This window comes from Vicia villosa, linkage group LG4, assembly GCF_029867415.1.
Source record: "Vicia villosa cultivar HV-30 ecotype Madison, WI linkage group LG4, Vvil1.0, whole genome shotgun sequence".
NCBI lineage: Eukaryota > Viridiplantae > Streptophyta > Magnoliopsida > Fabales > Fabaceae > Vicia > Vicia villosa.
Genome location: NC_081183.1, coordinates 169,511,552 through 169,583,640, shown reverse-complemented (window position 1 = coordinate 169,583,640; position 72,089 = coordinate 169,511,552). Strand labels below are relative to the sequence as shown.

At 37.3% G+C, this 72,089-nt stretch overlaps 3 protein-coding genes across 3 annotated transcripts; 1 reads left to right on the top strand and 2 right to left on the bottom strand.

Moving 5' to 3' along the window:
• Window positions 1-30,687: 30,687 nt before the first annotated feature.
• LOC131595864 (putative disease resistance RPP13-like protein 1) lies at window positions 30,688-35,004 on the bottom strand. The gene has a single exon (XM_058868368.1). The coding sequence runs from the start codon at window positions 34,894-34,896 to the stop codon at window positions 31,645-31,647; it is 3,252 nt and encodes a 1,083-aa protein (XP_058724351.1). The 5' UTR covers window positions 34,897-35,004; the 3' UTR covers window positions 30,688-31,644.
• A 2,491-nt stretch (window positions 35,005-37,495) lies between these two features.
• On the bottom strand, window positions 37,496-58,035 carry LOC131595863 (uncharacterized). The gene is made up of 23 exons (XM_058868367.1): window positions 57,407-58,035; window positions 57,158-57,219; window positions 56,868-57,005; window positions 56,432-56,704; window positions 54,829-54,915; window positions 51,943-52,044; window positions 51,791-51,856; window positions 51,063-51,170; window positions 50,921-50,982; window positions 49,534-49,578; window positions 47,860-47,933; window positions 45,148-45,215; window positions 43,217-43,285; window positions 43,020-43,114; window positions 42,852-42,933; window positions 42,682-42,760; window positions 42,508-42,595; window positions 42,252-42,405; window positions 41,173-41,361; window positions 41,026-41,085; window positions 39,961-40,265; window positions 38,737-38,842; window positions 37,496-37,823 (listed from the first exon to the last, which is right to left on the bottom strand). The coding sequence occupies exons 1-23, from the start codon at window positions 57,912-57,914 to the stop codon at window positions 37,770-37,772; spliced, it is 2,874 nt and encodes a 957-aa protein (XP_058724350.1). The 5' UTR covers window positions 57,915-58,035; the 3' UTR covers window positions 37,496-37,769.
• A 7,132-nt stretch (window positions 58,036-65,167) lies between these two features.
• On the top strand, window positions 65,168-66,821 carry LOC131600240 (putative vesicle-associated membrane protein 726). Its single transcript, XM_058872430.1, has 5 exons — window positions 65,168-65,423; window positions 65,595-65,736; window positions 65,967-66,087; window positions 66,185-66,247; window positions 66,553-66,821. Exons 1-5 carry the CDS (start codon window positions 65,234-65,236, stop codon window positions 66,700-66,702), a joined length of 666 nt encoding a protein of 221 aa, XP_058728413.1. The 5' UTR covers window positions 65,168-65,233; the 3' UTR covers window positions 66,703-66,821.
• Window positions 66,822-72,089: the final 5,268 nt, after the last annotated feature.

The window sequence follows — 72,089 nt, the reverse complement described above, 5'->3', positions numbered from 1 at the left end:
AATATGACATAGCAAGTATAAAGATTTTGATTGGATATATGTGTAAAGTTTGTTTACACTTTCAGTGCACTCTCTTTCTCTTTCGATTATTCGTGTTAGGGAGTAATGAATTTAAATCATCATCATGAAAACACCGACATGTGTTGTACATACACTTCACAACAAAATATGTTTTACACATTATGTTTGGACAATCTTCATCTTCATAACATTCATTATAAGCTACAATGAAAATAATGAATATAAGAGTATGTTAACAAAAATGGATAATATATTATATACAATTTTAATATGAAAACTTAAAAAGAAAGAAAGCAAGGCTTACCGTTACAGTTTAATGCAAAAATAAGAGAAACAAAAATCATCATAGCAAAAACATACTTGATAATTTTAGCCATATTTTTCTTCTTTGTTGTATGAAATAGACAATAATTTTGATCACTTTATAACATATAAGACTCATTACGACTTCACATGAAATGAATAGTTTTTACTATTTAAGGAATTATTAAAAAAAAAACTTCTTAAATAAAAATAATTTATTTTAAATTAAATGTCATTTAAGTATATCAAAGCGTTCTATTATAATTTCTTTTGGAGACTTGGTAGGGAGGCTTAATTAATTAAAAAAACTTGTCAATAATAGGAGTTTGTTATTTGTTTACCACCTCTTTAATATTTTTTAACCTTTCACTTAAATAAGAGAAAATACCATAAATAAATAATATATTTTTCCAAAGTTAATTGTAAAAATCATTTATTCTTGATGTGATAACATTTTTATCCATAACATATGTGTTTTTATAAAAAACAATTGTCACTTTTCTTCTTTTCCTTCCACTCTCTCAAAGAGGGGTGATTTAGGATCAATTTTGATCCAAAATCACCCCTCCAAATCGTTTTTGTTTATCTATTACTTAAATAAGTGATTTTCACACCTTTTTTTTTGTCTTTTTTGTGATTTCGTGGGTCATCGTTTGTTTTGATTTCCCATATTTCTGTGGTGTATTTTGATTTCTCGTCTTTGTGCGGGTATTTTGTTTTTCCGTTTTTGTGCGGTGTTCATTTGTTTCAGGTTAAAAGATTAGTTTCGATCTAGTGCAGATTCAATCAATGACTTTGGTGTCTTCAACGCTACAGATCCGGAAGCATGAATATTTCGGACATCTCAATACAGTCAATACATTAATATTTGTAGGCATATGCAATTTGCCGTTTTATGCTATTAACATGGATGTTGTGGATTTGTTCGCAGATTCATCCTTTTTGTTTTTGACGATTTTGAATTTGTATTGCAACGATGTACTCTATCGATTTGAATGAAAGAATATCATTTATTTTCTGTCAAAAAAACATTTTTATCCATGAATTAAACGTATCGTTTGATTTAAAAAAGGAGCAACCAAGCTCAAGATATAGACATTTTAAATTTGCTACTTCATAGTAACTTATAAAATAGAACAACCTACTTCATAGTATAAAATTACAAACTTTCCGTTATAATAACACTATAAGTCGGACAATATATGGCTTGAGCATGTTCTTATAAGTGGGGACAATCTTCATCCTATAAAATCGGCTTAGTAGGGACAATCTTCATCCTATAAAATCGGCTTAGTGAGTGAGGATTGCCCTTACTTATAAGTACATATTTCGGTCATATATTGTCCGATGTGAGGCTCTTAACACACCCCTTCACGTTCAGGACTAGATAACTGGAGCATGGAAATAAATGGTGGGTGATCCGATAGCGGAAACCATAATAGGTGATCCATCGGATCTTAAACGAGGCTCTTGATACTATGTTAAAAAATATAGTTGAGCCTAACTCAATCCTACAAAACTGACTTAGTAGGATGAGTTAAGTCCAACCGCATTTCGTGTATTTCATTCTCTAAAAAGCTTTCTAACTCAAGTTGTGTGAATTTAAAATAAGCCATGTCATAGTCATTTTCAATAGCAAATCACAATCTCTTTGAGGCTCTAGCTCCATCTTTTTCCTCTTCCTTTTCTCTTTTCTTCTTATGTTGACCTTAAGGTCATATCATTTTTCTTGCATTTACATTCTTGTATCAATTATACAAACACCTCATTCATTGCATGAACTCTTTTTGTTTCTTATTCTTGAGTGTATTTCGACAATTATCATGTATAAAGATATCACGTCCTTCTTTTTCACTAACTTCTCTGAAGATGTCTCTAACAAACAGTTACATTTACGTTTCTTTAAGATCATAGATGTTCATGAGGTGTTTATACCTCAAACAAGAAATGATAATGGTTGTAAGTTTGGCTTTATTAAGTTTTTAATGTGAAAAATGTTAAGAAACTTCATAATTATCTCAATGAAATATGGTTAGTGAGAGGAGTCTCTATATATGCTTGGACAGTTGGTTGTTTATTTAGTACGGTTTTAGAACTGGATGTTAACACAACCTCAAAATTTCAATTTGAGTTGAGTAGAATAAGAGTGAGGGTTCTTGTGGGTGCTTCTATTATATAAGAGGTGGTGTGGGAGGTGAGTGTTATGGCTTTTTTGGGAAAACTTGCATGACCTAATCAAGCATGGCTAATGAGTGGAGAATATATGGTTGAACATATCATTGATGACACATAGAGATAGTAAAGGTCTTAAGACTCACATTCGATGCTAATCATTTGTCCCAAACTCCAGTCTTACCAGGTAAAACTATTGTTAGTGAATGTGATAATACTATCAAGAGAACGAGTTAAGCAGATGCTTGAGAGTAAATTAAATAAATAATTAGGAACATAGAGAACATAAGTAATAGAGAGGATAGAATTTGAATAGTACTAATCCATTTGGTTTGTGTTGTCTTTTGACCAAAAGCTCAATAAGGTAAGGCTCACTTATCTTGCTTGCTCGATTAAGCCCAGGGTAAAATACATTCACTAAGAATTTTCAGGTACACTATCTCTAATCTACACTCTCACTACAATTATCTTGATCCTTAAACTAACTTGAGCGTTGGAGTGATAACTCTGCAGGTACTCTCCATCTTAATCTACCGTACCGGAGATTAGCAACATCTGTTCAAGATCATGAAATAAATAGTTTTTAATATTTAAGAAATTGTAAAAAAAAAAAAACTTTTAAATAAAAATAATTTATCTAAAATAAACGTCATTTAAGTATATCAAAGTGTTCTATTATAATTTCTTTTCTTTTCCACACTTGGTAGGGAGGCTTAATTAATTAAAAACTGATCAATAATAGGAGTTTGTTATTTGTTTACCACCTCTTTAATATTTTTTAACCTTTCATCATAAATAAGAAAAAACACTATAAATAAATAATATATTTTTCCAAAGTTAGTTGTAGAAATCATTGATTCTTGATGTGATAACATCTGATCGTACCTGATCAGAAGAGTCGTCAAGGCCTGCTCGGATGCTGGGTCTTCGTGAAGTGAAGGGGGGGTGTACCTGCAAGGTACTCCGATGCCAAAGTGAGTAGAGGAGCAAAGGTGAGCAAGTACAAGCTAAGGTTAGAAGAGAATTGAATACCTGACCCTCTAATGAAAGAGGGTATTTATAGCCCCCAGCGCTGGGCCATGATCTCGCTATTTGGATTGGATGCCCAGGCCCAATTAGGAGACTGCCAGGTTTCCTGACCGGAAATATCGGAGGTGCGTGAGTGCCCTCTGTCCTGGTTAACCGCTCCGAAGTTCAAGGGAGACGCGGTCTTTCAGGGACCACGTGGACTCCGTAATATTAGGAGGGTTGAATATGAAAGAGCCCTGCGAGGAGCAGGGTCCTCGGCAAAGGGGTGCTCGTGGAGAGCACCTTGGCCGGCGGGAGCGGCTCGCGGAGAGCACCTTGGCCGGCGGGAGCGGCTCGCGGGGAGCATTACATCGGGCATGATACAAGACGAGCATCCCAAACCCAGTTGTGGGGCCAAGGGCGGTTTGGGCCTCTAAGGTTAAGTGGGCCGAAACTATAATGGGCCTAATCTTGGCCCAGTCCAGAACAGGAGCCCCCCAAGTAGGAGTCTTCTGGTCAAGAAGCTTCGACTTTGACTATGCTCGGCCCGGGTAAAGGTGCTCGGCCCAGACGAGCGTGCTCGGAGGGAATGCTTCGTCAGTTGGGATGAAAGGTCGCGCGTGTGTGGCACGCGCTGACGTGGCAGAGGTAATGATTGCCTAGGGGTAGATGGCGGCGCCTAGGGAAGGCTTTGTCAGCCGACGCGACGTTTCGTATTCCGGAAATTTTCCTTATAAAAGGGGGTCAGAGCTTCGCATTTGGAATTTTTGCTCTTCGCTCGTGTGCTTGGCGTCTAGGTCAAATTTCCCAGATCCCGCTACCTCATTATCGTTCATCAATCGATTTGCTGAAGACTATGTCAGAATCAGGTGCGTTTGAGGTTTCATTTTGATTCTAAATGTCTTTCTTTCGTTTTATAAAGGATTATGAGGCGAATCTCCGCTGTTTTTCGCCGTCTAAACCGGCAAACAGACTGGAACGCCGCGCCTCTCCTCGGGTTATTCAAGCGATGCCCGAGGGAATCATCAGAGTAGTTGATTTTCACTCATTGCAGCTCGGGTTCTCCATGATTTGGTTCGTCATACTCATGGAGGAAGTCGGGGGCTTCGTGCTCCTCTTCGGGACGTTTAAGGTCATGCTCGGCGGGTCTGAGGTTCCTGCCGAGTTAGTTTAGCTGCACTCAAGCGTTTGACCATTGTTTAAGTTAAATTTGTCTGTGAAGTCCTCGGCCGGAGACCAATAGTTTTCTCGAAGGGGTTTGGTCGGGGGCTTTGGTGCTCTCCGTTCCACCCTTTCACTTGTATTGCGGTGGAAGGGTGGATTTGATGAACAATCGAATTCATTTTTTCCTTCTGCATACAAGTGAATCAGGCTCGGGTTCCAGCTCGGGTTCGGGCTCTAGCTCTAGCTCGTGGGACTCCTCGCAAAATACGGGTGCGAGCAGCTCCGAGGTCGAGGAGGTGGAGGTTGAGAGCTCGCGACTTCATACGATAGAGGAGGGTGACGAACAGGAAGGTCCCTCGGAGGTCGAAGAGGACGGTCCATTGACACCCCTCTTTGAGTATGATCAGGAGGTCGATCTTGACTGGGTCGCCGAGGAGCCAAAGTTAGAGGTGTCCTGATATACTGACTCCTTGGTCGGGGCCTTTCGGGAGGTCGAGGATCGGGGACCGAGTGATGAGCTTAATTTTCAGGTGGTCTGCCCGAGGGCCGACGAGCGTATTTGTTCTCATTTCCACGGGGACAGTTTCGCTATGTATGAGTATGTTTTCAGGGAGCTCGGGTTCCGCTTGCCCTTCTCCGGCTTCCAGGTTTCTCTATTGGCCAGCCTTGCTCTGGCTCCATCCCAACTGCACCCGAACGCCTTTGCTTTCATGCGGGCTTTCGAAATCGTTTGCGACTACTTAGGCATCGGCGCTACGACCGACCTGTTTGGGCGTTGTTTCAGAGTTCAACGAAAGTCGGCCGACGGGCGCTTCAGCTGGGTTTCCTTCTGGAACGCTGACCGGAAACTTTAAAGGATGCACGTCGACTCGGTCAAGGATTTTAAAGACCGTTATTATGTTGTTCGTCTGCACAACTGTGCGTCGTATGCCTCTCTGTCGAAGATGATGACGGTGTGTGGCGAGGACGGTATCCCGCAGAAGGACGAGGAAGGGAAGGTCAAGACTAAACTCTGTAGCATGTTCCCGTTTGTCTGGTGGAAGGGCCATTTCAACTATCCTCCTAAGTACTATGCTCGCGAGGACGGGGATTTGGACGAGCAGGATTTGGCATCGTATACCCGTCTTTGCCAGTACGTGGATAGATTTTCGCTTAGTCCGTGGGTTACGAGGACTGGGGAGCCTGTTTGTGACGAGGAAGGAGTTCCGAGGGTAGAAGCTCGGGCCATAAACACCAAGGCCCTCTTGCTTTGTAGGACGCCCGAGGAGGCCAAGGCGTTGTTAGGTGGAGTTTGCTTCGTTTACTCTGTCTTTTTTACTTGACGTTTATTGCTAACTGTTTGTTTGTTTTGATTTTCAGATGCTATGCCCGTGAAGGACGAGAAGGTCTTGAAGGTGACCCAGGATGCGAAGAGGCTCCGGGCCTTAAAAAACAAAAGTCGGACGGCGGCCCCTGGTGGCGAGCATTCTGGGTCAGCTTCGGCCGGATCCCCTGTGGTGGTCCTGGATGGGGAGAGAACACCGAAGAAGGCGCGCCGTGGCGAATCACTTCGAGAAGATCCGCCGACTGCTGGGGCCGAGTGCGGATTCATGCTCCCTTCTTGCTTCAATGAAAGCCGTTTCTTCGAGAAGTTCCCCCTAACTGTCTCTCCGGATGAGAGTCGCCGAATTCAGGAGATGTCCTCTTCGGCCCGGTTACAGCAGCTTGCGAGTGACAGTGCTGCTGTGATGAGGGTTGTCGGGATGGCTCAGGTGCTCGCGCAAGGGAGTACTGTCTCGGCTGAAGATCTAAAAAAGGCACAGGACGACAAGAAATCTGCCGAGGATGAAGCTGCTAGGCAGAAATCTCTCCGTGAGAAGACGAAGAAAAGGATGGAGGAACTTCTGAAGGAGAAGGACGAGGAAATGGAGGCGGAGAAAAAGAAGGTCGCTGAGCTCGAGGAGGCCTGGCAGCCGACGGCGGAAGAATCCTCGGACGTGGCAGTGCTGAAGACGATGGCAGAGTTTGTCGAGAAGATCGACGATTTGAAGCTCGAGCTCGCTGACATGGCCGAGGAGGGATTCAAGTGTGCTGTCCAGCAGTTGAAATTCCTTAACCCGGGTTTGAAGATGGATAATATCGGCGTTTCTTCCAGGTTCGAGGATGGTCAGCTTGTGCCCGGTACGCCGGAGGAATAGCTTGTTTTGGGCCTGCGTGCCTATGTTCCTTTGGCCTGCGTGCCGATGTTTTTATCTTTAGATTTTCTGGGGCTTTTGCCTGGGATAATTTTGGGGCCTGTGTGCTCGTCATTTTTGTAATATCCGAACATCGCCGGCCAACTTGGTCGGTCTTTAACTTTATATTGCCTCAATTTTCTATGATGTGTGTGTTTTGAGATCCTTATTGTTGTATGTTTATTGATGCTAATAACTATGCCCGGGGTGTATTTGATCCGGGGGAGTATCCCATCACTTAGGAATATTTTGGTTTCGCTTGAATCAGACTGTGCTCGGCCTTGATTGTTGTTCGGGCGTGTGGGATACGACCCGGTTGCACAGAGCAGGTATGCGCGGTAAGCGAGCGCGAGGCCGCGATCGGGGCCAAGCGCTCGCGGCGTGAACGATCCCATCGCGAGCTGGGGTTCTGCCTTGCAGGTACTACCACGGTGGGTCTAGGTGTAGGGTCCCCCGTGTGGTCGGTCCTGTTCCTTAGTAGGGAGATCCGACGGTCGTTGTCATGGAGTGTCCGCGTTCGTACCATGACGCGAGTCCGTTTCCGGCGGGCTCCTCGCGTTTGGGGAGATTGACCGGGGTGAGTTGTTTCTAGCTGTAGTAGCGTCTGAGTTTTTCAGCGTTCCATGGTCGAGCAAGTCTTTCGCCGAGGAGGTTCTCGAGATAATAGGCTCTGTTTTCGGTTTTATCGTAAACTCGGTACGGGCCTTCCCAGTTTGGGGCGAGTTTGCCTTCGCGGGAGTCTTTCATGTTTCTGCGGAGCACTAGGGTGCCGACTTCGAATTCGCGCTTGATAACTTTGGCGTTGTGGCGAAGAGCTATCTGTTGTTTTAATTTTGCTTCTCGGAGGGACGATCCTGTTCGAATTTCCTCCACCATATCGAGCTCTTCCCTCATAGCCTCGTCGTTGAGCTCTTCTTCGAGGGGTGACTCGGTGCGCCGAGAAGGTTCTCGGATTTCTACGGGGATCACGGCTTCGGTGCCGTAAGTTAGTCTAAATGGAGTCTCGCCCGTGCTCGAGTGGGGCGTCGTCCTATATGCCCAAAGTACACTGTGTAGTTCTTCGACCCAAGCCTTTTTAACTTCGCCGAGTCTCCTCTTAAGTCCTCGGAGGATGACTCGATTGGCTGCCTCGGCTTGTCCGTTCGTCTGAGGATGCTTGACTGAGGTGAAATGTTGTTTCGTGCCGAGCTTGGCCACAAACTCTTGGAACTTTCTGTCAGTGAATTGGGTGCCATTGTCGGTGATTATAGTCTGTGGTACCCCGAACCGAGCGAGTATGTTTCGTTTGTAGAAACGGAGTACGTTTTGAGACGTGATCTTGGCGAGCGCTTCGGCTTCTATCCATTTCGTGAAGTAATCCACGGCGACCACTAGATATTTGTTTTGGTATGACCCGACTGGGAAAGGTCCGAGGAGGTCCATTCCCCAGGTGGAGAAGGGCCAAGGCGAGGAGAGGGATTTAAGTTCGCTCGGGGGAGCCAGGTGCATGTCGGCATGACGCTGACATTTATCGCATTTCTGGACATGCTCTTTGGCGTCTAGCTGCATGGTCGGCCAGTAGTAACCGGCTCTGAGTGCCTTCCTCGCTAGTGACCGTCTGCCGAGATGCTGGCCGTTGATCCCTTCGTGGAGCTCCTGGAGTATCTCAAGTGCTTGCGAGGCGTCGACACATTTAAGGAGAGGAATGGAGAAGCCCCGTCGGTATAATTTGTTTTCGATGACAGTGTACGAGCAGGCTCGCCTTTTAACGGCTGAGGCTTCCTTCGGGTCAGCAGGAAGTTCGTCTTTCGTGAGGAAGTTATACACCGGGGTCATCCAGCAATGGTTGTCCCCGATAGCGAATACTTGTAGAGCTTGGGCGTTTTTGCCTATGCTCGGCTTGGGCAAGATTTCCTGGATTACCGACTTGTTCCCACCTTTTTTCCTTGTGCTCGCGAGTTTGGATAATATGTCGGCACGTGAGTTATGTTCCCGGGGAATGTGCTCGACGTCCGCCTTTGCGAATCTTTTCATTTTCTCTTTGACGAGCGTGAGGTATTCGGCTAGTGTGTCGTTTTTGGCTTGGTAATCACCGCTGACTTGGGATGCGACGAGTTGGGAGTCGGTATAAATCATGACTTCGCGAGCACCTACGTCTTCAGCGAGGCGCAGGCCTGCCAGGAGAGCCTCGTATTCGGCCTGGTTATTCGATGTGGTGAAAGATAAGACCAAGGAAACCTTGTTGATGAGCCCCTCGTCGTTCTCTAGGATAATACCGGCTCCGCTTCCTGAGTTGCTCGAGGCGCCATCTACATAGATGGTCCATCTATTTTCGGAGGGAGTCGAGCGGCTAGAAATTGAGGTCATCTCGGCCACGAAATCAGCGAGCGCCTGAGCTTTAAGCGCCTTCCTTCCCTCGTACTGAATATCGAATTCGGATAACTCGAGGGACCATCGTAGCATCCTCCCGGCCATGTCTGGTCGGCTGAGGAGTTGTTTGATAGGTTGGTCTGTCCGGAAGACAACGGTGTGGGCGAGGAAATAGTATCTCAGCCTCCTGGCGGCCGTTATTAGGGCTAACGCGACTTTCTCTATCTGTTGATATCATACCTCGGGCCCTTGTAAGGCTTTGCTCGTGAAGTATACGGGTTTCTGTCCGTCTTCCGCCTCTCGGATTTGGGCCGCGCTAGCCGCCTCGTTTGAGACAGCTAGGTAGAGATATAGGATCTCGTTGCCATCTGGTCGGGAGAGGACGGGCGGTTTGGAGAGTACTTGTTTGAGATGGGATAGTGCTCGTTCGCATTCCTCGGACCATTCGAAGGTCGCTTCTTTTCGAAGCAACTTGAAAAATGGGAGGGCATGCTGGGCGTATTTCGTGACGAAGCGGGATAATGCCGTGAGCATTCCGTTCAATACTTGGATAGATTTTTTATTGTTAGGGTTAGGAAGTTCCGAGAACGCTCGACACTTATCCGGGTTGGCTTCTATTCCTCTCTCGGTTAGGTAGAAGCCGAGGAACTTGCCCGCCCGTACTCCGAAGGTGCACTTTTCGGGGTTGAAACGCATCTTGCAGGATCTGGCCTGCTCGAACACCCGTTCAAGATGTGCTGTGTGGTCGGCGTCTTCCCAAGATTTGACGATCATGTCGTCCAGATATACCTCGAGGGTGTCGTCGATCTCCCCTCGGAAAACCTTGTTCATCATCCGCTGGTATGTGGCTCCGGCGTTCTTGAGTCCGAAGGGCATCACGTTGTAGTAATAATTGCCCGACTCGGTCATGAACGCCGTGCACTGCTTGTCGCACCTCGCCATGGGGATTTGATTGTACCCTGAGTAAGCATCCATAAATGATAACAATTTATAGCCGGCCGAGTTGTCGACCAGCCTATCAATATTAGGCAGCGGGTATGCATCTTTGGGGCATGCCCGGTTAACATCAGTGTAATCAACACACATTCTCCATTTTCCATTAGATTTTTTGACTAGTACAACGTTTGAGAGCCAAGTTGAATACTTGGCCTCGGAAATAAAATTTGCCTCTAGAAGGTCTTTTACAGCTTTTTCGGCAGCCTCCGCTTTCTCGGGAGACTGCCTACGCCTACGTTGAACTACTGCTCTTGCGGTCGGATTGATGGAAAGTGTGTGGCAGGCGACCTCGGGGTCGAGTCCGGGCATCTCTGCTGCGCTCCAGGCGAACAGGTCGGCGTTGTCTCTCAGGCAAGCTATGAGCTGCTTCCTCGGTGTATCCGGGATGTCCTTGCCGATCTTCACAGTCTTGTCGGGGTTGTCGCCCAGAGGGATGAGCTCGAAATCCCCGTCCAGGATGGGACGGATTGGGTGAGCTGCCTTTGGCTGTGGTTCTTCGCCATTCTTCAGCTCCTCTTCTGTGAACCGTGCGTCGAGGTCGACTGAGCTGACGTTTGCTGTCGTCTGCCGATCATCAGGAGGGGACTTATCCTCGGCCCTTGATTTTTTGTTGGAGCTGGAGGGTGGTGCGATCATTTCCAGTCCCTTCACCGATGCGTCGAATATCCTCCTGGCAGCTTCGATGTCGCCGTTGACGGTGACTACTCGTCCCCTCTTCGTATAGAATTTCATCTTCAGGTGCACGTAGGGGTGGAAATAGGCTGGGCCGAACTAGGCTTTGCCAAGCCTAGGTCTGGCCTGTCCCAAAAAATCGAAGCCTAAGCCTGGCCTGTGGCCTGTCGTAGGCTTATTTTTAGCCCTGAGCCTGATCTTTTCGAAGGCCTGGTTAGCCTATTAGCCTATATAAAAGCCTATTTTTTTAACATACTAACTAAAATAATGTTTGAATAGACTAACTAACTAAAATACCAAGAGACTAAAAATTTATTTGCATTGACTTATTTTAACTTACCTATTAGCATAAGTTATGGGAGATTATTTATTTAAGATAACTTATGAAAACAATGTCCATTAGGTATTTTCATCTTATTTTCACAAGTTCTTTAAGATAACCATGTTTTATTTATGTATTTTAATTCAAAGTACAAAACATAAAATAATGATGATAAAAAATTATTCATATTTATTTAAATAGGCCGGCCTGATAGGCTTAAAAGGCTTTTTTTTGGGCCTGAGGCCTAGCATTTTTAACTAAATAGGCTTACAAAAAAGCCTAGGCCTTTTCTATTTATAAAAAATGTGTGGTCTGGCTTGAGCCTTTATAGGCCAGCCTGTAGGCCCCTGTTATCGACCTGGCCTATTTCCACCCCTAGGTGCACGGTTGAGGGGACGACAGTGAGTTCGGCCAGAGTGGAGCGCCCGATGATGCAGTTGTAGAGAGTCTTGCAGTCTATCACCAGAAACCTTGTTTTGACCTGCCTGGAAGCTTCCCCTTCTCCGAAGGAGACGAGCAGTTCGACGTAACCCCACGGCTTTGTGGTTGTTCCATTGAACCCTTGGAGGTCGGAGCCCATGTAAGGGGTGAGGTGCGAGTTGTCCAGCTGCAGGGTTTGGAAGAGGTGGGAGTACATGATGTCGACCGAGCTTCCCTCGTCGACCAGGATTTGACGGACGTCGAAGTTCGCCATTTGTGCTCGTATGAGCAGGGGGATCGTGGCGTTCGGGGCGCCGCCGGGCAGCTTTTCCAGGTAGAAGGTGATTGGGTCTGACTTCCCTTTGAATTTCCGAAGGGTCGGCGTGAGGTCTGTGCTGGCGCTGATCAACTAGTCGAACTTCCTTTTCACCGAGCCGATTGTGAGGGAGCCAGGGTCCCCACTGTTGGATATTAGCATTGTTGTCGGTAACCCTTCCCAGATGCTGAGGGCGGATGTCACTCCGACCGAGGGTATGAAGTCCTCAGGTCGGGTGACGGATAGTGCCACCTGCAGCGGCCTGGCGTTCGGCGAATTGCCCTCGTCAGAGCTCCGACGGTCGTTTCTTCTGGGAGGGTCTCCTTTCCTTGTGTATTTAGAAAGGTGGCCCTCTTTGATCAGCGTCTCGATAGCGTCTTTAAGGTGTATGCATTGCTCGGTCAGGTGCCCGTAGCTCTTGTGATACTTGCAGTATTTGGACTTGTCAGTCCCCGGTCTGGTGGGATTTGCCTTCGCGGGCCTGATGTTGGAGTTCCTGAACTCGGTGTTTTTGCATTCGGCCAGGATCTTCTCGCGCGAAGCGTTCGGGGGGTATAGTCGTTGAACCGACCAGCTGGCCCCCTGCGCTCCTTTGTGTCATGGGACCTGTCGTCCCTCTTTTTCTCATTTGCCCGGCGCGCAGCGGACGGGTCCTGGCTCGAGCTCCGAGCAACATCATTTCCCCTTGAGGCTTTGACGGCGGCCACTTCACCCTCCTCGAAGGCGATGAAAGCCTGCGCCCTTTTTAGTATGGCGTTCATAGATCGCAACTTTTCGATCTTTATCGCCTTCTTGAATTCGCTGCCACGGAGGAGTCCTCTCTTGAGGAGATACCTTTTCATGTAGTCATTCGTCTCCACTTGGACGGCTTCCTTGTTGAACCTGTCGAGGTAATCCCGGAGAGGTTCATTGGTTCCTTGGATCACAGCTTCGAGGTTTGCCTCGGACTTCGGTTGTCGGTGGGAGGCGGTGAAGTGGCTTTGGAAGAGTTCCTTAAATTCGGCCCAGGACTTGATCCTGTACCAGGTCATGGCCCCTTTCCGGAGCGTGGTCGGGAAGATCCGACACTTGATGGAACCGTGGACGACGTGATATTCCATGACGGCCTCAAGGTTCCTGATATGGTCGTCGGGATCCGTGGTCCCATCGTATGGATCCAAAGTCGGGGGTTTTTCCATTCCTCGAGGAAGGCGAGCCCTTCGGATGCTTTTGGACAAGGGGCTGCGGAATTCTTCCTCGTCGCTAGCGCTCGGAGAGATTGAGCGTGTGTTTCGCCGGGGATTTCCCGACGTTTTCTCAAGGTCCCGGCGATTGTCCCGGAAGGGTTCCTGTTCGCGAGGCTCTCTGCCTCTCCTAACAATTCTTCTTTCTTCTCTGTCGGGAGAAGGGCTGTCGACCTCTATGGGCTCAGGTCTCCGACTTTTCTTGATCTTGTGTGGAGGAGAGTGCGAATAGGACCTCTGGCTACGGGATCTCTTCGGTGGAGACCGCGAAGAGGACGGTGAGCGTCGTCGGGTTCTCCTTGGCGGGGATCGCGAGGAGGAGGAGTGTGATCGACGGCGCCCCCGCGGGGGAGAGCGATGTCGCTGCGCCTTCTCCAATCTCTCGATCCGTTCGCTCTGACTTCGGATGAGGCGGGTCCGCTACAGTTCTTTGAGGAGGACGAGGGCAGTGGTGTCGGTTCCTCCACGGGCGTCCGTTGCGTCCCGATTCTGCTCGTGACGGGTTCTCGGCCTCTCGAGAGAACGGGTGGAGGAGGACGCAGTCTGCCCGTCCTTGTGGTCAGCCTCGTGTTGGAGGCGAGCCAACTGCTGCTCGGGCTGGGTTTGGAGCTGCTCTTCACCATTGTTCTGAGGTTGGAGCTGCTCGGTCCGGTTGTCGAGAGCCTGCTCATCTCCATTGTTATGAGTCTGCTCGACGTGCTGAGGCTGCGGCCTTCTGGTGGATTGGGGGATCCCATGACTTGGCCTCCCATTCCCCTCGGAAGTGTGTTGTCTTACCCCCCGTCGGTGTCGAGCCGGAGTGGACTCCTCGATCATTTCCGTGAGATGGAAAGGGTAGGGGGTTGGGACAATGACATTGTTGTTGTTGCTGGCCATGACGATCGTAGGATGGATTAGCTTTGATCTTTGTTTCTTAAAGAAGGGGGAGCTTACTTCCCACAGACGGCGCCACTGATCGTACCTGATCAGAAGAGTCGTCAAGGCCTGCTCGGATGCTGGGTCTTCGTGAAGTGAAGGGGGGTGTACCTGCAAGGTACACCGATGCCAAAGTGAGTAGAGGAGCAAAGGAGAGCAAGTACAAGCTAAGGTTAGAAGAGAATTGAATACCTGACCCTCTAATGAAAGAGGGTATTTATAGCCCCCAGCGCTGGGCCATGATCTCGCTATTTGGACTGGATGCCCAGGCCCAATTAGGAGACTGCCAGGTTTCCTGACCGGAAATATCGGAGGTGCGTGAGTGTCCTCTGTCCTGGTTAACCGCTCCGAAGTTCAAGGGAGACGCGGTCTTTCAGGGACCACGTGGACTCCGTAATATTAGGAGGGTTGAATATGAAAGAGCCCTGCGAGGAGCAGGGTCCTCGGCGAAGGGGTGCTCGCGGAGAGCACCTTGGCCGGCGGGGAGCATTACGCCGGGCATGATACAAGACGAGCATCCCAAACTCAGTTGTGGGGCCAAGGGCGGTTTGGGCCTCTAAGGTTAAGTGGGCCGAAACTATAATGGGCCTAATCTTGGCCCAGTCCAGAACAACATCTTTATTCATAAATTAAATGTATTATTTGATTTAAAAAATGTGCTACCTAGCTCAAGATATAGACATTTTAGATTGGCTATTGTACAGTAACTTATAAAATAGAACAACCTATTTCATAGTATAAAATTACAAATTTTCCGGTATTATAACACTATAAGTCAGTTTTTAAAAAAAAATCCTAACTCTGTGAATTTAAAATAAGTCATTTTCAATAGTAAATCACAATCTCTTTTTTCTTTCTTCTCAACTCTTAATTTCCAATTTTTCTATAGTTAGTTTAACAGTTATCAAATTCTAATTTCCTCATTCAATTTTCAACTTATCAATTTTAGATAAATTAGACCATAGTCTCTGCATACAACAAAAGCAAGAAAGAGATGTTTTAGAGTTTTAAGATGGGAGAATAAGATGATCAGGGCTCACAAATAGAGAGCAAGAGGTATGATTAGAATCACAAAACTAATAAAAATTATATGAAACTCATTCGTGTGATTTGAGACATAAGATATGTGATTGGAGTCATATGATTCGAGTCGCACAAAAATTGGTGATTTAAATCATAGGCCCGGAGACAAACAGGAAGTTATTCAGATCAGTGTGATTTGAATCATACATTCTTGTGATTCTTATCTTAGTATTGTGATTCGAATCATGAAGTCTTTTGATTTAAATCATGAAAACTGGAAAATGGTTTCTCTAAGTTATCCATGAGTCTAATTCAAGTCAGACAAATTGTGCGATTAGAATCACGCTAGCAGAATCTCAATTTTACAAAATTTCAAAGTATTTTGAGATTATACTATAGTCATGACTTGAATCATTCTCAAATATAATTTTTTACTCAAAAACTCAATAAATTAATTTCAATCATATTGCTTAAACTTAAACCATACTTTTTGATTTATGCATAATAAAACGAATTTGAAAATCAATCCAAAAATTTGCAATTGATAAGGAGACTCAATGACAAAAACAATTAAAACTAAAAAGATTAAAAAGCAAGCAATCAAAAATATAACCCTTATTAAAGTATTAGAGACATGCAATGCAACTCTAAATCTCTTTCATTACTCTCCATTCTACAAATTCCTTGAAGTTATTTGGCAATGAAGCCAACTCAGAGTACTTGACTAAAATAACATACTTAGCATCCATTTGTTCTTGTCTTTACCCTTCAAACTTTCTTTCAATGTCATACATTTAAGACTTCACTTTTTTGTGTTCTTGCTCAAGTTTCTTTTTACGAGAATTACTATGCATTACAAAAACCATTATCAACTTAATTTATGGTTTTATAATTTTGAGAAATGGTTTTTTATTTTCATGTTAATCCCTCTGTCCCAAAAGTAATTACATTTGGAAAAAAAAACTGTCCTAAAATATTTGTCACTTTACATTACCAATGCAATTTTTTTTTCAATTGTACCCTCTAATAAATATCCTTAATTTATTGTTTTCTCACTTAAAATTAATGTTATTTCAAATACACCAATAATTAATCAGGATATTTTAGTAAAATCAACCTTCTCTCTTTCATTTATTACTGTTTCTTAATCTGTGTGAAGTGGGTTATTGCGACAAATAATTTAGAATGGAAGGAGTACCTCTTAACATTACTAAAAAAACTTTGTTTTCATGCGGAATTTCCTAGAAATAATGATGAAAGAATCAAACGAATCTTGATGATCTTTGAGAATTTTGGGATCAAGCACAGATGTTCATCCTTAAATGTTTGTAGCTAGTTGAACATTCATATAGCTTGATGAACACTCAATAATGCATACTAACACATTTTCCTATGAAAAAATATTCAAATGATCAAGACTTGATTTGGTTCAAAGTGTGAATTGGAATTAGTTTAAATATAATTATTTAGTGTAATTACCGATATAGCCCTGTAATCTTTATATATACGAGAAATAATAATGAGAAAAGTATCAAGCCAAGAATTGTTGACATGGTATCAGTAGGTTTTTTATCAAACCTGTGAGTTTTAGGTTAATCTTGGTTTTATTCAGCGACACCCCACTGGGTCGCTCTTGAAATCGTCTCGGTAGATCTCGTTTCTCGGTAATTGAAATCATCTCGGTTCTCGGTAATCTCTTCCAAGATTGCGATTCTAATCTCGGGTGCTTACAAATCGTGTTTGCTTTGATCGTGTTATCGTATCGGTGTCGGCAAGTATTCTGAATTAGGGTTTTGACTCGGTGTCGGCAAGTATTCTGAATTAGGGTTTTGACTCGGTGTCGGCAAGTATTCTGAATTAGGGTTTTGACTTGGTGTCGGCAAGTATTTTCTTCAGTGTTCCGTTGGTGTTTCTTGTTACATTAACAAAATTGTTCTTAAGAAATCTCTGATATTATGGCTTCCGAAGAAGAGATAGATCATATTTGTGTTCGTTTTACCGGAAAGAATTATCTTGTTTGGGAATTTCAGTTTCGGATGTATGTCAAAGGGAAAGGATTATGGAGTCACTTGGACGATGTCTCTTTGGCACCGTTAGAGACAACTGGCTTAGATGCATGGGAAATAGAAGATGCTCAGATTATCACTTGGATTCTCGGTACTATTGATCCTCACATGATTAATAATTTGCGATCTTTTTCCACTGCCCAAGAAATGTGGAACTACTTGAAGCGTATTTATAACCTAGACAATGCGGCCAAACGTTTTCAGTTGGAGCTAGACATTGCCAATTACAAACAAGGCAATCTGTCTGTTCAAGAATATTATTCTGGTTTTTTGAATTTGTGGACAGAACACTCTGCGATTATACATGTTGATGTTCCCAAGAGTTCTCTCGCGGATGTCCAAGAGGTCTACAATACTAGTAGGCGAGATCAATTTCTCATGAAGCTTCGTGAAGAATTTGAGGTTGTCAGAGGTGCTTTGCTGAATAGGAATCCTGTTCCTTCTTTGGATACATGTGTTGGTGAACTTCTCAGAGAGGAACAACGTCTTGCTACTCAAGGATCCATGTCTCACGATGTTGTCAATTCTGAGTCTGCTATGTTTGCATATGCTCCTCAGAGTAGAGGTAAAGGTCGTGATATTCGACATGTCCAATGTTTATCTTGCAAACAATTTGGACATTTTGCTCAGAGTTGCAGTAAGAAGTTTTGTAATTATTGCAAGCAGCGGGGCCATATTATCTCTGATTGTCCCACCTGTCCTCCACGATCAGCACAACGTTCGGTGCAAGCATTTCCTGCAAGTACAAGCTCTGCAATTGGTCCTTCCATCACCAATCCATCTAATGGTGGTGCTCTTCAACCTGAAATAATCCAACAGATGGTACTTTCCGCTCTTTCAACCTTGGGAATTCAGGGTAAGTCTTCGAATGTTTCCTGCCCGTGGTTTCTTGATTCTGGTGCATCCAATCACATGACAGCCTCTTCTGAATACTTGCACAATTTACATTCTTACCATGGTAATCAGAAAATTCAAATTGCGGATGGTAATGCTCTCTCTATCACGAATGTTGGTGACCTCAACTCTGAGTTTCGGGATGTGTTTGTAGCACCTGGACTTGCTTCCAATTTATTATTTGTTGGTCAATTGGTTGATAATAATTGTAATGTAAATTTTTCTCGTGATGGTTGCCTTGTGCAGGAACAGGTGTCGGGGAAGGTGATTGCGAAGGGGCCTAAAGTGGGAAGATTGTTTCCACTTCTGTTTATTTCTAGTCATTTATCTCTTGTTTGTAATAATGTCTTGAATTCTTATGAGGATTGGCATAGAAAATTGGGTCATCCTAACTCTGCTGTTTTATCTCATTTACTTAAAAATGGTTTATTGGGAAATAAAAATGTTGTTTCTAATGCCTCTCTTTCATGTTCTGTTTGCAAATTAGCTAAAAGTAAAACACTTCCTTTTTCGTCTGGTGCTTATCGGGCTTCCTCTTGTTTTGAAATGATTCATAGTGATGTATGGGGTATGTCTCCTGTAGTTTCTCATGCTCGCTATAAATATTTTGTCACATTTATTGATGATTATAGTCGTTTTACTTGGATATATTTTCTTCGGTCTAAATCTGAAGTGTTTTCCATGTTTAAGAAATTTCTGACATATGTTGAAACTCAATTTCATGAAAATGTTAAAAAATTTCGCTCTGATTCTGGTGGTGAGTACATGTCTCGTGAGTTTCAAGAATTTCTTCAGCAAAAAGGTATTTTGTCTCAACGATCTTGTCCCAATACCCCCCAACAAAATGGGATGGCAGAACGCAAGAATCGTCATTTGCTTGATATGACCCGCACTTTACTTCTTCAAGCTTCTGTACCACCCCGATTTTGGGTGGAGGCTCTTTCCACAGCTGTCTTCTTGATCAATCGTCTTCCTTCTACGGTTATTGATCTCGATTCTCCTTTTTTTCGTCTTTTTAAAATTCAGCCTAATTATAATGATTTACATACTTTTGGATGTGTTTGTTTTGTTCACTTACCTCCATTTGAAAGGCATAAGCTTGGAGTGCAGTCTGTTCAATGTGCGTTTATGGGGTATAGTCACTCTCATAAGGGATTTGTGTGTTATGATGTCACTAATCATCGTTTTCGCATTTCTAGGAATGTGACATTTTTTGATAATCAGTTTATGTTTCCATGTGTTTCTCCTGACATGAATGATATTGTTACTCTTCCTAAGTTTTCTATTATGCCTCAATCTATAGAACGCTATAAACCAGGTCATGTATATGTCAGAAAACACAAACAGCAGGTTCCCACACCCCTTCCCGACGCTGAACCGCCTGTTAGAACAAGAATTGTTCTGATCAATTATCTTAGTTTTGATGATAACAATAATATGAATTTTGCTTAAGATAATATGGTACTCTAATCCAATGCAATTTCCTTTTCAGGAAATATATATAAAGAGTATGCATAATTCAGCGCTCAGAAGCTTTGTCTCAAAGGGTTCAGCATGCAACATCAGAACATGGTCTGGCAAGACATCAGAAGATGGTCGAAGCAGAATCAGAACATGGGTCTATGGAAGCATCAGAAGAACAAGAGAACAGAAGCACTGAAGTTCTGATGGTATCACGCTTAGAAGCACTTCAAGGTCAGAAGATCAGAAGATGCTATGCACCAAGCTGTTTGACTCTGATGATATTCAAACGTTGTATTCACAAACATCAGATCAGAAGAAAGTACAAGTGGCAAGCTACGCTGACTGACAAAAGGAACGTTAAAAGCTACTAAAGGCTACGTCAGTAGACACAGCGTGAACAAGGCTCGAGGTAGTTGACAAAAGCGTATAACATTAAATGCGATGCTGTACGGAACACGCAAAGCATTAAATGCACTCAACGGTCATCTTCTCCAACGCCTATAAATATGAAGTTCTGATGAGAAGCAAGGTTAACGATCCTGAACAAAACAACGCCTATTAACTTGCTGAAACTCTGTTCAAATTCAAAGCTCAGAATCTTCATCTTCATCAAAGCTCACTACATTGCTGTTGTAATATATTAGTGAGATTAAGCTTAAACGTTAAGAGAAATATCACAGTTTGTGATTATAGCTTTTAAGAAGCAATTGTAATACTCTTAGAATTGATTACATTAAGTTGTAAGGAACTAGAGTGATCGTGTGGATCAGAATACTCTAGGAAGTCTTAGAGGTTATCTAAGCAGGTTGTAACTAGAGTGATCGTGTGGATCAGTATACTCTAGAAAAGTCTTAGAGGGTATCTAAGCAGTTGTTCCTGGAGTGATCAGTGTGTGATCAGAAGACTCTGGAAGACTTAGTTGCTGACTAAGTGGAGAACCATTGTAATCCGTGCGATTAGTGGATTAAATCCTCAGTTGAGGTAAATCATCTCTGCGGGGGTGGACTGGAGTAGTTTAGTTAACAACGAACCAGGATAAAAATAACTGTGCAATTTATTTTTATCTGTCAAGTTTTTTAAAGCTACACTTATTCAAACCCCCCCTTTCTAAGTGTTTTTCTATCCTTCAATTGGCATCAGAGCGCCGGTTCTAAGGTGCAAGCACTTAACGGTGTTTAGAAAAGATTCAGGAAGAGAAAAACGCTTCAGTAAAAGATGGTTGATGAAAGTGAAAAGTCTACACCTGCATCTACATCTGGCTCTGCTGAGCAATACAACGGTAACAATGGTTATACTAGACCGCCGGTATTTGATGGTGAAAACTTTGAATACTGGAAAGATAAACTGGAAAGTTACTTTCTTGGTCTAGATGGTGATCTATGGGATCTTCTGATGGATGGTTACAAACATCCAGTAAATGCCAGAGGCGTAAAGCTGACAAGGCAAGAAATGAATGATGATCAGAAAAAGCTTTTCAGGAATCATCATAAATGCAGAACTGTTTTGCTGAATGCTATCTCTCATGCTGAGTATGAGAAGATATCTAACAGGGAAACGGCCTATGACATATATGAGTCCTTGAAAATGACTCATGAAGGAAATGCTCAAGTCAAGGAGACTAAAGCTCTAGCTTTAATCCAGAAGTATGAAGCCTTCAAGATGGAGGATGATGAAGACATTGAAAAGATGTTTTCAAGATTTCAAACTCTTACTGCTGGATTGAGAGTTCTTGACAAGGGATACACCAAGGCTGATCACGTAAAGAAGATCATCAGAAGCTTACCCAGAAGATGGGGTCCTATGGTGACTGCATTCAAGATTGCAAAGAATCTGAATGAAGTTTCTCTGGAAGAGCTTATCAGTGCCTTGAGGAGTCATGAAATAGAGCTGGACGCAAATGAGCCTCAAAAGAAAGGTAAGTCTATTGCATTAAAATCTAATATCAAGAAATGCACTAACGCTTTTCAGGCTAGAGAAGAAGATCCTGAAGAATCAGAATCTGAAGAAGAAGATGAACTGTCTTTGATCTCCAGAAGGCTAAATCAACTCTGGAAGACCAAGCAAAGGAAGTTCAGAGGCTTCAGAAGTTCAAAGAAATTTGAACGTGGAGAATCTTCTGATGACAGAAGACTTGACAAGAAGAAGGTCATGTGCTATGAATGCAATGAGCCTGGACACTTCAAGAATGAATGTCCAAAACTTCAGAAGGAAAATCCCAAGAAGAAGTTTCATAAGAAGAAAGGTCTTATGGCAACCTGGGATGAGTCAGAAGATGATTCAGACTCTGAAGATGAGCAGGCTAATTGTGCGCTGATGGCGACAGAAGATGACGGATCAGAATCTACATCAGAATCAGATTCTGAAGAGGTATTTTCTGAACTTACTAGAGATGAGTTAGTTTCCGGTCTAACTGAACTTCTGGAACTCAAGTCTCAGATCAGTCTCAAATACAAAAAGCTGAAAAAGCTATTTGAATTTGAAACAAAGAAGCTTGAGTTGGAGAATTCTGAATTAAAAGAAAAACTTTTAAAATTATCCAATAATGTTGGATCTCCTTCTGATTCAGAAAAATCCACTCCTAGTCTAAACCATATTCTGAAAGAATATGATTTAAGTTTCAGGAAGTTCTTATCTAGAAGTATTGGCAGAAGTCAGCTAGCTTCTATGATATATGCTGTGTCTGGAAACAAAAGAGTTGGCATTGGTTTTGAGGGTGAAACCCCATACAAACTTGAACCTGTTGATGAAATGAAATTCACATACAAGCCATTGTATGATCAGTTCAAGTATGGCCACTCCCATGATATTAGGCACACTTCACATGCTCAAAGTTTTCACCTAACACACACCAAAAGGCATGTGACACAACCTAGGAAATATCATGAAACTCACATTAAAAATTATCATGCTGTTCCTCCTATTGCTTACAATGTTAAACCCAAGTTCAATCAGAACTTGAGAAAATCTAACAAGAAAGGACCCAAGAAAATGTGGGTACCTAAGGATAAGATTATTCCTATTGCAGATATCCTTGACTGCAAAAAGGACAAAGCACAACATGTCATGGTACCTGGACTCTGGATGCTCACGACACATGACAGGAAGAAGGTCTATGTTCCAAGACCTGGTGCTTAAGTCTGGAGGAGAAGTCAAGTTTGGAGGAGATCAGAAGGGCAAGATAATTGGCTCTGGAACTATAAAGTCTGGTAACTCTCCTTCCATCTCTAATGTACTTCTTGTAGAAGGATTAACACATAACCTCTTATCTATCAGTCAATTGAGTGACAATGGTTATGATATAATCTTTAATCAAGAGTCTTGCAAGGCTGTAAATCAGAAGGATGGCTCAATCCTATTTACAGGCAAGAGGAAGAACAACATTTATAAGACAGATCTGCAAGATCTTATGAGTCAGAAGGTGACTTGTCTTATGTCTGTTTCTGAAGAGCAGTGGGTCTGGCACAGAAGATTAGGTCATGCTAGTTTGAGAAAGATTTCTCAGATTAACAAACTGAATCTGGTCAGAGGACTCCCTAATCTGAAATTCAAATCGGATGCTCTTTGTGAAGCATGTCAGAAGGGCAAGTTCTCCAAACCTGCATTCAAGTCCAAGAATGTTGTTTCTACCTCAAGGCCATTAGAACTCTTGCACATTGATCTGTTTGGCCCAGTCAAAACAGCATCTGTCAGAGGGAAGAAATATGGATTAGTCATCGTAGATGATTATAGTCGCTGGACATGGGTAAAATTCTTGAAACACAAGGATGAGTCTCATTCAGTGTTCTTTGATTTCTGCATTCAGATTCAATCTGAAAAAGAGTGTAAAATCATAAAGGTCAGAAGTGATCATGGTGGTGAATTTGAGAACAGATCCTTTGAAGAATTCTTCAAAGAAAATGGTATTGCCCATGATTTCTCTTGTCCTAGAACTCCACAGCAAAATGGAGTTGTAGAACGAAAGAATAGGACTCTGCAAGAAATGGCCAGAACCATGATCAATGAAACCAATATGGCTAAGCATTTCTGGGCAGAAGCAATAAACACTGCATGCTATATTCAGAATAGAATCTCTATCAGACCTATTCTAAATAAGACTCCTTATGAATTGTGGAAGAATAGAAAGCCCAACATTTCATATTTCCATCCTTTTGGATGTGTATGCTTTATTCTGAACACTAAAGATCATCTTGGTAAGTTTGATTCCAAAGCACAAAAATGTTTCCTTCTTGGATATTCTGAACGCTCAAAAGGCTACAGAGTATACAATACTGAAACATTGATTGTAGAAGAATCAATCAATATCAGGTTTGATGATAAGCTTGGTTCTGAAAAACCAAAGCAGTTTGATAATTTTGCAGATTGGGATATTGATATATCAGAAGTTGTTGAGCCAAGAAGCAACGCATCAGAAGCAGAGCTTCTCAGAAGCAAAGAATCTGAAGATCAAGTATCAGCTTCTCTGGAGAATCTAAGCATTTCTGAAGAACCATCTGTCAGAAGATCATCCAGACTCATCTCTGGTCATTCAGAAGATGTCATTCTTAGAAAGAAGGATGATCCAATCAGAACAAGAGCATTCCTTAAGAACAATGCAGATTGTCAATTAGGTCTTGTATCTTTGATCGAGCCAACTTCTGTTGATCATGCTCTAGAAGATCCAGACTGGATAATTGCTATGCAAGAAGAACTGAATCAGTTTACAAGGAATGATGTTTGGGATCTTGTTCCTAGACCAGATGGATTCAATATAATCGGTACAAAATGGGTCTTCAGAAACAAGCTCAGTGAGAAAGGTGAAGTGGTAAGGAACAAAGCCAGACTGGTGGCTCAGGGTTATAGTCAGCAAGAAGGGATTGACTATACAGAAACCTTTGCACCAGTGGCCAGGTTAGAATCTATTCGTCTATTAATTTCATTTGCCACTCAACATAACATCACTCTCTATCAAATGGATGTTAAGAGTGCCTTCTTAAATGGTTATATAGATGAAGAAGTTTATGTCCATCAACCTCCTGGTTTTGAAGACTCTATGTCTCCTAATCATGTTTTTAAATTAAAGAAATCGTTATATGGATTGAAACAAGCTCCCAGAGCTTGGTATGAACGCTTAAGTTCTTTCCTTCTGGATAATGGTTTCACTAGAGGAAAAGTGGACACTACTCTCTTTTGTAAAACCTTTAAAAGGGATATTTTAATTTGTCAAATATATGTAGATGATATTATTTTTGGAACATCTAATGCTACACTTGGAACGGAGTTTGCTGAGTCTATGCAGGCTGAGTTTGAAATGAGCATGATGGGAGAACTCAAGTATTTCCTTGGAATACAAATAAATCAAACATCAGAAGGAACGTATGTTCACCAAACCAAGTATGTGAAGGAACTTCTGAAGAAGTTTAATCTTCTAGACTGCAAAGAAGCCAAAACTCCTATGCATCCAACATGCATCCTAGGTAAGGATGAGGTAAGTAAGAAGGTAGATCAGAAGTTATACAGAGGTATGATTGGATCTCTTCTATATTTGACTGCTTCTAGACCTGACATTCTGTTCAGTGTTTGATTGTATGCTAGATTCCAATCAGATCCTAGAGAATCTCATTTAACTGCTGTTAAGAGAATTCTAAGGTATCTGAAAGGTACTACTAATGTTGGCTTAGTTTACAGAAAATCTAAAGAATACAACTTAGTAGGATTCTGCGATGCTGACTATGCTGGAGACAGAATTGAAAGAAAGAGTACTTCAGGAAGTTGCCAATTTCTTGGAAGTCATTTGATCTCCTGGTATAGCAAGAAGCAAGCAACTATTGCTCTATCAACGACAGAAGCAGAATATGTCGCTGCTGCTGGTTGCAGTACACAGATGCTCTGGATGAAGAGTCAGCTGGAAGATTATCAGATATTTGAGAGTAACATTCCTATATTCTGTGATAATACTTCTGCTATATGTTTATCTAAGAATCCTATTCTTCATTCAAAAGCTAAACATATTGAGATTAAACATCATTTCATAAGGGACTATGTTCAGAATGGTGTTATATCTTTAAACTTTGTTGATACAGACCATCAATGGGCTGATATCTTTACAAAACCCCTGGCTGAAGATAGGTTTAAGTTCATTCTGAAGAACATCAGTATGAATTTATGCCCAGAATGAGAAGATGAGAAGTTCTTATGTATGAGTATCTTCTGAAATGAAAATGGACTATTTTTTATATCAGAAGTTCTGATTGAAATCTTTTAGAAATTATGATTCGGTTATTACTAACGTTTCATTGTCTAAGTTGATTCAGAACCTCTTTTAAAGCAAAACAGTTGTAACGTTTTATCTCGGGATGGTAAACCTGTCGTTACTATTCATGGATAAGCGCGCGTGCAGTAGAAGGGACGCCGACCATAGGTAACTGTGCCAGTCACCTCATTTGTCTTTATTATCTCTCCTCACGTCACGTAACATTAAATGCTTTTCATCCTTTACTCTCTTTCAGTTTTTCTTTATATTCTTCAAACACTTCTCCTTCCCTCTCATATTTTCTCTATTCACTCTATCTTTTTGCACTCATATCAAACCCTAGCTGTTCATTATCCGCAAATCCATCATGAACTCTTCATCAAGCCCAGGAAACCATGGAAAAGATCAAAACAAAAAGAGGAAAGTTGTTGAAACATCTCCCTCCAAACCCAAAAAGATAAAGATCACCTATGACCCTCTCAAGGTGAATCCATTCGAAGCAATGTTATCTGGGAACTATTCTAGACGTGTGTTTCAACCCCCTGGTGAAAGCCCTCCATCATCTCCATCTTCTTCCTCATCTTGTTTCCTTCTAGACTCAACTTCCTCTTCATCTAACCTTTCCTCTCCCTCAACCCATTCCAAAGAAATCTCCTCATCTTCACCTGCTGAGAATGTTGTCTCTGATAAAGATTGTGGAAGATCTGCATCAGAACCAAGTCTCCCTGACCCCTCGCCTGGAAGCCCAAGAAGAAGTCAGTGATGCGTTTCACTCCTTCATGGCATGCTGGCACAGATTTTGTCTTAGCTAGGGTCTTAGGTTTTGGTCTTAGTAGTTTTCTTTCCTTGTTGCATCATCTTGTTAAACATAGGAACCTTTTGTAATATCTTTTGATTATCAATGAAAAGTTTCTTTGTTTTTTCATTCTAGTGATTTTATTTGTCGTTTTATTCATCTGAATCTTTTGAAATATTCTTTTTGATGTTATGACAAAAAGGGGGAGAAGATAAATGATAAATGATTTGATTAATCTATCAGTTGCTGGGTAAAGCTCCCACACATTTACTAACAAGAACTGCAAGTTCTATATGGTTTAAGTGTTTTGCAGGTATAAAGAAGTAAAGAGAATCTTCAAAGCAAACACAAGAAGCAAAACCATGGAAACTGAAGCAAGCTGAGTGCTGTCAAGCTTCAGAGATCAGAAGCACTGATAATAGAATTTGATTCATATTTGTCTATTTGTTCTGACAAAATTCTATTTGCTCTGATACATTATTTTAGCCTATATGGCTCTGATACATATCATGTGTTCGAATATATATTTTATGTTCTAACTCGTTCATGCTGACTTTTGTCGTTTAGTTTTTGTTCTGTAACATTTCAGGATGTAGAGATGCTCTGATGATGCTCTGGTACATTCAACAATGTTCTGATACAAATCTAGCATGAAGTGATGTTGGTAGAAATTCAAAGCTCTGAAGCTATCCGAGGGAAGCAGAAATCAGAAGCTGCGAATGTTCTAAAGATCCAGAAAACTCAGTTCTGAAGCTGTCCTAAATGGAAGCAGAAATCAGAAGTTGTGAATGTTCTGAAGATCAAAGAAATTCAAGTTCTGAAGCTGTCCTGAATGGAAGCAGAAATCAGAAGCTGTGAATGTTCAGAAGATCAAAGAAATTCAAGTTCTGAAGCTGTCCTAGATGGAAGCAGGAATCAGAAGCTGTGAGTGTTCTAGGGATTTAAGGAAATTCTAGTTCTGAAGCTGTCCAATGGAAGCAGAAGTCAGAAGCTATGAATTCTCTGAAGACAGAAGCTTATATGATCGTCTCTACCGAAATAATCAGGGAAGTCTTTTATTAAAGTTCTTCGAGTATTTATTTCAGGGGGAGATTATTTATCTCAGGGGGAGATTGTTAATCTCAGGGGGAGACATATTCATATGCTTATGCTATAGCTGTGTAATTTGTCTTTTGCCGTCTGTTCTTTCTGATCGCAAATTCATATCATTTATATGTTTTTTGTCATCATCAAAAAGGGGGAGATTGTTAGAACAAGAATTGTTCTGATCAATTATCTTAGTTTTGATGATAACAATAATATGAATTTTGCTTAAGATAATATGGTACTCTAATCCAATGCAATTTCCTTTTCAGGAAATATATATAAAGAGTATGCATAATTCAGCGCTCAGAAGCTTTGTCTCAAAGGGTTCAGCATGCAACATCAGAACATGGTCTGGCAAGACATCAGAAGATGGTCGAAGCAGAATCAGAACATGGGTCTATGGAAGCATCAGAAGAACAAGAGAACAGAAGCACTGAAGTTCTGATGGTATCACGCTCAGAAGCACTTCAAGGTCAGAAGATCAGAAGATACTATGCACCAAGCTGTTTGACTCTGATGATATTCAAACGTTGTATTCACAAACATCAGATCAGAAGAAAGTACAAGTGGCAAGCTACGCTGACTGACAAAAGGAACGTTAAAAGCTACTAAAGGCTACGTCAGTAGACACAGCGTGAACAAGGCTCGAGGTAGTTGACAAAAGCGTATAACATTAAATGCGATGCTGTACGGAACACGCAAAGCATTAAATGCACTCAACGGTCATCTTCTCCAACGCCTATAAATATGAAGTTCTGATGAGAAGCAAGGTTAACGATCCTGAACAAAACAACGCCTATTAACTTGCTGAAACTCTGTTCAAATTCAAAGCTCAGAATCTTCATCTTCATCAAAGCTCACTACATTGCTGTTGTAATATATTAGTGAGATTAAGCTTAAACGTTAAGAGAAATATCACAGTTTGTGATTATAGCTTTTAAGAAGCAATTGTAATACTCTTAGAATTGATTACATTAAGTTGTAAGGAACTAGAGTGATCGTGTGGATCAGAATACTCTAGGAAGTCTTAGAGGTTATCTAAGCAGGTTGTAACTAGAGTGATCGTGTGGATCAGTATACTCTAGAAAAGTCTTAGAGGGTATCTAAGCAGTTGTTCCTGGAGTGATCAGTGTGTGATCAGAAGACTCTGGAAGACTTAGTTGCTGACTAAGTGGAGAACCATTGTAATCCGTGCGATTAGTGGATTAAATCCTCAGTTGAGGTAAATCATCTCTGCGGGGGTGGACTGGAGTAGTTTAGTTAACAACGAACCAGGATAAAAATAACTATGCAATTTATTTTTATCTGTCAAGTTTTTTAAAGCTACACTTATTCAAACCCCCCCTTTCTAAGTGTTTTTCTATCCTTCACCGCCACCTGATCCTGTAACGGTTGAACCACGACGTTCTGGTCGAATATCTCGAGCACCAGATAGATATTCACCAGACAGGTATGATTCCTCACATACTTCTCTGACAACCACACTCTCTAGCATATCTATTCCTACTTGCTATTCACAGGCTGTTAAAGATGTACGTTGGATAAAAGCAATGAATGAAGAACTTCAAGCTCTTCAAGAGAATTTCACATGGGATATTGTCTCTTGTCCTCCTGATGTTAAACCCATTGGCTGCAAATGGGTGTATTCTGTGAAATTGAATTCTGATGGGTCCCTCAACCGTTTCAAGGCTCGCTTGGTTGCCTTAGGAAACAAGCAGGAATATGGAATTGATTATGATGAGACATTTGCACCGGTTGCCAAAATGACATCTGTTCGTACGATACTCTCTATAGTTGCTTCTAACGGGTGGGCTCTTCATCAATTAGATGTGAAAAATGCTTTTCTTCATGGTGACCTGGCGGAAGATATTTATATGACTCCTCCTCAAGGTTTATTTCCGTCATCTAAGGGTGTGTGCAAGCTCAAACGCTCCTTATACGGTTTGAAACAAGCGCCTAGAGAATGGTATGAAAAATTTCGCTCCACTCTACTTGGGTTTTCCTTTACTCAGAGTCAGTACGATTCTTCTCTATTTATTCATAGAACATCTACTGGAATTGTCCTACTTCTTTTGTATGTTGATGATATGATTATTACTGGTTCTGATCATGCTTCCATTCAAAGCCTTAAACAGCAGTTACAAGCAGCGTTTCATATGAAAGATCTTGGTAATTTGCATTATTTTCTTGGTCTTGAGGTTCATTCTACATCCAAGGGCATATTCCTCCATCAACACAAGTATGCCACAGATTTAATTTCTATGGCTGGTCTGCAATCGGCTAATCCAGTGGATACTCCTCTTGAGGTTAATGTTAAATATCATCGTGATGATGGTGATCTGTTGCATGATCCCTTATTGTATTGTCAACTCGTGGGTAGCCTTAATTACTTGACTATTACTCGCCCTGACATATCATTTGTTGTTCAACAAGTAAGTCAATTCATGCACTCTCCTCGCCACCTTCACTTAGCAGCAGTTCGTCATATAATTCGTTACTTGAAGGGAAGCTCTCATTGTGGTTTATTCTTTCCTACTGGAGTTCCTCCTAAATTGAGTGCTTATAGTGATGCCGATTGGGCAGGGTGCCCTGATACTCGACGATCTGTCACTGGTTGGTGCATGTTTCTTGGCTCTTCATTGATCTCATGGAAAAGTAAGAAACAAGCGAGAGTCTCTAAATCTTCTACTGAATCTGAGTATCGTGCCATGTCTGCTGCTTGTTCTGAAATAATTTGGCTTCGTGGTCTTTTGGCTGAACTTGGATTTCCTCAAATAGAGCCCACTTCACTTTATGCTGACAATACAAGTGTCATCCAAATTGTTGCGAATCCTGTTTTTCATGAACGCACCAAACATATTGAAGTTGATTGTCACTCAATCCGTGACGCTTATGATGACAGAATAATATCACTTCCTCATGTCAGTACTCAGTTGCAGATTGCAGATATTCTTACCAAGGCTGTTCCGCGTCCACGTCATCAGTTTCTTGTTAGCAAATTGATGCTCATTGACAAGCAGCATCAATTTGAGGGGGGATGTGAATAGAAATTAGTTTAAATATAATTATTTAGTGTAATTACCGATATAGCCCAGTAATCTTTATATATACGAGAAATAATAATGAGAAAAGTATTAAGCCAAGAATTGTTGACACAAAGATAGTGATGAAGTGTGGGTAATGAAAGTACAGTACATAATGGTTAATCAGAGGTGAAAATCACATGTAATCTTGAAAATACAACTGACTATACCAGCTGAGAGAGAGTTATAGTACTTTTTCCACCAATCTAAGAATTCATGTCTTACAGTTACACCATGAATAGGCTTGTAAGAATTCAGCACAAAATTCTTTCTTTTAAGATGCTTGAGAAATCCTCTACAATCCTAAAGAAGGGAGCATGAGTTCCTTAGCATAAAAAAATAGTGTGGCAAACAAACAGTTTTCAACAGGTTCGATGTTGTCGTCTGCAGAGAATCCATTAGACATGGAAGAGATGTGTTTTGAGTTTAAAGTTAAATGAAAACAAAGAAGTCAGCAACTAACGCACTTTTGAGAAACACTTAAGAAAGAATACAAATAGTTGTTGGTACTGGTAGGTACCAGTACCCAAATGGACAAAATCGCGTCTCAGGGGAGGTAACCGCCAAATCGGTTCATGCGTTCCTTTCAAACAAATTTCTACATTTAAACTTCAAAAGTTGAAATTTGGGAGAAATATGTTGAAGGGACAAATTAATTTGTATTTTAAATGTTAAATAAAAACATAACATCTAATATACTAAGATTAGTTTATAGTTCGTAGTAGTTTGCTACTATCATTATTTCATGATCCACTATCGACCACCCTAAAAAAAATCTAAGTGGACAAAAAATAACTAACCAAATCCATTTTTATTGATGCTATTGGTGATAGTGTATTACAATTTTACACTTTTTTGCATATTTGTTTCAATGAAAGGCTTGTTATTGCTTACCATCTAAGGTAGTGTTTAACTTGATGAGGGACTGTGAACAGATATTAGACCTTCCAACCTTGCAAAGAGAGGATCAGAGTGGTTTTGTTTCCCTTCCATGAATTTGTTGCTAATCCGAATCCTTAGTGGCCTCATGGTAGATGCCTGAATTTGTGGACAACCTCTTAGTTGAAGTTCTTTCAAGCTTGGCATAATCTCGTGCAAATTTTCCGGCAGGGAATTCAACTTCTGACAGTAGTTGATGGTTAACAAGTTAAGCTTTGGGGCTGCAAATCCTCCCTTAGGAAAAGATGTGAAATTTGGACAATGCCTTATGCACATGGAGTTAAGGGATTTGAAATTTGGAGGAGTAGCATCTGATGCTGAAACAATAGTGAGTGCTTCCAGATTTTTGCATCCCCAAATATCAAGAGACTTAAGGTTTGGGAAAAGATCCAATGGCAAGAACATGAGTGAGTCACAGCTATCGATCAAGTACAAAGATGTAAGTGATTGGTGGTACCAAGGCGCATGCACAGGGAATTCTAGTTTTTGACAATTCTGAATGTTGAGCACGCGCAGACTCGGAGATTTGGGAAGTGGACAAAGCAAACGTTTGCAATCTCTGATAACAAGTAATGTCAAAGACGGAAGACTACTCGGTAAATTCCCGGTCAGTTTGGGACAGTTTTCGATATAAAACTCTCTAAGATGACAGAAAGCTCTGGTGCCTAAATTGTCTGCATCAGGACACCAATTCTCCCATGTTGACAGAGACTCGATCCTTAGAATTTCTAGTGCAGGAAAGAAATCAGTACTGACAGAAGTTCTATTTCCGTAAAACTCGGATCCTACATTCATTACTCCTCCAAATTTAATAATCTGAAGCTCTTTCAACATTGGAAGTTGTCCTAGTGGAGGCAATTTGTAGCAGTATTTACATCCTTTAAGCTTTAAGGAAACCATGTTGCAAAAGTAGTAGTCCCCTAACCAATCTGGAAATTCTGTGCCTGGATAGTCATAGATTTCAAGCTCCTTCAAATTTGTGTGTGGGTGAAGGCTGTCCAATATGGTCTTTTCATGCTGTGAGTTATCGGTATCACCGTCTCCACCCCAATCCAAAGACAGTTTTTCAAGGCCATGCTTTTCCTTCAATTTTGCCTCCTCAGAATCCTTATAAGCGACAATGTGTTCAATGCCATGAATGAACAATGATCCATGTAAACTGCATAGCTCTCCCAGTTCACTAATGGAAGATCCGTGATTTTCACCAACAAAAAAGTCACTCAACTTTTGGAGGTTTTTCAATTCACTGATTTGCAATGGCATCCACTTCAAACAAGTGCCTGTAATATCCAAGTATCGCAAATTGACAAGTTTATGAATATCTTTTGGCAATTCTTTAAGATTATAACATCCAACTAGCTTGAGTGTTTGTAAATCGTACAAACTGCAGATGGAGTCAGGTAACTTTATAATCTCAGTGTCGGACACTTCTAGAGAGCGCAGGTGTTTTAGTTCACCTATTGAATCAGGTAAACTATAGAAATAAGCACCTACCAAGGTTAACACCCTCAAGTACCTTAACTTTGTCAACAGATCATTTGGCATGTCATTGAACAAATCTATGGATGTACCTATTGTTCTTATTTGCATAAAAGTACGTAGGCGATTCGCTTTGCCAACATCTTTCAGGTTTACATAGGAGGAACAATGTGAAATAATGTGAGACAAATAATGAGTTCTTTCCATTACTTGATCAGAGTTGTTATCTTCTATTCTCACAGAAAATGTTCCAGATACAAATTGAGCCAAGTCATTTATAAGATGATGCATTAGGAAACATGACTTTCCACTTCTCGATTGGTAGAAAAACGATCTGGATACTAATTCACAAAAATACTCATCCCCAACTTCTTCAATTCTTCTATGTCTTTTTGACTGGTGTAGCAACCCTTCTGCCATCCACAACAAAACTAGCTTCTCCTTTTCAAATTCGTAATCTTTCGGAAAAATCGCACAATAAGCGAAACATCTCTTTAAATGAGAAGGGAGATAGTGGTAACTTAATCTCAAAGCTGGAAGAATATGACTTTCATGTTCTTGTAGATCCCATATCTCACTGTTGAGTACTTTATGCCATTCTTGTGTATCACTTTTTGACCTCAAAAGTCCTGCAAGTGTCTTCACAGCCAAAGGCAATCCTTTGCACTTTCTAACTATTTCTCTTCCTACTCTTTCCACACTTCGACGAACATCTGAATCCTTATGGCTATTACCAAAAGCATGGTTTGAAAAGAGCTCCCAACAATCTTCATTGGACAATTCAGTTAGATTATAAGGCGGAAAAGTCTGCATTATCGACGCAACATTCCCACTTCGAGTTGTTACAATAATCTTACTTCCGTTAGCCCCTCCGTGTTTAAACGGACTCCTGAACTTATCCCAGTTCTCATAGTTTTCGTCCCAAACATCATCCAAAACAAACAAAAACTTTTTCTTCTGTATATACATTTTCAGATTCCGCTGAAGCGAATTCAAGTCCTCGACATCACAGCTACACAAAGTGACAACCTCCAAAAGATTCTTTGTAATCTTGCAGATATCAAATTCTTCAGAAACATAAATCCAGGCTTTGAGATCAAACTCCTTCTGTACCCTTTCATCATTATATACTAATTGAGCTAAGGTAGTTTTTCCAATCCCTCCCATACCAACAATGGGAATGACACCAAGTTTCTCATCATCAACATCATGTGACGACAATAACAACTTAACTAATACATCTTTATCATTATCCCTTCCATACACATCACAAGCTTCAACCACAGATGAAGTTGGTGACTTATGTGTCACTTTCATTTCCTTACCAACCTTCAAATCAAGTAACTCTTTCAATTTTATAACAAACTCTAATCTTTCATAAACATCTTCTATCTTGTGTTCAACCTCTTTATCATGAAAAACTGTTGTAGGAGAATGAAACATGTTTACCTCTTTTGGCTTCATTTTTTCAGTAGTAAAGATCTCATCAAGTAAATCATCAGCATCAAAAGCCACATCTTTAAGTTCCTCAAGCCATTCCTTCACAGCTTCATTTTTCATTTGCTTTTCTTCTGCATCATTGAGCACAGCATGGACTGACAGCAAAATGATCTTCAATCTTTTCAGCAAACTCTCACTTTTATTCTTCTTGAAGAAGTTTACCACCTCAGAGGAAGCTATCCTTTCAAGCAACACATTGAAAACAGCTCCCATGAAAGGTCCAGCAATAACTTCCAGAGCCATGGAGTGAAATTTTTGAACAAATATTTTTTTCTCTAAATGACTTAAAATTGTACAATGGTTAGAACACTTGAGTAGACTACACAGATAAAGATAAACCTAGTCAACTAATACAGCCGACAAGCAATACATATAAAATGAATAAGATTACATAAATTTAAATAGCCATCATAATAATTACAATAAAATAAAATAAATATATAACTACTAAATTAAATATAAATTTCATTATTTCAATTTATTAACCGATGAAAAATTTTCTTTAAAACTTAATTCTACTACTCACTTTAAAAAAGTGAAGGAAAAAAAAAAGACTTGATGTTGTCTCTGAGATGGTCTTCAAATTAAAGAATATATTCTATGATAGAGAATATAAAATTTTGTTTATATTTTTAATTGGTGAATCACATTTCTTCTCTATCAATAATTTCAACTAGAAGCTATTAAGAGTTTTATTATTGGATAGTGCATATAAATTTCTAGCCTTAAGGTTTTAGTTACTTTGGATAATTTAGATTATATTGAAGTAGAATTTATAGTTTACGAGTGAATAAGAGTATGCACTTAATAATCAAAGCTCAACCCTAACTAACTCAATAAGTAGTGTGGGTAACTTTGCAATTTTGTGTATTTGTGTGTGCATATTTTTTGAGTAATGCTATTCTTACACCTAAAACTTACACCAATACTTACACCAAACACTGTTTACCGTATTTATACGGTGAACAGTGTTTTTTAAAATAAAATAATAATATTTATTTTTTATTTTTAAAATTAAGGACGACACTATTCATGTACGGACGTGTATTAACCAACTTCATTACTGCATTAACCAAGTTATTACACTGCATTAACCAAGTTTGATGACTGCTAAATATTATTTTTAATACCTGGATATTGCATTAACCAACTTCATTACTGTATTAGCCAAGTTTTTACATTGTATTAATCAAATTTGATGACTACTGTAAAGTACTATTCATGGGTGTAAGAATAGCATTACTCAAATTTGGTTATTGCAGTGCAAAAACTTGGTTAATGCAGTAATGGAGTTGGTTAATGCAACATCCAGGTATTAAAAATAATTTTTAGCAGTCACCAAACTTGGTTAATGCAGTGTAAAAACTTGATTAATGCAGTAATGAAGTTGGTTAATGCAACATCCCGGTACTAAAAATAATTTTTAGCATTCATCAAACTTGGTTAATGCAGTGTAAAAACTTGGTTAATGCAGTAATGAAGTTGGTTAATGCACGTCCATACATGAACAATGTCCTCCTTAATTTTAAAAATAAAAATAAATATTATTATTTTATTTTAAAAAACACTGTTCGCCGTATAAATACGGTGAACAGTGTTTGGTGTAAGTATTGGTGTAAGTTTTGGGTGTAAGAATAGGATTATTCATATTTTTTATGTATGAATAAAGATTGTATAATAAATATACATGTATATGTGTACGTGAGCATGTGTTACAAAAGTTAATAAATATTAAATCTTATCAAAAAGAGGTTGAGGATCAATGAAATGTACTTGTCAATTTAGTCCAGATCATTAAATTTTTCATGTTTGAAAGTCTTGACAAAAATAATAAAAATGATTGAAAGGTAACTATTTTACTAAATGAGGAATTAAAAGACTTTTCTATCCAAAAAAAATTTGGATTTGTTATTCCTATTATGAGAATTTAAAACACACCTATTGTATAATAAATTTAATTAGAATTAGGTCAAATTTTAAATCTAGAATTAAGATTTTCAATGAATGTGTTGTGTTTATAAATGTTCAATTCTATTTGTAAATACTTTACAAATTTCATACTATGAGTCATAGCGAAATAAGAGAAATGAGACAGATTGAGGCATGAGAAAAAGAAATAAGAGAAATGAGACAGATTGAGGCATGAGAAAGATATTAGACATAAAAGATGAAAGAGAATGGAATAATGAAAGAAATATAAAAATATTTATATAAAAAAAACTAATCTTTAAATCACATGTGCTAAAGCAAGTTATTATATGACTTTAAAATGCAATAAACTCCTATAAATTTACTTGACACTCCATCAAAATTTAGAAATTTTTTAATACCTTTGCAGTCTTTTAACACGTGAAAAAAAACTTGATTATACAATATTAAATTTATACATTAAGAAAAAAAAAATTTGGTGAGATTAGATATGATAATATTATCATACTTGTTTCAATCTAATATTTTATTACTATACTAATAGAAATTTTACAAAATATAAATACGAAAGTAATTTTAACAATCATTAGGAATACACAATTGTCACCATCATAAGGAACAAAATTGTCACAGTTAGAGTAGTGAGGTTTGATCCTTGGTGATAGACTAACCTAGTAATATTGGCTTTTACCTATTAAATTGGAACTTATGAAAACCAAAACAATGTTATATTAAAAGAAAATATTAATATGGAGAACAACCTGCGTTATGAAGAACAACCTGCGTTGTAGATATGAAGTTAGGGATGTCTTTAGGCCTCTTAACATTGCTATGGTGTCTGGTTAAGTGCTCCTCGGACTAAAATAAGCTAGGGGTTATGACGTTATGTGCAAATAAATCCTTAAATCGTGGCTGTTTAAAGAAGAGATTGATTCATGAATGCATGACATGTAAACAATCATACTCTCTATTGAAATGTCTGTCACTATACTACCTTTCTTTTTTATAGGATAAATTAAATACAACCAAAACAATGTTGGTACCTGGACACTGTCAGAGCATGTCATATTGAAAACTTTGACTCTGACACATGCTAACAAATTTATAACTACTGGTAAAGTTTTGGTGTTAAACACTAATACTAAAGCAAAATGATGAATGAATAATGAAATTACTTGAAATAACTACTAGGACAGAAATTCTCGCATACGAACAGGCCTTCTGACTGCATTTGTAAAACCCTGCAAAGAAGTGAAGAATTCACAATAAGCATCTGTTTTCAAGTATCAACAGAAGACAAGTAGCACAACTTAGCTTTTCCTCTTTTTTGTTAAAATACACCAACAGGAAGGGAAAAAAAAAACTTATTTCACTCATGTAACCAATTACTAGAGTAACCTGTCATTTAACTATATTTTTGAGCTCAAATAGTTAATAAACTCCACATAAAGACAAGTCATTCAGAAAAAAAACATGCTCGAATATTAGATGAAACCATTTTTAGTCAGACTTTACTTATCTTTTTATCAAACTTCGGATTATCAGACCCATTCCCCTAAGAATCGGAAGATTAACACCAAAAAAGTAACTATATTTAGGCATGCTCATACACCACCAAGTGTGAGCATGATAAATAACAAGCCATTACTAAAAGTTGGATCACACTACAGTATCATACAAGCTGCCACCAAAAATAAGAAAATAAGATAAATTTCCGACAACCGGCCGGCTTCTCGGAAAGATTAAATTTGGTCAAACATGAAAAATGAGGGGAGAATATTATATAGCGTACACATATGGAACAAAATTTTCCAAATATTCTCAATGAGATGGTGTATTTTTAGGGGGTATTGGCACTGATGATCATAAAAGATAGCCCTCGCAAATTTTTTAAAATGTTGAACTAGACAGAATTAAAGTGAGTGGCATTTTGAGGGTTATTAAAATTAAATAGGAAATTATCTTGATTCAGTTCATGAAATCCCGTGAAAATTCAGGATGTTGTTATCTAGGTAGGGTAACAAAACTCCTAAAGAGTATTAACATGTGACTAATTCTAACTAAATGCAGTTACTTTCGGTTTTCCCGTCAAATGCAAGATGAAAAATAAGAAATAACACGCATTTATTACAATAAACAAGCAAAAAAGTGTACCTCATTAAACTTAAAAAGTAAAGGGCTTCGGTCTTTCGCTGATGTGGTTTCTTTCTGTAGAGATCCATCATCATTTTGGAGACCCTTAACATTTGACTTTATAAACCTGCCCTTGAAGCAAAAAATAGATCAGCAGAAGTAAACAACGACTATGCAATGATAATCATTCACCAAGGCACCCAAACTATACTTCAAACCTATTGCACGTAAAACAACTAAGCCTTGTTTTACTAAGTGAGGTGAGGGGATTAAATGAATCAATAGCTGCCATTAATATTATGAATAAACCACCACAAACCTCCTTATCCTTCTTTTTTCTAAACCAATAATATAAAAAGAGACTTCATATTTTTATTAACCATGCTAAAACTTAAGGGACTCGAAACTAAGAATTATTTTGGTATATGTTTAATTTTTTAAATGGCATAAGGCATAACAAATTTAAAAGTGATATTCACCACAAAATTCTAAAATCATATTAATGGACAAACTACATGTTGAATTTGTGATTTTGAGTCTAAAGACCACACTCACCTTTTACAATTACTACTGATATAATTTGTTAATTCAAATCCTAATCTATGATTATAATCCTTGCCATAAATATTTAGAGTTGTGTTGTAGCTAAAATATCTGGCTTATGTTGCACCCTATATCGTCTAACATAAACACTTGGGAGAAAAAATCAAAATGTTATATGCCACAATTTTGATGGTGCTAGATTGGTAGTGGCTCAAAAAATTTAATAATGTTTACTACGGTAGAAGCTTAAGGTACAGTATGACCATCTACAACATAAAATAATATTATCATAAGTGAAACTCTTTGATGAATTGTGATTTCATTATGTACAACAATATGGAACAAAGAGGAATTAGGATATGCTGGGAATGCCTATAGAGAAATAAATCAATACCATGCCAAATATGAAGGCCATAAAATATCTCATACTGACCCTACATATATTATTAATGGCCAATTGAGGAAAGCCTGTGATTAGTAATCTCCAAGGTTTAATTTCAAAATACAATCAAAATGTGTTCCCACTTTTTTGGCACTATATGTTCGCAAAAGTAAAATATATGCATTATACATGACATAGTTTATGTTTAACAGAACTGAATTCAGGAATTAATTTTCAATTTTAGAGGTAAATTAATAACTACCGAGATATGAGAATGGTTGAAATAAGAAATAATATACAAATTATTGAGGAAGAATCACCTGTCGAAGAAACTTGAGGAAGTCCTAGATGGTTTTTTCCTATTTCCCATGTCTAGCAGTTTCACTTTCTCGGTTGAATTTACCATGTTAGTGATATTCAAGTTTGGTGAAACTGTCTTGGCTTCATTTGATTTCGTTGCAAAAATATTAGCTTGACTTTCAATGGTTTTCTTATCAACTATAGCTGCATGATTGTTGGTATTGGCAGATGGGATACAGTTATTTCGAGCCTCAATAGCTCCATGCCCTCCATTTTCTAAACCCATGGTTTTGACATTAGCTTGTAAAATCTTATGCTTTTCAACCTGTTAGGCTCAAAAGAACAGAAACACAATGAAAAACTAGTTGAGAAGTCCCAACATTACCAGCAAATTTAAAAGAATCCGTGAAGGAAAAAGCTATCCCAAAAGCATTTGTATCGAGATAAAATAAATTGAGCTGGCTAATACAGAAAAAAATCTAGGGTTTTACCAATGTCAGACATTTTTAGGATGGAATTAGAAATATATCGTAAGCCTTGTGAAGCCACATAGCTGTATTTGACATTTACATTTCATTTTTATTATCTCAAATATGGAAACAATATAGAGGAGTGCTAGGAACACTCTCTCAAACACTAACTTTCTTATTGGTTGAAACATATGTGGGTCCTACCATTTCATGTGGGACCTATTTTTAAAGTGAAGGATCCACATATGTTTCAACCGATAAGAAAGTAAGGGTTTGAGAGAGTGTCCCTAGCATTTCTCAACAATTTAACCTTCGCTAATAGCAAACTTTAACTAACAGCAATCAGAAAGATACTAACTCAATAAGCACAATCATTGGTCAACAAACATTTGACATTATAATTTTTATCATAAGTTTTTTTTTTTGTAATCAAGTTATATTGGATAGGGAACAAAAGTTCAAAAACGCAATTAAAAAGGGGGGGGGGGGGGGGGGGGGGGGGGGGGGGGCTAAGAAGAACAGGAAAAATGAAGGAGAAATGTTTGAATTTCATCCTAAAGAAACAAAAGAAAAATATATATTTAAAATAAGAGATTTAAGTTTACGAAGTCTCACTTCATGCACCAGAACCTGCTTCATAGCTAAGGAAAGTACGTAATGGTTTGAAGTATAATCCTGCAGAAATGCAGACAGCAGAATAGATATTAGTAACTGGCTGAGGTTTCCTTGATAGAAGCGCAGACAATGATCCGAGGTACATACCTTAAAGTTTAAAAAGTTACTGATAGGAGGAACAAGAGACAGAGACAATTCATCTTTCACTCCATACTTCAGGGTATTAGGCAGCATATCTGACTTCATTTTCTCATATGTGATAGCATATGACACCATTGTGCTAACTAATTGAGCAATGTCATTCTTCTCCTTATCTGATAGTAGTTGTAGTGCCACCTATAGAAAAGGAAAAACAAATCAGAATACAGAATAGACAACCCGTTAAACATGAGCTGAGCCAAGCTAACGTTAGCAATGAAATCTCAGCTTACGAATGTCAAAATATTCATCAGACTACAAGAGATTGGCAGTTATCGACAGGTTAAAAACAGTTCAAATTGACGCTAAATGTCAGCATATTTTTCTAAATCATGAGATAAATAGGAGAGAAACTCGTGGCTATGAAGTCTTAATAAACAAAACTTAAAAACTGGTTTAGGGAACTGTTGTAGGTATGTGAACTTCAGGATGGGACGTCTATAGGTTCTACAGAAATTGAAATCAAAATTGGTCTAGGGTTTTATTCAAATCAGTTATTAATGATGTCTTCCATGAACAATAGGAGTAAGTTTGGATAAATTTAACAAGAATCACTTATGAGAAAGAGAAATGTTAAGAGAATCATCTCAAGATGACTAAGTTTCTTAAATATTTGCTTCAGGTCTATAATAAGTTGAAATCATCTTTTGCATCTTAGTTTCTTCAGAAGCTCTTTTTTAACTTCATAAACATCTAGAATTTTATAAGGCAGTAATTTATTTCAATCGGAAAGCTCCCATAAGCTAAAAGTTAATAGTTTATACTGACAAAGCCTAGGTTCAGAGAGATTAGAAACTGTGAGGAAAATATATTTGAATTTAACACGAGTGGTCTAGGCTTCAACACTAGGATTCAAAGGCATCATACCCAAGAGAACCATGGGGTGGTTTCTCTGAAAATAACTATAGGAAAAGCTGTATACATGACTTAGACATGACTATTCAAAATTTGAGTAGTACAAACTAAATTCAACAGCAAACCACTAGGTAAATAAACTAATTTCATAACAAATAGAATTAGCAAATCACCGGTCTTATGCTTGGTGGGGACAGAATATGTAACAATGGAGAAATTAAGTCTTCAACAAAGGAAGTAGCTGATAAGTGCCTTGCAATATGTGGCGAGATTTTGTAGTGCCAGGTATTCAAAATGTCCATCTTTTCCATCATTGATGTTCGATACCTGGAGATTTTATATAATGTGGCATTAGGAAATTTGCTTTTGTCTAAAAAAATAACATTCTAAAAGGTTATGCAAGTCCAACTAGCACAATATAAAATATACCTGTGATATGACTTTGGCCACTCAATGATTGGCTTCTGAACTTGAGCTACTGTATGATGTACAATAATTGCTATAGGAGGCAAATGAACTGAAGAAAGGAAAAATGGAAAAACAAGAGTGAGATTGAACTATGTTTTTAACAACAGTATTAAAGAAGGTATATTATCTTCCTACCAAGGAGAGGCATTTGTTGTGTGCGCATTATATATTGATGCAACAGATCATAAACTTCGAGACTGTCGAGGCATTTGACCTTCAAACATATTTCAAAATCTTTATTATTCAAGGAAACCAGTAAATGAATCTCAGTTAGAGTGAATCTGTTGTGTGAGACGAATGCTTACGGTTTTCTGCATAACTGGATCATGATAATTGAGCTGCAGAATATTTTCATGAATTCCATCCAGAATCAGGTCACTATCGCCACTGCATATTAAATACCCATTTTTACCTTGGATCATGCATGCATTTCAGCACAAGAGAAATGAGCAAAATAATAATTCATGGCCTACCGGTATGATATAAGGGAGTACAAGGTGTCAAACTCAGAGACCTTTCTATCATGAGATTTTCTTTCCATCTTTTTTGTTCTTTTTCTTTGGAACAACTACAAAGGATAGCATTCAGTGCACAAGATATTTTATATAAAGAAGTAATCTTAGAAATTATATCCAGGAAAAGACAAATTCAATAGAGTAGTGCACATTACCTCTTTCCAGATATCTAGAACATTTTTTGACATGTCCTTCTTACCAACAACTTGCGAACCAATATCAAACTGAGTACCAGTAAAGCATGTGAATATTAATTCAGTATCTAATAAACAAAATACATCCTTTTCATATAAATTTTAAAACAAGGAGCCATGAAGCCACACCAAAAAAACCACATACATTAGATAGACATCACAATATAAAAGAAAATCACAGTAAACATGTTTTCTTAATCAACTACAGATGCAAGAAAAGACGTCAGATAATATCTTACAGATCCCTTCTTTAACATTAAATAATGCCAGGAACTTAATGACAGGAAAAAGCAAGCAAACTGTTAACAGACCCGCAATAACTAAAGGTTAGTTAATTAGTGAGAGACATAACAGGATATAAAAAGTAAGAATTGTTTTTGGGGAATAGAGATTGGGAGTGAGACCAAAGACACTCCGTATATTCCAAGCTGGGCTAGGAAAGTTATATATATGTATTCATTATCATCCACCTTTCTCTTGATTCTGCAATGACCTTGAATCAAAATTAGGGATAAGAGTGATACGTTGAATTCATTTTTTTCCATAAACAATTTATTGTTTTAAAATACTGAAACATAAAATATGCTTAGGCATATCATTTTTTTCCGACTATTTTTAAAACTCGTTCTCCATAATCTAACTTTAGAGTAGAAATTGATAACATGGTTAATTAATTCAGTTTTTTTTGTTTTCTATGTATTAATTCAATTTAGTTCTTTACTGTCCCCATCTCATCTGTAATCATTGCCACTGCCGCCTGACTACCCTCAAGCTTTCAGAACTTTTTCTCAACAAAGCTCATCAAACAAGATTTTAAGTTTTTAACATTTTTCCATGAGCTAAATTGTAAGGGCTAAATTATACTATTTTGTATCATGATTGTACAATTTAGATCCACTGTTTCAATTGTGGGAGTTGGATCCCTAAGTATTCCAATTGTTAGAATCCAGTATATCCACTAATAGTAGTTTTTAATATTAGGAACCTATATAGCCAACAAAGGTTAGAGCAAGTATTGAATTAAGTCAGCTTGACAAGCTGATGTAGCCAAAGTATCTTAGTGACTGGATCAAAAGGAAGTTTGGGAAGCGCCCAAAGCAAATATCATTCATACCTGAGGGTCCTTCTTTGGAACATAGGCTTTAAAATTAGATGGTTAAGGGATGAAGGAACCTAATTGTAACAATTGGGATGCCCGGGGCTAACATAACTAAAACCTAGGGACTATAATTGCACAATCATATATTCCGAGGAATCAAAAGAGAAATTAAGTCTTCTTAAAAACAAAACAAGAATAATGTCCAAAAATAAACAACAAGAATAGAATCATGCAAGCACCTCATCTCTCTTTTTTTCTTCTTTTTCAAGTCCATGAATTGTTATAGGGACTGGCTTATGATTACAAGAGAACTAAACATCCATCCACACACACTAGGTTGGGAGCTTAACAGTATTGAGTTAGACATCCCCTATGAAAATCTCTCTCTTTCGCTCTTCATCTCTTTTACTCAAAGAATAAGATTAAACCTACTACCCAAAAACATCTTTGACTGGAATATACATTATACGGTCAAGTTTGGAATTAATAAAAGTTCAGATCAAATTAAACAAGGTTTCATGCAACAAAGTGATTGGGAAGAAACTACGAGACAATTATGGAAATTTAAGATTTAACACAACCAATTTCACAGTGCTACAAATTTTGCAAATAATAGCGGAAAAAAAGGGATATCATTAATTAATTAAAATAAAGAATCAACACATTTCTTTAACAGTTTCTTCTTTTTTTCACAATAGGATATTATGAGTGACCATGCTTGGAATGGCTACAGCACAATCAACCTTATGAATTCATATTAAGTTATAGAAAGCTACTGACATTTAAGCCTTACCGCATTGAGGGTTTCTTTCTTCTTGGAGACAAACTGGAGTGTGTTCAAGCATGAGCGTATATCACATGCTGTATTGATGGGTAAAAAAGTCAATAAGAATATTCATAACAAAAGAAGGACAAATGTTTCAAAAATGATTTGAAAGAAAGAATGCTTTGCAACATATAGACACGCCGTAAAATCAAATATTATATTAAGAATGATGGTTATTATGTTTCTAAGTTAGAGGGGAATTTGGGAGAAAATGTATATCTGAAAAGAAACTGAATAAATTGATATTAGCTTATTTAAGCCCATTGACTCATTTATAGATGAGGAAGTGACAGGAGACGGTTAAAACAGGTGATGCATCAGCAATACGTTACAACAGTAAAGACAGACTGACGAGCTCTTAGATACAATAACTATCTTACAACTAGAATGATACTAAATGAGTGTATGTAAGGGAGCAGAAGATCCTAAATGCATATTATATACTTTGACACATTATAATCATAGTAGATAAAGAGTATTCTAAAATTTTAAATAGAAGATGAAGTGGTAGAGGAGGAAAAGGTGATTCTCAGAGCTTTCCTGAGGTAAATGTGGGTGATATGGTGGCCATTATTATTAGGCTGAGACAAGGCCCGATAAAAGGAATTGTTTCTAGCTGCAATGTAAGCCTGCACCAACTTTTGGACAGTGTGATGGTTAGAAACTTTGTTGCTCAAAATAGAATTTATTGCCTAAACCCAACTCAAGGTCAGAGGTCCAGAAGGTTTAAATGATGGCAGATGAGTTTGCTTAATAATCCCAACTCCAAACCATGCTGACCACACTCGCCTCCATTTATTAAGATTAAAATTATATATTACGATTTAAATTAGCAAATTGCATCAACAGCATTTAATGTGTTTATTCTACATACTATTATAATCAAAGGTGAGTGTAGGCTGACTTAAAAACACATAATCACAAACTCAACTGCCTATACTGATCTCATCCTCTTTTTTTTGTAGAATCTAGGGCCTACTAAACCCCACAAAACCAATTTGTAATGTGAGGATATCATAAATTTTATAACTGTTATAATTATATCTTTAGACAATATGGGATTTGGGTTTTTCTTCATAACACCCCTTCACATTCAGGGCCATTGGGTCATGTGTGTTGATAATACGAGTGGTCCAACAACAAATCTAGGATAGGCTTTGATATTATCAAATAATTTTGGTCCTAATTAATCCCAACAGCTACCATACTCATAACCACTATTCGGTGTGGGACATCCAACACACCCCCTCACACTTAATACTGGACATATGCAGGTATTCTGATCATTGTTCTAAGATGTGCTCTAATATCATCTTAGATTTTGGGCCAAAAAAACTCTACAAAATCAGCTTGAAAGGTGAGGATTATCTTAGATTTGTTTGTGTTAGAATTAGTATATCAGCTACAATTTTTTAGATGACACTTACACTATGTATGTACATATCCAAATCTGAATACATGGATATAATAGTTGGGAGCCTAAATTAAGTTTGTGGATATTGTTTCAAATCTCGCTCTCATTGTCTTTCCCATTTCAGATAAAGGTATATATCCAATGGCAAGATCGATGTTTAAGAACATCAGAAGAAATTAAACTGGTTTATTGTTTGTGACACTAACCATTGCATCTTTTGGGTTTTGAACCTAACTCAACCCTACAAAACTTGTTTGCAAGGTAAAGAATGCCAAAGTTTCACAACCTTTATTTAGACCATAGCCATAGAAGATGTGTGTCTTAAACATTTCTCCAATACAATCTCTCTCGCATAGGCCTATTGGATTTTTTGTCTTGGATAATATGGGTGGCCCAATAACAGATCTAAGATAGATGCTAATACAATCTTAGATTTTGAGTCTAACTCAACCCCCAAAACTAGCTTATAAGATGAGATCTCGCAAGCTTTATAAGCTATACTTAGATCACGTCTCTAGTAATGTGAGTGTAGTTTTAATTTTTGGATAGTAATTCACGTAGATCATTAAATAAAGGGTAATGCTAACTTGTGCCCTTGGCACAAGTTAAAAACTAGATTTAGAAAAAATTACTTGGAAATTGTGTATTTTTTTCATTAAAAACTTATAATTAATGTTTTTGATTACTTTTTTCAATACAAATTTTTTATTTATGAGTTTCTTAACTTGTGCCTTTAGGGCACAAGTTAGCATTACCCTTAAATAAATCCAACAGTTAGAACTCTCGGGGCATCGGTGCACCACTTACATTACATATATCAAAAGTGGCAGATAAAAGCATTAAGTGGTGCACAGAAAGTGTTTCCCTGGCTATTATTAGTGTTGGAGAGTATCAGAATCTTATGCTTATGATTATTATGCAGCCGTTACATAATTCTGATTGTGCAGCAGTTACAAATATTAAAGTAAATAGAATTATTCTCAAATAATGTCATTTAGGCAGTAGTAGCACTTATGGGAAATTACTTCCCTAATTATTAGGCCAGATTAGTGTTCAAATTCAATCCTGTTGTATTCTTTTCATACCTAACTTGTATCAGTTCCAATACAATGAAATATACCACGTATTTCTACAATTAGCTTAGATTGTTTAGGTTTGAATGCAAATGCATGTGCATTATTCTAATATACCACGTACACCTTCATGATACTAAACTCTCTTGACACCTTTCTTTGCACAATTTGCAAAACTTGGAAGAAAAATACCTGTATATTCCGCTAAAGCAGTGAGTGCAATGGCATTGGCTTTCACCCTCTCCTTGTTACATATATATTTTAGTCTACAAAAGTCATTTACGAAGAAACTCAGAAACTCGAGAAGCTGAATCAATACATAGGGTAATGCTAAACAATAATTTAGTAAGCAAAATATGCGGTCAAGCAAGAATGTGTGACTGACCAACAGAGTTACAATTCATTCAAATAAAATATTAGCTCGCTGTATTCATATCTTACTAGTATGCGACCATTATTAATTGTGCGCAGAGTTGTCAATAGTGGGCGCTCCAGCCGCTATCGCGGCGCAACGTAGCGGCGCGGCACCCCCCCCCCCCCCACCCGCAAAATGCAGGGTGCGGAGGCGGAGATGGAAAAGCAGCCGCTTCAGTCGCGGGAAGATCCCGGGCGGGGCGGCTCTGGTTCTCTATTTTTTTTAACAATTTTCTGGGCCAAATTACTTAAATGCCCCTGTTTTAAAATAGTTTTACAACAGTTTTTGTTTTCTTTCTCCCTCATTCGATGTGGTCTATCGTGCCCTAATTCCTCAACTCTCCTTTTACGGTTCTGCTGCCATCTCCCTGCAACTCTCCTTCTTCGTTCTTCCGCCACCTTCTTGCTACTCTCCTTCTTCGGTTCTTCTTCCATCTCCTTCTGCCATCTCAGGTAATTTCTTCAACTTATTCTACTTCTTTTCTTTCTACTTTCTACTTCTTCTATTTTGTTCTATTGTAAACACCGTTTATCTTTATATTTTAGAGACTAAAACAATATGGCAGCATCTCTTCAACACCGAATTCTGCGTCGGTTGCTTCATGTGCTCCAACGTTCAAACCAACCAATAGTAAGGACTAAGGACATAGGATGGAAATATAATCATTTGAAGGATTTGAATAACAAGAAGAAGATGACATGTGATTTTTGTAATATAACAAGCAGTGGGGGAATAAGCAGAGCAAAAAGGCATCAACTAGGAATTCCGGATGATGTAGTTCCTTGCTCGAAAACATTACGTGACATATGTTTTATAGATTATTATTATATAATTATTAGTATACAAAAAGTTATCCCGCTATCCGGGATTCCGCTATTCCCACTATTCCCATTTTTGGGGGACGGCCGCTCCGCTATCTGGGATTAATAACTCTGATTGTGCGTAGCGGAGCATAACAGCAAACCTCAAAAACACTTCAGCAAGATAGTGGACCGACACAGAAGGAGAGAAACACAAACACAAAACCTATTTTGGTTATTTTAATTGCAAAAATGTTAAAATACTAGAAGCAAAAAAGCAGTAACCTTTAAACTTTAAAAGCATTTTTGAAATATTTGAACTAATTGGTTTTTGGCCACCATAATAAACCACTCCCTATTTCGACCACTGTTACAAACCACTCCAATACTGTATTGTGACAGCCACATGTCATTTGCTCCACTACACTAGTACAGTGTTCTATTGACAACACTAGCCTACAACAATGGGTTCCAAGCTTAGTGTTCGGGGCTAAAATGTAAGGTTAAATATCTATATCTATATCACCATAATTATCGGAACCAAAATGTAATCAACTTCGTCCACTGTCAGAAAATAAATAAAATAGATATTAATTATAACTAAACCTGAATCCATTTTAGATATGTGAACTATTTCAAGTTAATCATTACCTGTTTACCACTCGACTAACTGTTGGTTGAACAAATATATGAACCCTGTCAAAAAGAAATAATACATGAATTGGTGCAGAAAAAAGGAGGGAACAGTAGATTTGATATAAAATAAATATTAAGGGATGGGAGATCAAAATTGCAATTGCAACAACAGAAACAAACCTCTCGAATACAAAATTTACTTTTATAAAGAATTACACCAATTTTTATTTTTTATTAAATTAAAAATACTGAATTTTAACATTTTAATCTTGGTTGTTGAAAATTTTGATGTGACAAGTCAGACATCTGTGGAACAAACTGAAAACTGGACTCATTAGTTTTAAGATTAGAGAAAAGAGAGAAAATTGTTTCATTGCTTTGAAAATTCTGTTATTGTAAAAGTGAGTTGGTCACAAGAATGATTAGGAATTATATAGCATCCCTAATCGTGCGCCACTTAGTGTCCTGACCTACCTAGTCATAACTAACTCTATGTTTGTTATGTTGGGGTGGCAAAGAAAGCCAAGAGAAGCTTCCTATAGGTGGCAGTGGGAGCTAGGAGAAACTTCTATTGGAAGCTTCTAACTATACATCTCTTACCTTAGTAAATGGAAGAGATCGGGACTCAATTTACACATAGAAGCGCAATAACGTGCAAATTAATAACCTGTATGTAATAACCAATAAATATTGCATGTTGCCTCTAATCCTATTTTTTCATGAGAGGATCAAACATTTAGAAATTGTCACTTCATTCTGGAGAAAATCGCATCAAGAGACAATACCGTGAGATTTGCCAACTCCAAATATCAACTACAAGATGCCTTTAACAAATCCCTAATATGTCCTCCAATATGTTATCTTTTTAACAAGCCCAGTGAATATGATTTATATGCTCCAGTATATGATTTATATGCTCCAACTTGAGGGGGTGTTAATATATTAAAACCAGTGTATTTATTGCAGAGGATCATTGTGCAAGCATATTATATCACAATTAATCATGTAAATAGGAATAGTATCTCCTATATTTGTTTTGTATTTATTGCCTCGAGTCTTTAAAAAGATGTCTGGTTTAACTATTAAAATTTTACATCTAAATAGAGTATATACAAGGTCATGGACTATGGAAGAAGTAGAACGTATACGAGATTTGACATCAAGGGCTGTAGAAAAATAAAAAAGTTTTCCTTCAACACTTTCCCAAATTGGGAACAGATCTGGTTGATATTGTTGGGTGAAATGGATTATTATAAGGGAAACTTAATAAACAATCTTCTAAAGTACTGATCAAACAAAATTTTCACAAGATGGAAAGTAAGCATGATAAATATATAGAATTTTCAGGATCTAGAACATCAATGTCATTGTCATACATTTATTATCCAGATTAGTAACTTACTTGGCCACTTGACGTAATGATCTTAAGGCAGGTGCGTATAAATCATTACATATGCAAATCACCTACATTCAGAACCAAGATCATCATTGCAAATGAATAGTCTAGTGAATGATGTATGACAATATGAAAATCTGAAACTCACGGGTCTTGACAGGGATGCAATTTTCCGCCCCTTCTTTGATGATTTCTTTTCTGTTTGTCCCTTATCCAAACTCTGCTTCCCTGCATCGGGCTTCCTTTCAGCAGAAATCTGCATGATTTAGATAGAATTGAGTTTTATCAATTTCCAAGGACAAACAAGCATAGCAGTTCTTTTCCATGTTGCTTGATATTTCCTTAAGAAATGAAGCCTTAACCCCAATTTTCCAGTTTATGGTCTGTATAACAGTATAATATATCCTTTGATTAGAAAACTGTATGGTGCTTTGAGATTAATGGCATGTGACCCATTAGAAAAGCCATATCATTGCTTTCAAAACCAAGGAAAACTCATGTATAATAAAAAGTACTCAAATATTTCAGATATCCTGTTATTGGGGCTTAAATATCCAACTTCAGCCTCTTAAAGCGCATCAACTCTCTTATAATTGTGTGGCAACAAGGAAGTTAAGTGCAGAAAATCTGAACTACAGAAAGCAAAATTGAACCAGAGAACTACATTCAAATACATACAAAATGTAGAAATAGTAAACAGTGAACAACAATTAGTAAATAAGTTAGTGAAAATACAAATAAAAAGCAAGATACAAACTTGTTTCAAGAAACATAGACCTTAGACAGTGCTAAGAGAACCTTCAAATTACTATGACTAAGAAAGCCTGCTTAGACAGCTCACTTAAAAAGAGACCAATTATAGCATCTATAACTAACCATCTTTAAAAGAGCCTCCACAGCACCCTTTCCGTCACCAAGGGCTCCATCAATTTCATCCACCACCTGAGAAAATAAATGTAAGAGACAACCATTTTCACCTCAGGCATTGATAATAAGATACAGAATGAATATACTGATAATAGAAATACCAGACACTTTGGCTTTGAATCAGACAAGACAGAGTTCATCTGAACCACGTCAAGGATTTTTGCTTCAATTGTTGATGTAGAACGATCATCACTAGCATTAACCTGCAAAATTGTAAACTCGTGTTGATATGCATTGAAACTATAGGGATTTACTTAAAGAAGGAGAGAAAAAGAGAATAAGCTAATGTCCAATCTAAAATTGTATTTGTTTAATGCAAACAAAAAAAAGATAAAGTACTTTTACACATACTAGATTCCTATCCTAGTTTAATAAGGAAACAAATCATTAAAATGCAAAATTCTAAAAACCACTCAGAGAAATTTCCTAAAATAATTGAAAAGATTGTAATATATAACAACAATACGATGATATATTTATTAACTACTCAGGCATTTCTCTATAAATAAAACTGACTTGGCTTTAAGCATGTTAAATTTAAGTACTCCTTCCGTCCCTTAATCTTTGGTCCTTTAAGTTTGGGCATGGGTATTAAGAAAAAATAAATTTAGATAAGTTATGACTATTTTGCCAATAATTCATTTAGTAAAAGCAAAATTCATTTAACACATGCTTTTAGTTTTTACAAGGGTCAAAAGGAAAAACATGATTAATTATATTTTGGTAGGTCGCAAAGGGACAAAGTAAAGATCTTAAAAGACTAACGATTAGGAACTGAGGGAGTAACTAAAAGAAATAAGCTAAAATTTAACAGTCAAAATAGAAAATGGCTGGGACTAAAGACAAAACAACAAGAACATGCAAGAGCCGAGACAAGAAATATTGCATCTAGGACAAAGGCAAGGCTAGTGTGAGTCATAGTCAACATAGGTCATCACTAGTATAATTTATTGTGAATAAAAAATCATCTCTCTAATTGTGATGTGATTTCAAGTGTTACCTGATTTTGATACACCAGAGCTTTTAGTTGTTGCGAGTTAAAGGCCACATTCATGAGACAGTAGACGCACGAAAAAATGTAATGAGGATAGAAAGAGAGAATACTTGAAGGAGAATGTGACAACAAAGATAGCTGATAGGACTCAACAGAATTTAATATCAACTGTTGATCTTGATAAATAAATAAAATATTTTAAAACGCCAAGGTTGAGTCCTTTTCACATTGATGAATGAAATAGTAAATCAATACAATGGCAAGAGATAGCAAAATGATACTCTTAGTGATGAGACCATCCCAACTTGAGACAAGAAATTCCCCCAATCCTTAGTTCCACCCCTTTCACCTGATCACCTCTTTTTATATACTCTCCCCCTCTCTCTCCCTCTAACACTTCATCACCTCCCTCAGTTTCCTTGTTGCCAGTTGTCCTTTTGGTTACTTAGTCCCTCCTTATTTCTCTCCCCTCTCCATTTCATGACATATATCTCTTTTTCCTCTTACACATCTGCATGCCTTGCTTTAAAAGCGAATTCCCTATTCCCATTCCTTCAAAATACGCAACTCCTTTTTCCATAAAGAGCCTAACAATGGCAGCAACAACAACAACAACCAAGCCTTGTCCCACTAAGTGGGGTAGACTACATGATCAACTTTCGCCACAACGTTCTATCTTGAACCATGCTTTTATCCAATTTGTAAATTTCGAGAACTTTTTTAATAACTTCTCTTATAGTCTTTCTAGGTCTTTCTCTTCCTCTAGTTGTTTGACTTCTTTCTATCTGATCTACTCTCCTTACCAAGGAATGTACAGGTGATCTCTCTACATGCACAAACCATGTAAGTCTATTTTCCACCATCTTCACCTTACCCCAACTCTCTAATATTTTCATTTTTAATTCTATCCTTTCTATTTTTACCACACATTCAACGCAACATCATCATCTCTGCTACAATTACTTTATTCTCGTGTTGATTGTTAAGCGTCCAACATTCTGTCTCATACAGCATCATAGGTCTTACCGGAGTCCGATAAAAAAATTTCCTTCAGCTTGAGCGGTACCCTTGCGTCACCTAGAACCCCCAAAGCTCTTCTCCATTTCAGTCACTCAGCTTGAATTTGATGGTTTGCATCCCTTTCTATTTCTCTAGCATTCTGTATAACAGACCCAAGATATTTAAACCGTGTGACTTAAGGGATGATATGGTCTCCAACTTTCACCTCTAGGTTAGAAACACTTCTTCTGTTGAACTTGCGTTCCATATATTCCGTCTTACTTCTACTTAGACGAAAACCATGTGTTTCTAAACCTCGTCTCAAAGTCTCCAACCTCTCACCTAAATTCTCCTTCAACTCTCCATGTAGGACTATATCATCCGTAAAAAACATGCTTCTCGGTGCTAGCTCTTGGATGTGTTCCGTGAGTACATCCAAAATTAAGGTATAATGGTAGGGGTTTATGATTGAACCTTGATGCAAACCTATTGTAATGGAGAAATCGTTTGTCTCTTCACCTAGTGTTTGCACGCTCGTCGATACCCCTTCATACATAGCCTAATAATTGCTAATCAGAAGAAAAAATAATCGTGGAAACTATTAGAGTATTGTATTATGTGCAATATTGTGTGTTTTACTACCTATCAGTGTGCTTTGTGTTCTACTAGTGTCTATGGCTTTCAAGTAGTGCTAGTTCCTGTAGCTTCTGTGCGTTACTGTTACATTCGGAACAGGCACTACACTACATTGAAGGTGTCAATTATATTTAAAATTCAGTTAGACTCAGCCATGTGCACTAACAAGGACATATACAAATGAATCCCTTCATCAAACTAATACATAAATTAGTGAAACTAGTTTTACATGATGTACAAAATAGCCAACAAATTTAGCAGTCAAATGATACTAAATGCATAGAAAACCCAGCATATAAAAGAGGCTACAGCTTGAAGACAGGTAATTGTACATGAAAAGTAGTATATAGACAAATACCTCCACCACATGATATCCACAATGCTTAGCAGCTACATGTGCAAGGGTTGTTTTTCCTAGGCCTGGTGGTCCACATAGCAGAAGAATCTGTAATCAACATAAAACTTCAATAACTAATGCAATTCCCCTCTCAATATCTAACAGCCGGATTGAGAATTTAAATAAGTCAAATAAACGCATCTCAAGCCATATGCTCACAAAACCATAACCACTGTGCAACTACGTGATTAAAAGGACTAGAGGGATAACATTATTAATAACATGTTTGTGTTTTAAAAATTGTTTCAAATAATGGGAGCCTAGGTTAGGCATAATGGTTGCAATTGCTGCCAAATACACGAGGTAACATGGTAGAACAGGGATCAAGGAATATATGGGAAGTGTTTATTGATATATGGAATAAGGGAAAACAACTTACAAACCAAAGTAAAGCTCCACGGTAGAGAACTAGCCTCTCACTGCCTAACCATTAAGGTGAAAATGGAAAATAATAATCTCCTAACTAATTTTCCCCCACTAAGCTACGTATTCAGGGAATAGGAAATATCTTAACTGACTTTGTCACCTCAGCTGTCACACTTTCCTTGAGACTCCTTTCTCACTTTTTCTTTCATACACACACCACACTTTGGGCCCAACAATTCCTTTGTTAGCCAATATATCTCCTTCCTTACTAACAGGCCCATTCCTACCATAACAGGTTTTAGTTATTGAATCAGCCTAATGCAATGCCTAAAATAGACTTGTATTCCGTTATGAAATTTTATAGAACCTGCTGCCATGGCAAAACCTTTATAGTTCTAGGATGTCCTATACTGAAAGTGCTTTAATATTAATGATAATGACAAAGAATTGGGAAGTGCCAAAAGCTCAAAAACTAACAGATTTGTTTGTACAGCCCGCCAAAAACATTAGATAGGAAGTTGGTCGACTTGCATCGGGTGTGCTGGTCCATCAATGAATATTCTAGTTCTAGAGAGAAAAAGATAAAAAGATGCACTATGTGCCAATTAATATTCCAGGTGTTAGATTTGTAATTGGAGAGAATATAAGTATTTCTCTCAAAGAAGTAAATGATCACGGCTTAAGAAAAAAATGCCCGGGTCAGATGCTGAATTAGGAGCTAAGTTTCAAACATGTAAAATATCGGCAACAGTTTCATATTTCAACCAAAACATGTTTACATTCAGAGATAGAAGTCAAGTAATATATGCTTTGTAGTTGATAAACTGCTATCGTACATTTGGATCCAAATTGGGCCCCTATGTACGTTTGAAACGGAAATCAGACCCAAACATAATAGATTAACTAATACCTTTATTGTTATTCACCAAACCAGTGAGTGCATCAGTATCTGTCAGTATGCATAAGGCTGGCCAAGTAGACTAAAAGTGATGTGCAGTAATTTATACTCTAAACATAACTCGATTAGATAATACCAAATACTGACTTACACATACTACAGCGTCATTAAAAGAGAGGTAGTATGAAAGATGTGAGGGGAAAGTAAGAGTAAAATTAATACTGGTCTAAATACAATCAGAAAATACAATGCCCTGGAAACTCTAGAGGGGAAAGTACAGCAGACAAAAAATTTAAGTACCTTCTGCTCCGGTGCACCAATATTCCGTGTCTTAGTATTGTGTGTATCCTGACTACTCTTTGAATTATCACTCTCATCCCTGCTTCTAGAATTTGTATACCTGTTATTACTCCATACGTGCCCTCCTTTTGTCCTAGGAAAACCTGAACCCATAGGTTTTTGATTATGGGAAATAGTAGAATGCCGTTTCAAAGCAGACAAAACATCCTCTGATGTACTTCGAATTTCAGATCCAAACACAGTAGAATCCCATTGTTTTAACCATAATAGTACCTGTCTTAGACAAAAAAACTCTAATCAGCTATGGGAACAACATCCAAGTCACCCGTGATAACCAAAGAATGTATTTTCAACTATAGTAGCTTAAATAAACAGATTCTACAGCTTCATTTTGACAAAACAATTTCCCTAGTTAAATGCAGCAATAAATATGTACCTCACGATTTGTCTGCTCGTCACTAAGAAGATCAGTAAACGATTTTGGAGCGTATTTATCTACCCAAAGTTTTTCATGGAGCGTTAATGTTTCAGGAACATCTACAACACTTTGGGTTTCAGAACTAGCTTCCAAGGTCTACAGCATCATAAAAAACATAAAAAGAACATCAAAACTCATATTATATAACATTTTTCAAGCATCCTACAACTATAGCAAAAAAAAACATAAGAAATGATTGATCAACTTTAAGCCACTTGAAGTTCACAGCAGAGAATCTAAGTCCAAACCTTAGCAAAAGTCTCTTCCTCCAACCTTTCAAACAGAACACTGATTGGTTCTAAAGCAAGATCTGCAAGCAAATACAAAACAAACAAAAAATCCAATTATCCACCGCATACCAATCTGAATTATCTAATCTCATTATCTTTCAATCTACTCATAGAGATTGGACACAGATAAAGTAACTCATCAAATCAAAACGAACTGAAAAAGAAAAAACAATACAAAGTTAATTAATTCAGAAAATGAATCAGTACCGGAAGAAAACGCTCCACTATTCAGCTTCGTAGCTCGATCCTCACCATAGTACCTATCTAGCTTAGTATAAACCCTATCTCCATTAGGTGCAGTCACGGGCATAACTTCACCATCAATCTCCGATGCAAATCGTGACAATGTCTTTTCCTTGGAGAATCTCACTTCTTCAGCTCTAACTGGAGAAGGAGGAGGAGAGTACCGAAGCCAATCCTCGTCCGCGGGAGGATCTTCAGCTCTAACCCTAACTTTCTCTCTCTTTTCAACCTCAGGAGAATCCGAATTCGAATTCGAGCGAGTACGCTTGAGGCTGTTGGATTGGGGTTCAGAAGGAGAAGCGAGATCTTGTGGTGGTGATTGTTCGGGTTGGAGTTCGGGTTCGTCTTCGGGAGGGTTGTAGAAGTAGTGGTCATCGTCTTCTTGTTCGTAGATACGATAGCTTGATTCGAGCAATTCGAGTTCTTCGGGGAGCGGAATGTCCATGTCCATCATGTCCATGTCGTCGTCCATTGTAGAGGATTGACTGATGGCGACGAGTGAGATGGTTAACTTCAAAAATGTTTGATGCGGTGAGAAAGGGAAGTGTGGCGAGGCTGGTGAGAAGGAGGGAAAATACTGTACAGTTTTTGGCGGGAAAGAGATAAGTGACACACGCGGTCATGGTCGATACTTTTTATTATTATACTCTCTCTGGTCTCATTTATAAGAAAATATTCTTTTTTTAGATACATTGAATAAATAATGTATCTGGACAATATACTATCTAGATACATTATTTATTCAATGTATCTAAAAAGAGAATATTTTCTTATAAATGAGACCGGAGGTAGTAATAAAAAGAGTTTAATGGACATGCACTGACAGTCTAAAAAAGTTTTACACTGTCATCCAATAAAAAAACAGCAAACTGCCATGTCATCTTAGTAATTTAAACATAACAGTATGATTTATTGGGATACATGGTCGTGATTGGTTGACAGTGTAAAACTTTTTTACACTGTCAGTGCATCATCCATTTTCTTTAATAAAAAATAAAATAGTAATAGTAAAAAGAGTTTAATTGGAATGCACTGACAGTGTAAAGAAGTTTTACACCGTCAGTGAATAATGAACGTTGGATTGTAAATTATATTTTATTTTTAATTTAATTATTTATTAATTCGTATTAGTTGGTGGTTATGATTCACTGACTGTGTAAAAAATTTACACTGACAGTCCATAGTAATTAATCTCTAGTAAAAAAATACAAAATAATACCCGTAAGAATAAGAGAGAAAAGGAAAAATATTCACATTCTTTTAAAAAAAAAAAAAAACTAATCTCCTTGAATTTTTTTTAAGTGTTGTTCTGGACTAAACTGACGTCTGGCCCAAATACAGTGAGAGGCCCGAATTCAGCGTGATTTAAGAGTAAGGCCAAATCTAACTCCTCGTTACTAGGGCTTACCCCATGTCCGGATGCCGGGCATTCACCACGTTGAGTTTAACCTGGCAAGTCCATGAGCCCACGGGAAGGACGGTGGACCAGGCCCCTACGAGCACCTCCATCTACCCTTTTCGCCGAGGACTCTCCTCCTCGTAAGGTTCCTTCACCACGCAATCCTCCGGATAAGGCGGAGTCCACGCACCTCCGAGAAGATCGCGTCTCCCCTGAAACTTCGAAGCGGTTGATTCAGGATGGAGACCACGTGCTAGTCTCTAATACACACGTATGATCTTGGTAGTCTCCATTTTGGGCTTGGACATCTAGTCCAATATGGAGATTTTGGCCCGGCGTTGGGGCTATAAATACCCTCTTTCACTAAAGGGTCATGTAACTTCAGTCATTCTCACTCTTACTTTGTACTTGCACTCTGATTGCTCTCTCTTCTCACTATGGCATCGGAGTACCTTGCAGATACTCCCTCCGGTTTACAGAAGTCCAACACATTGCAGACCCTGACGATCCTCCTGATCCTGTAAGATCAAGTGTAAATCGTTGATTTTGAAATATTTTAGTTAGTATGGATTATGGAATAGTATATTAATTTATTTTAATATTATTTATTAGTTTTGTTCTATCGAAATCAAAAATGTATAGAGTCGTAAAAGTTCCTGCGGAAATACAGAGATAGAGCTGTCAATTTAGAAGGTCGGGGTCTAAATTTTAAGGCCAAAAATATATGGCGCTTAAAATTTTATAAGTAAATGAGCCCTAAATAAATTTTCCTAGGAAGTTTATTTTCCCACCTTTAAGGTGTGGCTCACAATTATGAAAACCCAAAATTGTCCCCAGGTGTTTTCGGAGGAGATGCATCTCCAGATGCAGTCACTTTATTTTTGTCAAAAATTGGTCCAGAGATGCATCTGTGAAAATTCTATGAGGTGCGTTCCAAAATACATCTCCAAAAATACTATTGGACTCATTTACTATGTGTTTTTCATTAAGGTGGTTTATTTAACCATTCAGTGATATTTTTCGAGATACAATTTGAAAATGTTAAACGGGAAATTAAATATATCACCACCTTGCATGAGCATCTCCCTCACACTCCATACCACCTCCATAACCAAAAACCCTTAAGAAAAAGTCTTTCTAAATCAAATTTTCGACTTCAAATAATCATTATGTGTTTTATGACATTTAGGGGATTAAAAGAAGTAGCAATTTAAGATAAAGTTCACTCGTTTCATTCCACATTGCCTGCATTAATCTTGTTTTGAGCTAAAAATATATATGTACGTCTGGATGTGTATCTCTGAATTCTCCTTTTCGTGTTTGGATGTGCATCTCCAAATTTGTATGTTACGGTGAGTTTTTTAAATTGTTTTTTTGTTTTGGTTTGTATTAGATATTGTGCACCCGGGTATGCTTCCCAGAGCGATTGTAAGTAATAATGTCGAATGAAGTGAAGGATGATGTTAAATTGGATGAGGTGAAAGACTAACAAGTATAGGCTTCCGCTTTTGAAAATTGTTGGATGACTTTCAAAATCGCTACATTTTGTTGAGGTTTATTTGAAACTTGGATGTCCTATACCAAGTACATCATTGAAGTGAACGTCACATTCCATAAAAGAGGCAAAAACTTTGTCGGATCACTTTCTGAAAAGGATATAAGAGTTTACCAAATTGAGTGAGCTTGAAAGAGAATCAAATAAGGAAAAATCAAAGGAGAAACCAATAGTAGATTAATGCGGTGATGCATCTTTAGATGCGTTTTATATTGTAATTAATACACTTTTTAAATGTATTATCGTCAACGATATAATATTGATACAATTTAATACATAAGTAATATATATTCAGCAATGATGGTGTAAATATTGATTGTTTATGTTTATAAATTTTATGGTTTACAACTTCTCTTTATGTTTACACAATTTTTGCTTTGTTTCTAGTTCAAGGGGGATTCCGAATATGCATATTCGAATACACCTCATACTAATTAAAAGAACACAACAAGGCACTTTACGGACATGCATGTCCGTAAACACCATTTTTCGTTTAAAAAAAAGGTGTATCTAGATATGTATCTCTTAAGAGTGTCCTAATGACATGATAATAATTCTAAGATCCAAAGTGATCCAAAACTTGTATAAATAGGATCTCATTGCCTCTGTCCTCTACAGCGAGAAAAAATCATGAAAGATTTTTGTTTATCATGATTGATAGTTTGGTTGAGTGTAAAATGGTAAGAATACATTCACGAAACTTTAACAAAAGCCAAATTGAACAAGAACTTTAATAAGACATTGTCAATCTAAAGTATTAAAGGCTGTTTTTATGTCTATCTTCAAAGTCATACTACCTCCAAATAATTTCTTGTCCAACATATTAATGGCTTCTGAAATAATCCCAACGCAGTCATAAATATGTTTGTCCCTAATGAAACCTCTTTTGTGTTCTGAAACGAATTTTAGGAGCTCAGATAGCTTACTCATCTTAGTGATGATTTTGAATTATGAATTTGCAAGTGCAAGAGATATATACTTCTCTATGGGATATTCTCCATGTTGTTTAGGTATCCAAGTCATATTGGTTGAATTGAGATTATGAAGGATTCAACCTTGTTCAAATAATTGATTCACTGAGTTGATCACATCAATCTCTGTTATATCCCAATAGGCTTGGAAAAAACATCCCCAAAGCCATCAAGGCACGAAGAATATTATCATCCATATTATGTGTTGCATTCTTAATTTCCTCTAGCTGAGGCATTCTAGTTAGATATTCACCATCCATATGAGTTATAAGTTGGTGGATAGTTATCTCCACCGAATCGATATAATTACAATGTTTATAAGCTAAACAAATATTTGTAGAAGTTAATAACATGATTATCTAATTCAATACTTTCCTCTAAAAAATATTTTCATTGCTCAATCTAATGATTTTGTTACCAGTATATCTCAATTTGACTTTGTTGAGAAAAAATGTGTCCTTCTATATCCATCCTTAAACCACTTATTCTTTACCATTTTCCTCCAAAATCGGTCCTACATATGCAATGTCTTCTCTAACATAAGTTGATCATTTTTTTTCTTTGATCCAAGATCATCATTGTAATTTGCATCATTAGTCAAACTTTGTATCGTAATAACTTAATAATAGTTTGGGTAACTTTAAGATGCATATTGCCAAATGTATATTCGATCCATTTCTTACGAATATGTTTACAATATCTCAACTTAGCATATAAAACAAACATAAAAAAAATCAACCACACAAATATTTTAATTATCAGCAATCAGTTATTTGTAACCATCATCTAGGGTCCTTACATTAGAATATTTGAATGGCCTAGCCAAAACGAACCTACCTTTATCATAATGGAGAAGAATAAGGTAATGGCCTAAGTGATTCATGATCAAAGTGGAACAATTGATCGTGTTCCAATTATCTAGCCAATTATGATTATAACTGGCTCTATCAAGCATAACAATAGAGTAAGCACCACATTTCCTCCCATTGGTCTGAGTTGCTAGATTTATTTATCCAGCATCACTGATGCAGGGCTTAACCTACTAAGGGATCTTTGCTATAAGGAAATATAATTGAGCCCTCACTAACAACAATTGCTTTAAAGCAGCAGTATAAGCTTATTCCAAAAATTGACATCAGAGCAATGTCATGGGTTCAAATCTCGCCAAATGTCACTAGGGAGAGATTGTTGGAATTACTTATCCAGCATCACTAGTACAATTCAACGGGCTTAACATTCCAACCCATGACGCATACGATATGTTAGACGCAATCCGTCGATGGTTGAAGAATTTAGTCTGATCTACTTCTATATAAAGTTACATGTTGTTTAGAATAACTCAACACAGTGGGATTCATATCTATTGCACAAAAATCCCATAGGTTTGAACCATGATTCTGTCTAAAATTTAAGACACTCAAGAGGGGAATGAGTGTAAGAAATCACTGGTTCAACGATAAAAAACAAGTTATATGCTTTTGTTGATCGGAAATGTTTTTGATATCCAACATAGTATCAATGTTTCCTACTCCTCTAACATTCCAATAAATGGATGTTATTCAGTGGTGTTATGATTATCTGACACGGCTTAAGTGTTAATTTCCATTATTGGTTGAGTAATTTTATGGCTTCCCTTATCCTTTTTTCAGACCACAGTAAATTCTTCTTAATATGGCTCAGAATGACTGTCTTCATCACCCTAAGGGTTATTATTTTTCTCCAAATGCAAACCATCACAGGAATCTCTTACCAAATTCTTACCATTATTTTCCACAACCATGAGATTAGAATCAAGTTGCTCTCTTCTATCACCGGCTATATCTTTCTCAATCACCAAATTTTCATTCAAATCACCTTTAATACTATTTTTTCTTCATTACAAGAGCTTGATTCAGATAAATGTTCCTCATTAGCGTTAACCTAATTCTCTAGCCGAATAGCCACAACAAAGTAGTGATTCTCCATGTCATTTTCAAGAGTATAATTTTTTGCCTTATTCAAATCTACAGAGTCATCATCCACTATTTCATTTTCTATGACATTTTCTTATTCATCATTCTCTGTCTTTTACGCAGTCATTAGCGGGTATAACATGTTTCGACTTTTTAGGCGTGTATCTTGTAGATTATGTAATCAATGGATTCCCAGGATTCCCGCCTTTCAACTTCCAAAATATGTGAATACTATGATGCACAAAAAAAGTGATCATAAAAAATAGGTAAAATCTTGTATTACAATCCAACAAAGAACGCATAACCTTCTCGTTCCACCAAATACGGTCAAAGAGAGTACCTGACACGTTAAGGTATATCCGCATACGTGTAGAATGCCCTAGAGTTCTTTTTTCTAGTAAGCTCATCAATTGATAAAGGAGTGTCAATACCAAAAACAATTGCAAATAAAGTATTTGACTCCCAATACTTTAATGACAAAGAATACACACTTGAGCATGTGTAATCTTTAAATTTCCAGATCTAAAACTTGGATTCCATGCAAACAAATACACGAGTGAGGGCTTAACATTCCATGTCCCTAAACTCCAAATTTTGTTCAGTTTCTCCCTTGATATGAATGAAAATTAAACATAGCCACATCCCAAAAGAGTTAAATCCCAATGAGTGATTAAACTTCATAATTTCATGAGTTTGTCACGTAATTTGGATGCCTTCAATGACATATTACCTTTACTATTGATCAATCTCTCATGTGAGTAATTTTTACAGTATTCAAGTTCTATTTTGAAAGCCTATTTGGGTATCTTTATCGAGAGACAGTTACCTTGGAGATAAGGCTTGGCAAAATTATAAATCGGGATGTCACACGCATTTCGAAGAACTTGTGCAAAGGTTTTCTTGTGCTTGAGGTTGGGAAGGAGACGTAGGAGTCATTGGAGAAATAAGAGCCAACATGGAAGGTTTCCATTATGATGACGTGCCCCGAAGGAGTTTATGCAATTAAGTTTTCTTTCAAACCCTAATAGAGGATCCTTAAAATATCTGGGGTTCTGAGTCAGAGCACGGTAATTCCTTTCATAGCCTTGTTTCGACGATCCAACCAATAAAAGTGTAATACTGTGTCTTATGAACCTTGTGTTTTAAAATCAGTTCAATCCAACGATTACCAAATTCATAATCGTTAATTTTCTTAAAATTATGCTAAAGTTAACGATTATGATATAAAATCATCCAAACATAAACACTTATAAAATATATAAATTTTTAGAAATTAGTACTTAAGAACCAAGTAATAAATAAAATAAACAAATTAAGTAAAAAAACAAAGAATTTTGTAATCATGTATAATAAACTTATATTCTTTCAACCAACAATTCATTACATGATAAAATAAATAAATAAATTCTCTTAAACGTCTGTTCACGTTTATTGTTTTTCTTCTTCAAATAAATTCTTAATTAGTACCACACAATATTTTAGAATACAAAAAGTTAAAAATAATTATATCCATATAAAAAAGAGTGTTTATATTTTGAAGGAGAAATATTTAAATTGAGCGTCTGAAAATTTTCTCAATAGAATGATAATATTATAACATTATGTTAAAAGTTTGTTTTTTGCTTTAGAATATTTTTAAAATATGTTACAAATTGTGTTTAGGAAATGAAAAATAAAATTAACTTTTAACTATAAAAAAATGATTTTCTATTTATTATGAAAAGATATATACTATATTAAGATAAAACCTCAGTAACGGTATGCCCGCATGTTACTCAAGACAATAAAAACTCATTCAACCAAAATCAATCATTTTCTCTTCATACTTACTTTCATTTTCCTCTCAATCTTTCAACCCCTTCTCTTCATTCTTTTCACATTTCAAAATTTGTTTTGGTTTTATGGTTTTTGGAGATGGGGCAACAAACTTTGATCTATAGCTTTGTGGCTCGTGGAACCGTAATTCTTGCAGAGTACACAGAATTTTCTGGAAATTTTTCAACCATTGCATCTCAATGTTTACAAAAGCTTCCTTCTTCTAATAACCGATTCACCTACAATTGTGATGGTCACACTTTCAATTACCTTGTTGATAATGGCTTCAGTATGTTATCTCATGTTTTGTCGTAATTTTTATAGCTTTGTGTGATGGTTGATTACATTCTACGATTTTTTTATTTTTTATAATGTAGATCTTAAAGTATTTTTATCAAGTTATTCATATAACGTGTATGAATTTTGTTGTAAAATATTTCATTTGTCATGGATTTTGTAGCCTATTGTGTGGTGGCAGTTGAATCTGCTGGTAGACAGATTCCTATTGCTTATCTTGAGCGTGTCAAGGAAGAATTCAGCAAAAAATATGGTGGGGGCAAAGCTACAACTGCTTCAGCTCATAGCCTTAACAAAGAATACGGGTATCTCATTTTTTCCTATTAATAATGTTCGTGTCTAACACGTGTCAATTTCATGTTTAATGTTTGTATTTATATTTGTGTCAATATTTCATAGATTATTAAACATGTACTTAAACATGATTAAGTAATGATATACACAACATTTTTTACAATGCATGTGCTTGATATAAAAAATAAGCTATAAAACACATGATGGTTAATTGTTCCATTATGTATGAAAATCTACACAGGCCTAAATTAAAGCAACAAATGCAATACTGTATTGATCATCCTGAAGAGATTAATAAACTTGCTAAAGTAAAGGCTCAAGTTTCTGAAGTTAAGGGTGTTATGATGGAAAACATTGAAAAGGCAAGACCTTTAAAATTACTATTGGTTGAAATTCTAATATGAAAATATTACTTTATTCAATGACCATAGTATAAAATATTTTTTATTTAATTTATAGGTTCTTGATCGTGGAGAAAAGATTGAGATGCTAGTGGATAAGACTGACAACCTTCGATCACAAGTTAGTAGTAAACATAAAATATTTCATTAATCATCTTTTGTTTGAAATAGAATCCACCGCAATCAAAAGCTTGACACGTTTACACATTTAAAGCATTGTTGATCATTCTATTTTGATCAGAAGGTTTAAATTAAAATAGCTTTTACTTTTTATTTGTTAATTTACAAGTTTCAATATGAACTTTCTGATCATAATCAAAGATATGTTAATGCTCTGAATGCGTAAATATGTATAAGGCGACTGTAGGGAATTATCATCTGTTTCATTTCTACGTGCATTTAACATATTTATATCACATGTTACAGGCACAAGATTTTAGAACACAGGGAACGAAGATGAAAAGAAAGATGTGGGTTCAAAATATGAAAGTCAAATTAATTGCTTTCGGTATTGGCTTAGCAATAGTTTTGATGATTTTTATGTCAATATGCCGTGGCTTTAGTTGCTTGAAGTAGTTTTTTTTCTTCTCTCAAATGAATTGTACAAGATTCTGTTTGTAATATTTGTGTATGTTTTTAACTTTATGAACACTTTTTAGTTGATTATACAACTCAATTATATAGACTAGTCAAGTAGTATATTTACTCAATATGGTATGTTTATTTTTTTAGTTGCATTATAACATGTACATTTATATTTAGTTTAAGAAGTTAGAAGATAGTTGAAAGGAAGTTAGATTTGTTTTACTTAGCATGCTAAGGCTCAATGTACTTGTATAAATTCATGTAAATACGAATTCTTATTGAATCAATGTAAGAATGAGATTCTCTATATTATCAACAATTATTTATGGAGCCTTTACCAAGTATTGGAAAAATTCTATAGTGAGAAAGCCAGACATGTGATGCTTCATATGGAGATTCTAAGATTTTATTTATGGCTGTTGAAGACCAAAATTAAAATTATTTCGGTAACAATGTTCGTAAGAATGGATTTAGTTGTGGTAATGGTGGAATAACTAGTTTTGGTAGATGAAAAAGTCTTTAGAGCAATGCACTTTTGAAAATAAGTTTGGTCACATAATTTATCAATGTTGCCATTTTTCACTTGACTACAATATAATAGTTATACCTCTACCAAAAGTATTACTTTTGGCGGCTCTATAGATCCAAATGAACGACTATTCATACAAACCACAAGAGTGAATATTGACATAGATAAAAAGAAAATGTTAATAAAAAACCATGATCAAAAGGTCGTATTTCATCTATTTGATAAAGGTAAATGGAATGACACAAACAAACATCTACCATCTGAATCATATGGAAGCCAAAACCATATAAAAGGCAGAACCATTGAAGATCAAGTTCCATCATCGAAGCAAATGACACAAAAAATAGTCAAGCACTCTAATTGACCAGATATGTACTTTGGTACACCTTGAATTTCATGAATATGCATGTCAAGCTAATCGAAAAAAGAACGCTTGATGGAAGGAAATCCATCCATATTTTTAAAATTTTAAGCAGTTTTCTTTTCAAATTCATTTTTTACACAACACCGAGCTAAACCCTGGTGCAGAATTTGGAATTGCATATTGTTTATAATTTACTATGCAAAATTTAATTCACCCGATGAATTCGGCCTAAATCCGATGATAATACTGTATATAACTTGACAGGCAAAAAACCCAACTGACTATTAAATTCTTGACAATTTTTTTATATAAGAATAATAGGTTTAGCACATATGACTCAAAACCCATGTTGAAAATCTTTCTACACCAAGGAAACCCTAGAAAAGTAAATTGTTAAAAAAACACTTCATTTTAAAACTGATTCTAGGATTAAGCATGTACTCTAATACTAACTCACTAATGCATCTCACTTACTTTCAAAACACTCCAAAGTAATCAAGTAAGGTATGGTTAGTTTACTCATTAAATCCTTTATTTTTATCTCAATACAATGAGTTTAACTTATGACTGGGTTGTTACTTCTAAAACATGTTAAGTTTAGTAAATAATAATGCTTATGGTATGATTTAAATTGAGAAATTGATAATTCTTATAGAAAATCATCGATTGAAGAAAATAGTTTACAAAAAACGTGTACAAGTTGCCTTGTGAAATGCCTAAATCAAGTTTACAGCTCTGAAATAAGTAAAAATTGAAATTTAAACATTAATAAAGATGATCTTTGAATTTCATGTATGATAAGAAAATAAAGAACTACGTTACAAGCACAAAACATTATATCCACAAAATTCAATAAATTTTTTAATTAATACAAATGTCATACATTAACTAGTTTTATCATTAAAATGTCATTTGAATATGGATCCAAATTGAGATATGTTGAAAAAAATCACATGCCAAAAAATATCAACAAGGACCTTGTATGGTCTGTGTATTGGAACACAATTTAAAAGTGAACTCCTAACATAAAAAATGTGAATAATCCAAAAATGGAGAATACTACATTATATGATAGTATACTATACTTGTATGATGGAGACAAATATGAACGTTTGATCACAACAATTAATAACCACATATGAAGAAAGGTAAGACACCCTTACTCGCACTACGTCACCGGTCTGACTAGTAAATTCCTCACATATACTTTTCTATCAAAAGAAGAACTACACGCACTTTATTTTATGATCAAAGAAATAAAGATTTCACAAAACCTTCTAAGGACCTGAGGGAGGGCTTGATGAATTCCCAGAAAGGTTAGTAACTCCCACCTCTGACTTTGATGAAATAGTCAAAGATATATGTAGGCAAGAAGTGTTTTTTGTTAAAAATAAGCGCAATATCCTAGTTAGAATTTTAAGACAAGACCTGACAGTTGAAACACACTTATGGGCGATACTAATTATATGCAATATAGTTCCAAATAGCCATAACTTCAATATCACCTTAGATGTTGCCAAACTTATCTTATTTTTTTTTTATAAAGGGATATGAAAAAGATTTATCAATATTTATCTCAAATCAAACAACTTTTGAGTTGCCATCCGACTAATTGCCTAAAATCGCCTAGAAAGTCTTCATGGAAAGGGAGACGAGTGCCAATGTACGTAATTGCATCGAATGTTGCATTAGTCCATAATGAAGAGTGATGGGGTAGATCAGTCTAAATCGGTGATCTAGTTTGTTGTTCACCATCTTCATCCTCTTCAAGAGCTATAGTGTCGTTGTCCTTCGGGGCCGTGGAAGAACTCCTGCCTTGTTTCAAGGTTTTAGAAGGAAGAGTCTCGTTGAGGGTGTTCCATTTTGCTGGATTTTGCCTCCTTTTAAGATGAGACCGCACTTGTGAATTTTTGGGCAATCGGTCCATTGCTCTCGATGCTCCACCTTTTTTTGTTTCCAAGCAAACTTTTTGATTATTGTAATGGTTGGAGTGAGGGTCGAGCAGTGTCCTCCCAAACAAGGCGCACAAAGTCACCTAAATATCTTTTGTACCAGTCTTAGTACCATAAAAGGAAAAAAAAAATATCCACACGATAGGCTTAAAATCCAATCACCAACTTAATATCTCAAAGTCTCTAATAAATCCCCACCCTTTTGCCAAAATCTGGGAAGTTGTGGCATTTATAGTCACTAAATCCTCTGATTTGAACAAGGCAAAGGGAATAAAATCCTTAAATCTTAAACAATGGTAAGGTACAAATAAAATTAAGGATTGGGCAAGTAAGGTAGGATGACCATGTTTACCCGCTCCTCCTCAGTATACATTTACATAATAGCATCATCCTCGTCGTCGAAACCAGAGAGGCTGATGTGTCACTGAAAAGAGGCCTTTATATCCTTACAAGTGTACTGGGTCCTGAAGTCTTCAACGCTCGTGTATTTAACATCAGTAACCGCCATTATTTGCTAGGAGTTTCATGGGAAAAATAGGAAGAAAAAGTATCAGTATAACTCGTAGAACTACTAGTGCTCTCTTAACTCCTAAACCTCATAATTCTAAGAACCTATAGTAAATTGAACCAATCGCACGTTCAACATTTCTCATACAACACAAATACATTTAAGACTATTCTTTATTATTCGAAGGCTCCATCAACTTACCACTCTCATCTAAATTCTCAATGATTACCATTAAAGAGAAAAAAAGAGTGAGGATGAGTAAAAACCTATACACGTGGATGAAAATGGAGAATTAAACTTGGTGGAGTTTTGAAACGAGTTTTCTCTGAGCTTCATGAATGTTTAAATGAAAGCTTTAAAGGAAAGAGTATCCGAAAAAGGGAAAATTGGGGGTTGAACCCGTCTTTATATGTATTTGACGCTACGCTTAAAGGTAACTAGTAACCTTTCACTAGGTATATACTCGATTGTAAAAATATTCCCCCACGTATCTGATATGAGCAAGGAGTTCATTCTGATTTTCCTTCCCAAAATAAATCCATCATTATATGCATTTAAAGTTGTGTGTGAATTTGCGACGCTTAAGGAACCCACTTCAAGTGAGGCGTGAGAGACTCACCTAAGGTGATGTTTGAGAGACTCGCCCTAAGTTCTGCTTGAGGGTCTCGCCCCAAGGATGGATCCAACAACTCTTTGGAGTTATGCTAAATGTGAAGATTGAGAAAGATCGAACTAAATCACTTTGTCCTTTACACGCCCTCGTGCTTTACGAATCCAAGGGCAACCCGAAACGGTCCATAAGGCTTTTCGAGTTTTATTAGTCATTCGCATGTTGACTTTGGTCCATATGAACTCAGTCCCACTACCCACTTGCCCAACGAACATGAGAGATGACGTTTCCATTATGACAAACTTGAAGAAATAATCAATAAGGATAACCATCACCCCCATGATACAAGGAATAATAACTCCTTCAATCCTCGCATTTCTAATAGGGAGAGGAAGTAACCACTCTTGGACCCAAGCCTAATAAGCTTCTATAAATACCCTAGTCATGAAATTGAGAAGAGGATAATTGCTCAACCAGAAAAGACACATACATAACTTTTCGTCACTTTACATGAGATAACTATAAACACCATCAACAATCCTAAACATCACAAAAAAAAAATCTTCAAATACAAATCTAACTATCTTTATTATACGTTTTAGCAAATACACTTTTTAATCTTACATCAAACATTTGCATACTTATTCCATATCCATGTATTTCTCGAAATATAATTTTTAAACAAGAAAAAAAAACACCTCCTTATTCTTAGTCAAGTGATTAAAGGAAGAAAATAAGGAGGTAAAGTCAAGTTTTATAAGAAGTTTTAGAAAAATAAAATAAAATAAAATAAAGAATTTAGAGTTCTTAAGATTGGCTAGAGTAGAAATCAAAAGGTGCTTTAAGTTTTTTTAAATGAGTGATTATGTTTAGGCTTAGGTATTATACTCGTTCTCCATCGATATAAATTAAATTGAATTACAAATAAATGTGAGACACTATAAAGAAATTTGAGATGTTACATTATCTCTTTCATTCTATCTATCTAGTCTCATTTAACCATTTTCATTTTCACTCTTAATCTTCACAATTATCTTTAAAAAATCTAGCATCTAAGTACTCTTATTTTGTGTCCAATTTTAAATGACGCGCATATGGACTAGTCTAACAAATTTGAAGGCTTTATATAAACTTTGAAGTGTGATATGTTTAAGTAAGTTTTAGCAAAATTGATAAAATAAAACAAAGTGAAAGTCTAAAAAAAATTCATTGATTATTACAAAATATATATTGGAAAATAGTTTTAAAATGTAAAATAGAAAAATGAAACTATTTTTCATTGTGAGTTAAAATTGTTTAAACATATGTTATTGACCTTTTTAATATCAACATAACTTATTGCAATTTATCATAGAAATTAACCAACTATAATTTCTTTGAACTTGTTTATAAAATGAAATTATTTTAATCAAAGA

Excerpts from the sequence above, each read along its gene's own strand:
- LOC131595863 (XM_058868367.1), bottom strand. The coding sequence starts at position 57,914 with ATGGACGACGACATGGACATGATGGACATGGACATTCCGCTCCCCGAA. Across the intron at positions 40,266-41,025 it reads AGCAGGTTCTGGTGCATGAA|GTTGAAAAGCATAAGATTTT; the intron begins GTGAGACTTCGT and ends TGAGCCTAACAG. Across the intron at positions 38,843-39,960 it reads TCCTCAAGTTTCTTCGACAG|GTTTATAAAGTCAAATGTTA; the intron begins GTGATTCTTCCT and ends CTTCAAGGGCAG.
- LOC131595864 (XM_058868368.1), bottom strand. The coding sequence starts at position 34,896 with ATGGCTCTGGAAGTTATTGCTGGACCTTTCATGGGAGCTGTTTTCAAT.
- LOC131600240 (XM_058872430.1), top strand. The coding sequence starts at position 65,234 with ATGGGGCAACAAACTTTGATCTATAGCTTTGTGGCTCGTGGAACCGTA. Across the intron at positions 65,737-65,966 it reads AGCCTTAACAAAGAATACGG|GCCTAAATTAAAGCAACAAA; the intron begins GTATCTCATTTT and ends AAATCTACACAG. Across the intron at positions 66,248-66,552 it reads CTGACAACCTTCGATCACAA|GCACAAGATTTTAGAACACA; the intron begins GTTAGTAGTAAA and ends CACATGTTACAG.